Raw genomic sequence first — 70,036 nt, 5'->3', positions numbered from 1 at the left:
GTCCCTGTGACCAGGGGCGATGTCTATGGAAATTAGGGGCATTCCTAACCTTCTGCGGGTGGAGTTGGGGGCGGGGTGGGAGATAGACAAGGGGAAGGAGTGCGTGCACCCCACCCTACTAAAATTCCTATCCTTGGGGGAGGGAGAGGAAGAGGGGAGTGGATAACTGGAGGGTCAAACGTGGCTGGGAGTTGGGGCTGCTCCCTCCATGCCCCCTTACCTGAAGCCTCAGGTCCTCGATGGTCTTCAAGTAGTGCCCCCAGTCTCTGACCTGGGGTCCCTTCTTCTCCAGGTGTTCCCGGATTTTGCTCTCCAGTCTCCTATTATCGGCCTCCAGGCTCCTCACATTCTCCAGGTAGGAGGCCAGGCGGTCATTCAGGTCTTGCATGGTCTCCTTCTCGCCCTGGATGCCCCCTACACCTACCAGACCCCCGGTCATCCCGGCGCCCAGGTTCCCGGACCCCCAGCCGCCCCGGACGCTGGTGGAGCGGGACACGGAGATCCGGGAGCCCGAGCCCCCGGCGCCTGCATAGACGCTGGCAGCGCTGCTGACCGGTCGGACCCCGTGGCCAGGTGACTGCGCGGAGCCCAGGGACCGGTAGCTGGAGAAGGTGGACTGGGCGCTGAAGCTCATGTTTGTTCCGCGAGGAAAGAGCGAGGCCAGGACTCAGGTGCTGGGCCGGGGAGAGTGTGAGGTCCGCAACTCAAGTTATAGCTCTCAGGGAGGGGGTGGGTGGGAACCCGCCCCCCGACAGGCCCCGCCTCCGCCACCAGAGTCGCCGCGGAAGCGCGGAAGCCTGCGCCACAGGTGGACCGCGGGGACTCCGCGCCTCAGGTTCCTGACCCTCTCCAGCCTTTCCCCGCCCCCTCAGCACCGTCCTGCTAAGGTCACCCTCCAGCCCCCAGGGTGGCGGTGAGTGAGTGGGGCCGGGACAGCCGTGGGCAGCAGGTGAAGTTGGCTCTGGCAGCTGGGACTTCAGGGCAGGAAATGACGTCATGGTACCCCCCCCCCCAGGTAGGGGAGGTACAGGCCTGGTTGAGAATTTGGGGGATGAGTGTTGGGGTCGGGTGTGAGTCTCCGTCGTTGTCCTCAGCTGCAGCCCAAGTTCCCACCTGCAGCGGGCATCTTGGGGAATCTCGGAACCCTAGGAGTCCTGGGGAAGAAAAGTTGGGGGCTGGAGAAGAGGAAGAGAAACGCGATTCTGAGCCTTAAGTCTGCTGGTTTACACTCGACCGCCCCACACACTTGGTTCCCAATCGTGACCTCCTGCACTTGTTCCCTAGCACACACTCAGCCCCTATCCTATGCACGTGTATCGTCAATTACCCACAGAAACGCTTACTCACCAATTACGTTCACTCTGAACCTTCCCACTCCCTCCCCATCCCTCAGCCCACTGCCGCTGAGGCCTGGCCTTCCTCGAGCACTCTGTGGTTTGAACAGGAGTCCTCACCTCGACACACCTGCGTATCAGCCTCACCCACACCCTGGGTAAACAAATATTTCTGAGCACTTACAGTTCGACAAATATTGGTTGGGCACCTACTGTGCATCAGGCCCTGTTCTAGTTGCTGGGAGAGCAGCAGTGGAAAGAGACCAATAATCCCTCATGGAGACTGTCATGTGTCCCATTTGTTATGGGGCCTGAGAGGACAGACATGCACACCTCCAAACATTCTGGCTGAGACTCAGCACTGGTGGCCAGCCCTTTCTCCCTCCTTACTAGGACTGTTCGACAGGCCCCCTCCTTCCCCTGCCTCTCCTCCAAAGGCTCTCTGGATCCCAAGCCTGTCCCCAGGGGCTGCCTCCTCCAGGAAGCTTATGTCAGGATATGGGTGAGAAGGATGGACGTAGGGAAGTTCCCCCTGCTCCCTTCACCCCTGAAGCTGGATGGTGACCCTCTGCTGAATGAGCTGGAGGAATCCTGAGGTACTGGGCGTTCAAGTCTGTTGCCACCAGCAGCTCATTTGTCTGGCAGGGCCTGGCATTACACACCTGTCTGTGCTCTTTGCTCTGGGGAGGATCTATCGATTCTTATCGAGCTGCCATCTGAACTGAAGAGGTGAAGGCAGATGGGAGAGGAGGAATGGGAAGAGGAGGGGCCACAGGAGTAGCTAGGTCAACGGACCAGACAGAGGGGAGGCACTGCTCAGATGAGGGGCTTGGCCCTGGATCATCCCAGGCCTGGCACCTTCTGGTGAGGAAAGCCCCTCAGCACCCAAAGGGAGCTGGCTAGGAGCAGGTCAGGGTGGGAGCTGGCCAGGGGAGGGTCAGGGCCTGCTGAAGGTCAAAAGGCAAATGGGATGCAAATTAGCATACAAATGAATGCCCACTAGTTTTGCATGGAGGATTTCTGGGAGCTTAGAAGTGCCCGTCAGTCAAAGGGGTTTCTCCTGCTTTCACCTTCACATTCCCCCATGAAGTTCCAGGATTGTCATGTTGTGCAGAATTGCACAATAAGGTGTAGAGGTTACAGATGTGATGTATTGCCTTTGCTGGTTTTGCTAAACTTGAAGTCAGACAATCTGTGGGCTTTGCCAGCTGTGTGACCTTGGGGAAGTCACTTAATTCTGCATTTCAGTTTCTTCACTGGTAAAAGGAGAAGAAAGCCTGTCCAGTCTATCTCCTTGGGTGGTAATTGATATGAATGTTAATTATTACTCATTTATTCACTGAACAAGTGCTAATTACTTACTGGGGAGTAAATCTCCAGGAGGGCAGCTGTGAGGGGGTCAGTGTAATTGTAAAGATGTCTGCATGATACAAGGACTCTTTCTAAGTCACTTAACACCCCTAGGGGACTTTGAATTCCAACAGGGATCAGGCCCAGATCTAAGGATTCTTATCTAAACTCCTTTCCAGGTCTTTCTCTGACTCCTGCCCCACTCCAACTGCTTGGGACATTTTGGGGCCTGGGGAGGGAGGCACTGTCTGGGACTGGAGGAGGAGAGCTGCCAGCCAGGTCTTATCTCCCATAGCTGATGTTAGTGGCCACATTCCTGACCTCTTGCAGCACCGGGGCAAATACAGACCTCAGGTTTCCAGCACCAGCTGCCCTTTTCCACCACATCCAGATTCCTCTGTGATTCAGGGCCTTTTCACTCTTCTGAGAGCCTCTGGGAGAGCTGGGGAGGGGGTGTGAGGGGGGAGTTTCGGGCCCCCAGGTTCCCAGCACTGGGGCTCTGGGGTGGTGGTGGGATGGGCGATGGTGAGGCCGGTCCCTGGAGTAGGAGGAACAGGAAGGGTCCCGGTGAGAGGCCGGAACAAAGACAGATGAGAAGGCGAGTGGAGTAAAGGAGCTCAGCAGAGGGGGGTCCTGAAGGAGGGGAAATGGTCCCCCACCCCCATCCTGCCCTGTGTTCCGGTGTCCTGCTGAGGGGGAGCTGGGAACCTGAGAGACAGGTTTAACTACTGAGTAAACTCCGAGATGACCCTGATAAGAGGGGGCGGGTCAGCTCTTTCCTCCCCCTTCCCTACGCTCTCCCTTGGAGAGCTGGAGCCACAGCCCTGGGAGAACTAGATAGTGGGGAGATTAAGGGATTGGGGGATCATGGGGGCCTGGAGCCCTTTAGGCTTTGCTTTATCATTTAGTCTGTAAATTTTGTACCCAACCCTGAGGAGGGGGGTGTTTAGAATAGCAACTGAAGTGTGACGGTTGGGGTCTATAGACCAGACAGCAGGGGGCGGGGGAGGGCGGGGGCGGGAGTCGGATTCTCACCATCATCTCCAAGGACTGAAGGATTGAGAACGACTCCGGAAAGGGCCTTCCAAAGGTGTGAGTGTCTTGGGGGCAGTGAGAGGTCTTTTTAGTGGGAACAGTAGGGGGCAGCAAGGCGGGTGAGAGGTTGGCCTGGGAGGCTCCCCTCAGCTCCCCTCAGTGCAGGGCCCAGCGTGCCAGCGGACCTCCCACAGGAGGACCCCAAGGGCTACTGAATTAGGGGCAGAGCCTCCGAGGAAGAGAACACACAGAGGGAGGAAAGGGGCGAGACCCAAGGGAAAGGAGTCTGGGTTCTGGGTGGGAATTCCTCTTGCTCAGCCCTGAGTCTGGCAGGTAGCGGGAGCTCCATAAATGATTTTGATTTAAACAATTAATGAAAAGGGGGGCCGAGGAGTGTGGTTAGGTAGGCTGTGGAGGCAGGTGGGATGATGGGGGTGGCAGCTGGGTTGGGAGCGAGGCCCAGTCTGAATCCCTCAAGACTTTTGGGAATGTCCCTGGGAGTGTCCCTGCCCCATTTGGAGAACCTGGACCTGCCTGTCTAGTGTAGACTGGGGGAGGGGTTCTGGGGCCAGGCCCTTTCCCCCAGGGTTGGGAAGGTCAAAGAATGCTCTGGTACTTTTATACCATTGCTTCAGCTGGGCTTGTATCCTGGGTTATTTTCCAGGGATAAAGGAAGGAAAGATCATGAAGAACACGTAGCTGCCCAGGAATCTCCAGCGATAAAGCTCAGAGAGGGTTCCAGGAAATCTGGCCCTTCCAGAGTCCCCTCAGCTCCCTGGGGTCCCCTGCAGTCTCCTCTGGCAAAGCCAGCTCTCACCCACCAGGCGTGGCCTCTCCTATTCTTATGACCCCTTCCCCTTCCCCCGTCTGACCCTGGTACTCCTGGTCCCTCCTCTGGTACAGCCCCGTTACCTCAATGCCATCCCCCAGCCCATCACCTCTTTCCAATCTGCCAAGAGGTGTGTGGCGCACAGGGATGAGTGTGGCACTTGGTGTCAAAAGACCTGGGTTCAAGGTTCCACTGCTGGCTGGGTGACCTTGGGCAAATTTACTTGCCTTGGTCTCCTCAGCTGTAGAATAAGGATAATAGTTACATCTACTCCGAGAGCTTTCATGAGAACCAAATGAGACAATCTGCCTGGAAGGGCTTTGACAGCTGAAGAAGTCAGTTCATTTCCTCTCTTGTCTGGTTTGCCCCCATCTACTCTTTGCCTTCCCAGGTCCCTTATTTTGCTCTCACTACCCTCTAGCCTTCTGCTCCCTCCTCATCACTATTTCTTTACTTTCAATTTGGGCACAGGGCAGGGGCAGCTAAAACTGAGTCTATGGAAAAGGGGGCGAAATGCAAAAGTAGAGTGGCTGAAAACCCGTCTCAAAATCATCCCATCAATGGCCACGTCTCTACCAGTCCCTCTCCTTTTGGCTTTGAACTCGGCAGATCTACTAGCAATGTCTGGGGAAACTGTCCTGTGAGCAGCTAGACAGGCAAGGCTACAGCTCGAGAGAGGCATGAGGTATGGAATGCAGCTTGTGGAGCCAAGGCTAGCCCTCAGGGCCTTGGCAAAAACTGGACAAAGTCAGCCTCCTCCTTGTCTCCTTGGCCTGTGCACTGACCGACCTGCACAGGCAGATGCGGTAGCCCTGTCTGGAGCCATCCCCCTAGAGGATCTGGGGGAAAGCCTGGTGTGGATGAGATGGCCTAAGGAAAAAGATCAGACAAAAAACGTGGGCAGAATCTGCATAGAGGGACCCAAGGCAAGAAGAGGAGGAAGAGACAGAGGGAAAAGAGAGGAGAGAGGAGAGGAGGTCCAGACTCCTGCCAGCTCCCAAAAGAGACCAGGAGAGAGGGCTGTCATGAAAGCCAAGGAGAAAAAGTTTCAAGGAGGGGCAGATGCGCACAGAGATCAAGGAGGCTGTGGAGAAGCAGAGCACTTCCAGTAAAGTGATGGAGACCAAAGCCAGATGCTGGAAGGCCAAGGAGTCAGTGGTTAGCGCTAAGTGGAAGCAGAACGTAAACTTTTCTTTTACGAAGTTTGGGGGAATGCCCTCGCAGTCCAGTGGTTAGCACTCTGTGCCCTCACGGCTGAGGGTTCGGGTTCAGTCCTTGTGGTCCAGTGGTTAGGACTCCATGCTTCCACTGCTGGGAGCATGGGTTCGATCCCCGGTCGGGGAACTAACATCCTGAAAGCCGCATGGTATGGCGAAGAAAAAAAATTAAAAATTAAAAAAAAAGGTTTGTCAGGGAAGGAAAGGAGAAAATGGGGTGATACCCTGTTGTAGGGAGCAAGGTTGATGGAAGGTGTCCTCAGGATGATACTGTTTAGCCAGGCGGATCAGTGATTAAACAAGCAATGACCACGGAGTGAGGTTGGTGCTGGGCCAGGGCAAGTCCAGGGCCCAATGGAAGCCCATAGCAGCAACTTCTAACCCAGCCTAAGAGCCTAGGGGAAGTGACATTTCAGCGGAAACCTGAAGAGTGCTAGTACTAGTAGGTGGCAGACCTGGGATTTGTCATACGTAACCTCTACATGCTTCTGCCTCTCTACCAATGGGAAGAGCAGGACAGAGGCAGAAGGAGCCTGCGGCACGCGTGATGAGGTAACATGGTCTACCCGTGGTGCAGGAGGCTACGTGAATGGTTCTGAGGTGCCAGTGAAGGTCACACAGCATGGCTCCATGATGAGACCAACCACATGAGAATCTGTATCCTGGGGGAATCTCTTGCTGAGAGATGAGCGGGAGGGAGTGGTGGAAACTCAGAGGCAAAGGAATCTAGATTTACAACATTGTTGAAATAGACTCTTGGGGTGGGTTGAGTGGGAAAGCAAAGACAACCAGAAGAACTCAGAGGAAAAGGAGTCCAGGGCTTGGGAGCTGACATGATGGATGGCAGTCTAGAAAACAAGGGAGCACGAGATGTGACATGTCAGAGAGGGGATTGTCGGAGTTTGGGGTCAGAGCAGACGATATCATTTAAGGGTGGCTGAAATCATGGAGTTAAGGATCTTAAGGAAAAGAAAGGATAGGAAAAGAGCATAGATTTTGGAGTCAGGCAGATCTGAGTCTGTGTTCTAGCTCTGTTGTTTGCCTGCTGAGTGACCTCGTTCAAGTCGGGTGCCCAAGTTAGTAAGCTTCTCTGAGCTACAGTTTCCTCATCTGTTGTTGCAGGAATTAAATGTGCATGATAGGGCCTGGAGCATAGCAGTGCTCCCCTGCCTTCTTCTGCTGCAATAATCATCAGCATGGAGGTTCAAGTCTCTCAGTTTAGTTCAGTTCTACAGTGAGCTGGGGATACAGAGATAAATAAAAATAAACAATAATAATCAAGGAGAGGATTATTAGAGGGGAAGATAACCAGACCAAAAAATACAGTGTGATAGGTGCTATGAAAAGTTCTAAGGTAGTATCAGAGGAGGGAATAATTCATCCATTCATTAACAATTTGTAAGGGAGCTGTTATGTGCCAGCCATGTTCTAGGCTCTGGGGATACAGCAAAGAAAAGCCAGATAAGGTTGTTCTTGCGGAGCTCACATTTTAGGTGGAAGGGTTGGGATCGTGGAGAACCTCAAGAAGGAGGGAATGCTCTGGCAGAGTTTCAAAAAAATGAACAAGAGCTTGTTAGAGAGACAAGGGGGTCAAGGAGAAGTCTTTACAGATAGAACGGTATTGTGATCTGTTACAGTATCCAACGGAGTCCCCTCCTCTGAGTTTCAGATATGTATCTCCTGCCCATCACTGGATATTGTCCCCAGTTGGAGTTTTCAAAGAAATCTTTTCTATTTAAAAATTTCTTTTGGCTGTGCCGTGCAGCTTGTGGGATCTTAGTTCCCAGACCAGGGGTTGAACCTGTATCCTTGGTGGTGAAAGAGTGATCTCCTAACCACTGGACTGCTGGGGAATTCCCAAAGAAGTCAAGCTTATTAGATGTAAGGCTGGATCTTCCTGCATCTTTTTTTTTTTTCTTTAAAAAAATTCAGATTTATTGAGGTACAATTTGCATAGAGAAATATTCACTCTTTTCAGGGATACGGTTCAGTGGGTTTGGACGGATGGATACAGTTGTAGACCTGCCACCATAAATCAAGATAGAAAACATTTAATCACCTCAGAAAGTCCTATTGCATTCCTTCATAGTCAGTCTCCCTCACCCACCCCCAGCTCTGGCAGCCATCAATCTGCCCCAATGATTTTTCCTTTTTCAGAATGCCACGTAGATTGAATCACAGGCCACGTTACCTTTTGTCTCTGACTTCTTTCACTTAGCATAATGCTTTTGTGTTTCACCCATGTTATTGCATGTATCAGCACTTCGTTCCTCTTTATTGCTGTATAGTATTCTACTGTATGGTGGTATCACAATTAGTTTATTCATTCACCAGTACGTGGGTATTTGAGTCGTTTCCAGTTTTTAGTAATTATGAATAAAGGTGTTATAAATATTTGTGCACAGTTCTCTGTGTGGATATAAGTTTTCATTTTTCTTGGATAAAATAGCTAGGAATGGGATGGTGTGTTGTATGATAAGTATATGTTTAACTTTATAAGAAACTGACAAACTGTTTTTCAATTGAAGTTTAGTTAATTTATAATATTGTGTTCAAACTATTTTCTAAAGTAACTGTACCATTTTGCATTCCCACCACTAATGTATGAGGGTTCCAATTGCTCTTCACCCTCACCAGCACTTTCTACTGTTTTTCTTTTTTTAAATTATAGCTTTACTGGTGGGTGTGTAGTAATATCTCACTGTCGTTTTAATTTGTATTTTCGTAATGACTAATGATGTTGAGCATCTTTTTTATGTGCTTTTGTTGCCATCTGTATCTCTTCTTGGATGAAGTGTCAGTGCAAATCTTTTGCCCATTAAAAAATATTGGGTTGTCCATAAAAAAACGAAAAGACAACCTATGGAATGGGAGAAAACATTTGCAAATGATAGGACAGAAAAGGGCTTAATCTCCAAAATATACAAACAGCTCATACAACTCAAGAAAAAAACAAACAACCCAATCAAAAAATGGACAGAAGACCTTAATAGACATTTCTCCAAAGAAGACATACAGATAGCCAGGAGACACATGAAAAGATGCTCACCATCACTAATTATTAGAGAAATGCGACTCAAAACTACAGTGAGGTACCATCTCACACTGGTCAGAATGGCCATCATTAAAAAGTCTACAAATAACAAATGCTGGAGAGGGTGTGGAGAAAAGGGAGCCCTCCTGCACTGTTGGTGGGAGTGTAAGTTGGTGCAGCCACAACAGAAAACAGTGTGGAGGTTCCTCAGAAAACTAAAAATAGAACTACCATATGATCCAGCAATCCCACTCCTGGGCATATAACCAGACAAAACTATAGTTCAAAAAGACATGTACCCCTATGTTCATAGCAGCACTATTCACAATAGCCAAAACATGGAAACAACCTAAACGTCCATCAACAGACGAGTGGATAAAGACATGTGGTACATATGCACAATGGAATACTACTCGGCCATAAAAAAGAACGAAATAATTACCATTTGCAGCAACATGGATGAAATGAGAGATTATCATACTGAGTGAAGTAAGTCAGAAAGAGAAAGACAAATACTGTATGATATCACTTATATGTGGAATCTAAAATATGGCAAAATGAACCTATTTACAAAACAGAAACAGGCTCACAGACATAGAGAACAGACTTGTGGTTGCCAAGGGGGTAGGGGCTGGGGGACGGAAGGACTGGGAGTGTCGGATTAGCAGATATAAACTATTACATATAGGATGGATAAACAAGGTTCTACTGTATAGCACAGGGAACTATTTTCAATCTCCTGTGATAAACCGTAATGGAAAAGAATGTATAAAAAAAGAATGTCTCTCTGTATATAACTGAGTCACTTTGCTGTATGGCAGAGACTGGCACAACATTGTAAATATACTATACTTCAATAAAAATTAAACTAAATAAAAAAATATTGGGTTGTCTTTTTTATTATTTATTTATGAGAGTTTTTAAAAATATATCTAGATTTAAGTTTTTCATCATATATGTGATTTACAACTATTTTCTTGCAGTCTGTAGTTGTCTTTCCATTTTCTTAATGGTGTCTCTTGCGGAGAAGCTATTGGTTTTGAAGAAGTCCATTTTATCAAGTTTTTAGTTTAAGGATCATGCCCTGCTGCTGTATTTGAGAAATCTTTGCTTATGTGAAAGTCACAAAGATTTTTTTCTGTTTTCTTCTAGAAGATTTATGGTTTTAGATTTTTTTGTTTGTTTGTTAATCGTTTGTTTATCATGAGAAACTATTCCTTAGCCCAGATATTAGTAGTTCATAGTTCAGGAACACAGGTAAGTGACAAACTTCCATGGAACTCAACCCAAAGAAATTCTTTATATTCCAAAATCACTTTGCACTCTGAAAGATACCAGCCTTCCTCATCTCCTCAAAATCTTTTATGGAATCATAAGTTCTGTAGAAATCTGCATATGCCTTCTTTCTTGGTTCAGCCATAGCAAACTTATAGAAAGCTGCAACTCCCAAGGGGACAAAGAATGCTCCAACAATATGAAATCGCAGACGCTTGGCCAGAAGGCCACGCATATGAGGTTTTGTCAAAGAACTGGAAGCCATGGTAGTTTTTCTCCTTGACAGCGGACTATTTCAAGGTCACGCAATCAAGAACACTCCAGCAGGTCCCACAGGGCCCACTTTGTGACCCGGACCTGAAGGCCGCGGCACGCGGGCCAGCCTCCCGACTTTCGGTGAGCGCGGTCCGGGCAGGGGCCTATGGTTCTAGATTTTACATTTTGGCCTAAGATTCATTTGAGTTAATGTGTTTGGCAAATATTTTCTCCCAATCTGTGGCTTACTTTTGTATTTTCTTTCTTTTTTTTTATAAATTTATTTTTTGGCTGCGTTGGGTTTTCGTTGCTGAGTGAGGGCTTTCTCTAGTTGTGGCGAGTGGGGGCTACTCTTCGTTGTGGTAGGTGGGCTTCTCATTGCGGTGGCTGCTCTTGTTGTGGAGCATGGGCTCTAGGCGCAGGCTCAGTAGTTGTGGCGCACGGGCTTAGGTGCTCCATGGCTTGTGGGATCTTCGCGGACCAGGGTTTGAACCTGTGTCCCCTGCATTGGCAGGTGGATTCTTAACCACTGTGCCACCAAGGAAGTCCCTACTTTTGTATTTTCTTAACAGTGTCATTAGAATAGATGACATTTTTAATTTTGGTAAAATTCCATTGTCAAATTTTTCTTTAATGGTTTATTTTTGTGTGTGTGTGTTCTAAGAAATCTTTACCTAACCTAAGATCACTAAGTTTTTTTTCTTATGTTTTCTTCTAGAAGTTGTATATTTTTAGGTTTTTTGTTTTGAGTTGATTCTTGTCTATGACATGAAGTATGGGTTGAGGTTAATTTCTTTTTTTGCATGCGGATGTCCAATTGTTCCAGCACTATTTGTCGAAAAGACTATCTTTTCTGCAATGATTTACCTTGGTACCATCGTGTGAGTCTATTTCTGAGCTCTTACGTTCCACTGATGTATATCTCTATCCTTATGTTAATACCCCACTGTCTTGATTACTATAGCTTTATGGTAAGTCTTGAAGCCAGGTAGTGTGAGTTCTTCAACTTTCTTCTTTTTCAAAATTGTTTTGGCTAGTCTAGGCCCTTTGTTTTTTTATATAAATTTTTAGAATCAGTTTGTCAATCTCTAAATAAAAGCTTACTGGAATTTTGATTGGGACTGCATTAAATGCATGACCTTTGTATATCTCACCATTCTAGATCTTCTTTAATTTCTTTCATTAACGTTTTGTGGTTTTCAGCACACACATCTTGCACTTGTTTTGTTTGATTGGAAGGTATTTTATGTTTTAAGTCTGATTGTTAATGATATTGTGTTTTCAATTTCAATATCCAATTGTTCATTACTAGTATATAGAAATATGATTGATTTTGTATATTGATCATTTAGCCTGCAACTTTGCTAAACTCTCTTACACCAGTAGCTTTTTTGTAGATTGAAACCTTTTACATAGAATATCATTTCATTTGTGAATAAAGGCAGCTTTATTTCTTCTTTTCCAATCTGTATGCCTTACTTTCTTTTTCTTGACTTAACTGCACTAGCTAACACCTCCATTACAATGTTAAATAGAAGTGGTGAGACAGCAAATACCTTTGCTTTAGTCCTGATCTTGTGGGGAGAACATTCATTCTTTCACTATTAAAAATTATGTTAGCCCTAAGCTTTTTGTAAATGTTCTTCATCAGGTCAAAGAAATTCCCTTCTATTCATAGTTTGCTGAGAGTTTTTCTTTTCTTTTTTTTTAGATTTTTTTAATGTGGACCATTTTTATTTTTTTTTTATTTTATTTTTTTTAAAATTTTTCATTTATTTATTTATTTTTGGCTGTGCTGGGTCGTCTTTTCTGTGCGTGGGCTTTCTCTAGTTGCGGCGAGCGGGGGCCATTCTTCATCGCGGTGCGCGGGCCTCTCACTGTCGCGGCCTCTCTTGTTGCGGAGCACAAGCTCCAGACGCGCAGGCTCAGTAGTTGTGGCTCACGGGCCTAGTCGCTCCGCGGCACGTGGGATCTTCCCAGACCAGGGCTCGAGCCCGTGTCCCCGGCATTGGCAGGCAGACTCTCAACCACTGCGCCACCAGGGAAGCCCAATGTGGACCATTTTTAAAGTCTTTATTGAGTTTGCTGCAATATTGTTTCTGTTTTATGTTTTGTTTTTTTTGCCCCGAGGCATGTGGGATCTTAGCTCCCCAACCAGGGATTGAACCCACACCCCCTGCACCGGAAGGTGAAGTCTTAACCACTGGACCACCAGGAAAGTCCCAAGAGAGTTCTTAATCATAAATGGATGTTGAACTTTGTTAAATGTTTTTTCTGCATCAATTGAGATGGACATATGATTTTTCTTATTTAGTCTATGAATAAAATGAATTACATTAATTGATTTTAAATATTCAACCAATCTGCCATACCAGGGAGAAATCCTATTTGATTATGATCTATTGTTCTTCTTATCTGTTGTTGGATTTGATTTGTTAATATTTTGGTAAGGGTTTTGAATTAATGTTCATGGAGGATATTGATCTATATTTTTCTTGTATTGTGTTTTTTTGTTTTTTTTTTTTGCGGTACGCAGGCCTCTCACTGTTGTGGCCTCTCCTGCTGCGGAGCACAGGCTCCGGACGCGCAGGCTCAGCGTCCATGGCTCACAGGCCCAGCTGCTCCGCCGCATGTGGGATCTTCCCGGACCGGGGCACGAACCCGTGTTCCCTGCATCGGCAGGCGGACTCTCAACCACTGCGCCACCAGGGAAGCCCTTTACTGATTTTCTATTTGTCTTATTAATTATTGAGAAAGGAATATTGATGCTTCCAAGCATAATTTTGGATTAATCTACTTCTCCTTTCAGTTCTTTTAATTTCTATTTTATGTTTTTTTCAAAGTAATTAATTAAGTAATTTGGCTGCGCCGTGATTTAGCCGTGGCACGCGGGATTTTTGTTGCTGAGTGTGAGCTCTTAGATGCGGCATGTGGACTCTTAGATGCGGCATGCGGGCTCTTAGTTGCAGCATGTGGTATCTAGTTCCCTGACTAGAGATCGAACCCAGGCCCCCTGCACTGGGAGCTTGGAGCCTTAGCCACTGGACCACCAGGGAAGTCCCTCTATTTTATGTTTTTAAAAACTCTGTTGTTGGGTGCACACACATTTAGGATGCTTATAGCTTCCTGATGAATTGGCCCCTTTGTCATTCTGCAATGTCCCTCCATAGCCCAGATACATTCTTTGTTTTGAAGTCCATTTTGTCTGATATTCGTGTGACCTTCTTCTAATTTTCCCCTTCTCATGGAATGGCATCACCATCCAAAGAGGTGTCTAGGGCAAAAACTGGGTTGTCATCCTTGACACTTCCCACCCTCCACCACATCAGCCCATTATCAAATCTTGTCCATTTACCTCCTAAATGACTCTTGAATCTTTCAGCTCCTCTCTAGCTCTATAATCATCACCCTAGTCTAAGTTATCATTATATTATCTCTTGCTTAGCCTACTCTCTTAGTTTACTGATGTCCTTGAATCCACTTTGGTCTAATGTGCTCTCCACATGGCAAGCAGGCACGATTAAAAAAACACACACACAAATGAAGTCACCCCTCTAAAGCTAATTAGATCTAACTAGGTCCAATTATTCTTAGGGTAAGGACCCCAAGTCTTAAAGTGGCTGATGAAGCCCTGCATGGTCTAAAGCTAATTAGATCTAACTAGGTCCAATTATTCTTAGGGTAAAGACCTAAGATCTAATTAGATCTAATTAGACCTAAGATCTAATTATTATCTAATTATTCCAATTATTCTTAGGGTAAGGACCCCAAGTCTTAAAGTGGCTGATGAGGCCCTGCATGGTCTAAAGCTAATTAGATCTAACTAGGTCCAATTATTCTTAGGGTAAAGACCTAAGATCTAATTAGATCTAATTATTATCTAATTATTCCAATTATTCTTAGGGTAAAGACCCCAAGTCTTAAAGTGGCTGATGAAGCCCTGCATGGTCTGGCCCTCTCAACCTCTGCAGCCTCCCTCTGTACCTTTTCTCCCTCTTAATATGGCTACACTGACCTTCTTTCTGTTTGTGGAACATGTTGAACTCCTGCTTACCCAGGGCCTTTGCACATGCAATTCTCTATACCTAGATCACTCTCTTCTCCTTTTTCAGCCTTTTCTATTAATTTACTCATCTCTCATATCTCAGTTCAAGTATTGCTTCCTCAGCGAAGTTTCCCTAACTCCTTCAAATTTAGGTCAGGTTGCTCTACAATATACTCTCTTAGGATTGTGTTCCTCTCGTTAAAATAATGTATAGCAGTTTATATTTACATTTTCATGAGTGTGATTATTAGGTTACTATCATTCTCTCCAACTAGATTATAAGCTCCAGGGGCCATGTCTATTTTGCTCACCCTTGTGTCCTTAGTGCCTGCACTTATTAGGTGCTCAATAAATACTTGTCGAATATGTAAAGAGTCAATGGGTAGCAGAGAAAAGGAAGAGGCAGAAGATGAAATGGGAAAGGTTGCTGAGGGCTGGGTCAAGGAGGACCTTGCAGGCCTTGTAGAGTTTTTCCTTCCTTGCTTCTCAATTCTATTTTGCACCAGATACATCAGGAAATGTGCTATGATCACATGTGCCAAGGTACCACCCACGTCTGCAGGGGGTTGGGTTCTGAGCCTCTATTTATAACAAGTTCCCTAGGGATGCACCAGTGGCTGTGGGCTACTGGGATGACATTGAAGCTTGAAGAAGGGAAGTGTCATGGTCAGAATTGCATTTTGGCAAGACCATTCTAGCTGTATGTCTTGGAAAGACAGGAAGGGACAAGACTGGAGATTACTGCCATCATCTAGGCAAGTGACATGAATGCCTGGACTAGGGGGAATCAGTGGAAAAACAGGGAAGAAAATAGACTCAAGGGAAATTTAGAAGTTAGAAGTTAGGTCTTGGTGTCTAATTGGATATAAGGGGAAAGAACAAGGAAGAATAGCAACCACAATAATTAACAATTACTGAGTACCTATGATGTGCCAGGCATGAGCCTATGTGCTTTACACATATCACATTATTTAGGCTCATAACAACCATGTGAGGCAGGTTATAGTACCATCCCCGGGGCTTCAGGTGACTCCTAGCTTTCTCGCTTTGGAGGCAGTGAGGCTGTCCACCAGGTAATGATTATGAGAGGAAGGAAGGCCAGGAGGGTGGTGTTAGACAATGACTTCTGTTTGGAACCTACCGACTTTGCGACTTGGGTGAGACATCCAGGTGGCAATTGGAAACATGGGTCTGAAACTCTCCTGAGAGTTGGGAGATGTGGGTCCAAGAGCCATCATCCCTGGGAGTGGATGGGATTGTTCAGAAGAGGTTAAGGCACCCGTCCCAGGGCTACTAACTTTCAAGGCCGAGGTTCTTAATCTGGCCTCTGTGATGGTTTCCTGAGTACATGAATCCCTTGAGGCATATGAGAGATGCTGGCAATCTGTGATGGTGCCTTAGAGTCTCAAAAGTGCGCATGGTCCACCAAAAAGATTAAGGGCTATGGATACAAGTGGTGGGTAGATGAAGAGGATTCAGGAGTGAATCAGTAGCGTCCAGTCCAATATTGCAGGGAGGTCAGATAAGAGAAAGCTTGAAAAGGTCGACCAAATTCGGCTCTTAGTTGATCACGGGTGGTTTTAAATTTCCATGGCTGGTGGCTGGGGTGGGAGTAGGTAGGATGAGGTGAAAATTGAGAACAAACATGACCTCTTTATTGGGAAGAGGAGAGAGGGGGGTCCAGGGTCAAGGATAATTTCCCTCCCTCCTTCCCTCTCTCCCTCCCTCCCTTCTTTCCTTCCTTTCTTCCTTGCTTTTTTTAAGTAGAAAAGCCCTTGAGCAGGGATACAGGTAGAGGGGAAAAGTCCCTCCAGGACCAGAGAGAGATGGTCCTTGATGCAGCGAGGTTCTGAGGGGATAGAGTTCAGAGTGCAGGTGGCGGGCCTGGCTCTGAGCACAGTGAGGGACACCTCCATCTCCAAGAGGGAGGAAAGGGTGGGGATGGATACAGACAACGGATGAGGGGGGCATTGTTAAGGATGGTGGTGGCAGCCATGAGGGCCCCTTTGGGTACCAAGAGTTTACGATTCTGGTGACTAGCAGAGGGGAAAGAGTGATGGTGCATCTGGTCTCACACTAGCTGAGGAGACACTGTCTTTTCCTTAGCCTGGACACCCTCCTCCTTATGTTTGGCCTTGTCCTCCTCCAGGAAGCCTTCCTTGACTGATAACTCCATTCTGCCCCTTCCCAGCAGCTGCCTCAGCTCCCTGTTCCCTCTTTGTCTCAGCACAGAGGCCAAGAGCTCCCCTTGGTTCAGTGTCTGCCTGTCTGTCTGTCTCTGGTCTCCAGAGAGAAGGCTCAAGGAAGGAGGTGAGGAGGGGATGGGAGCATTTGTGTATCTGTAAAATGGGTGGCTACTTCCTCAGGACGTTCCCTCCCCAGCTCTCAAGACAGGCTGTGCCCACAAGGGGGTGTTCAGCCAGAGAAGGCCTGCTTCGCATGATCTGGGCAAACAGCCCAATTGGCAGGCTGTCAGCAGGGCCCTCACCTTTGCTCCCTGCTCAGATGGCCCTGGCCTCCGTTGCCATGGTTGCCCCTTAGTTTGGGGTAAACAGAGCTCTCCCTCTCCCTATCCAGACACCTAAGTGTCTCTCTGGGGAGGGGTTGGAATTTCCAGCGTGCAGGTATCCCTCACCCTGCTTCCCAGAAGGCACAAGGATGGTGAGTCACAGCATTTAGGCCCCTTTCCACCCAGTCACTGCTCTCTGGCTGGCCCTGAGGCTCCCTTCTGCTCCACCTGTGTCCTGTGAGAATTGGGGAGGGATAGGGAGAGGGCTGGAACTCACTGTCAAGCTGGGTGGTGGGTATAGGGAAGAGCCTTCCTGTCTTCCTTTGGGCTGTTTCTCCTGGGGCCTAGATCCAATCCCTGGAATCAGTGAGAACGATTACAGCTTCTTTCCTCGTTTCTCCTGGATCCTTAGGGCCTAGGGTGAGAGAGAGGAGAAGATAGAAGAAACAAATGTGGAGGAGAAGAATACGGATCAGAGTGGAGAAGATGATTCATCTGGATAGAAGTGAATCTTAGAACCATCCTTCATTCATTCATTCATTCATTCTGTGAATCAAACAAATTCCCGTGCTGGGTACTGAGGGAAACAGAAACATGTAAGACACAAGCCTGCTTTTGAGGAGGTGCCTTGGTGCTGGTGTGAGGGCCCTGGATTTGGAAACTGGGGACCCTGGTATGAGCCCTAACTACCACTTGATGGACAAGTCACTTCTCTAAGCCTTGGGTTCCTCATCTGTAAATAAGGATAATGATACTTAACTCCCAAGGTTATTGTGCGGATCAAACGAGATGAACATGGACCACTGCCTCATTTGCCGGTGATCAACAGCAGTTGGATGCCTGTGGCTCAAGTTTGCAGTCAGGGAGGAGCGCTCAGACAAATATGACCCAGCCCAGGGTGTAACGAGGCCAGTTCTTGGGGTCTCTGTGGGAGAGGCCACTTCCCACAGCGGTGACGGCGGCAGGGAGGTGCTGCTGGGTGGTTTTCGTTCAGTAAATGTTTGCAGAGTGCACACGGTGCGCTGCAAGGGTAACTGTAGGCAGGATGGGCAGAACCCCGGGGCTGGGGCAGGGAGGCAGCTAGTGCCAGGTAGGAAAGCTCAGCTCCATCATCGTGAGGAGCTTGACCTTTACTCTGGAGGCAAAGGGAAGTGCTCAGCTAGGGAGTGACAGGATCCAAGTGGTGTTCATAGAAGATCAGTCTGCCTGGGCCCTGGGGGAAAACACCTTGGAGCAAAGTAAAGCGAGTCCATCGTGGAGGTAGAGGGGGGCGCTGGGCCAGAGGGAGACAGCGTACATGTCTAGGAGCCTCAGGCGGGCAGTGAGGTCACCTCCCCTGCAACTCTGCAGGGAGGGGGGCATTCACAGCAGCACGTCTCTTTCTCTGGGGGCCCTTCTCACTTGCCTGCGAGGAGGAGGGAGGGAACATCGCAGGGAGGTGGAGAATTTCTCCGGAACACTGGCCCCTTCCGCCTCCTCCCTCCACGGGACCCAGGGCCTGGCTCAGAGGTGGGAGGGGGAGAGGGGGACAGGATCGGGGTCCCATCTGGGTCCCTTCTGGGTCCTGCTCCTGTCCTCTAAGAGAGAGGGTGAGTCAACTGCGGTTTTTAAAGCTGGAGAAGTAGTTCATGGTGGCAGAGAGATCGAAACCCCACAGGCCACAAGAACTTCACTGTCTTGAACCCCAGAGAGCTACCTGGAATACGGTGCTGTCCAGCCCCGGGACATAACTTTCTTGGGAGGGAAATTTCTGGCCGGGGGGAGCTAGTTGATAGGAATCGAGGCCCTCAGCCTTTGGTGGTACCAGTGATCCTGGCCCCCCTTAGCTCCCACCTCATTTCCGGATGGGCCACCCACGCTGGGGTGACTCAGGTATGCGGCTCAGGCCTGAAATCCTCCCAAGCCCCTGGGCTGACTCAGCCTGAGCTCCCGGGAATGGTGAGATCGTTCCCCCAGCTCTCCCGAGGTAGACAGATAAGGTTTACGGCTCATTATCTGTGAGATGGTGGGCTGTGCAGACATACCTGCAACTGCATTCCTCCTGGGCCTGACCCTGCCTTACACAGTCTTTTCCAGGAATTTCAGGCGTCTGAGCACCATTTATTTTCAGAAACCTGCTTCTCAGCACCTCCTCCCCCGAGGGGGTCTCCTCCCACCCAGGCCTCGCCTTGCTCTTGTCCCCCTGAGGCCTGCCGCTCCCACTCTCCTCTGGGCCTTGGCTTCTGGGCCGGCCTGCCCCACTCGAGGTCCGGTCCGAGTGAAAAGAGATCCAGCACAGCTCCTTTTGCAAAGAAGCATATCCCCTTCCCTTTTCCCTCATTTCTACTACTACTCCTTGCCTTAGCCAGTCCTTCCTTCAGTCTAGCCTTTTCTCCCTTTCAATTCTTAAATTAAACTTCCACTTAATTTAATACTTATTTTCATTTTATATCCAGGTCACATTTTCTACATTAAAATATAACCATATAATAACCATAAATGGAGGATAACGTTTTAAAATCGTGACCCACTATATTGTACACCTGTAACATATGATATTGTACAGCAACTATACTTCAATTAAAAAAGACTGTGGATATTGACAAAAATTTTGGATTTGGGGAAAAAATATATATATATTCATGCTGACTTCCCCCACCCCCTACACCCTCAGAGAAAAAAGTGAACTTTACACACCTTGAAAGATGGGATGCACAGAGCAAGATGGAATTGCACCCAAGTAACAAAGAACACAAAGAGACCCAATAGTAGACATGTCAGAAGCTCATAGGTGACAGCTCAGGGCTTGAGGGCTTGCAGCAGGAAGGAGGAGGCATGAAAAGGCTAAAGTTTTGAAATGCTATCGCTGGTGCCACATTGAAAGGGAGAAAAGGCTAGACAGAAGGGAGGACTGGCTAATCCAAGGAACAGAATAATAGGAGTAGAGATGAGTGAAGAGGGAAGGGGGAATGCTCCTTTGAAAGGAAAGCATTCCTTAAAGGAGCTGATGCTGTTTTGTTCATGGGTTGGTATCCAGTGAGGTAGACTCTGGAGAGCAGGTGAGGGTGGACTTATCATAGGAGCCCTTTAATGGAGGAGAGGGAGGTAAAAGACAGGGGGAAGGGTGAATTCTTGGAGAAGAGTTTATCGTTTTCACCCATCACAGCAATAGTCCTATATGGGCACTGCACAGGGGCAAAGAAAATCTCTTGCAAATATTATCATCATATAATTGATTTTATAGAGGAGAAAACAAAAGCTGTTCAAATCAAATCAGTGTGATTTCAAGCTTAATGCTTTCCCCAAGACATTGCAATCACTTTGGGAAGTTCAAAGTTCTAAAAACGGAATGAATTTAAATGTCATTAATAATAAAATGTAATTTCAAGGAATTTTAGAAATAAATGGGACTGTTCCTTCACTGTACAGATGAGACAGCTGTAGCTCTGAGAGGGGAAGTGACCTGTCCAAGGTCACACAGCAATTTAGAGACTGAGTTGAGAGGAGAGCACAGGTTATTTGATTCCCCAGTTTTTGTTTTCCTGCTAGTCCGTATTGTTCCAAGAATTGCTGAAAACAATTCTCAAATGAAAATGAATTCTCACGACAAAACCTAGAGCACTTTGGAGGTGGTGATAGGAATTTGCAGAAGTGAAAGGGCTTGAGGGTGTGTCAACTCACAGGATTCGTGGGAAGTGTGGGGAGCCAGGAAGTCAGCTGGCCAGTGAGCCAGCTTTCAGCTGTCCTGGGATTCCTAGGCCTCCCCAGATCAGCAGGGCAACTTCTGCAGGCCTTCTGGAAGTCATCTTCCTTTATCAGAGGTGCTGGCTGATGTGAGTCAAAGCTTTCATGCTGGCCTGGAGAATTTGCCTTCCTATCTCCAGCGTCTTTCAGTCTGTGTCTGGTTAGACTCAGGACTGGGAAACCCAGTGGGACTGGGAAACGTAACTGGGTTCTGGAGCTTGAAGAGTTGGGTTGAATTCTGTTCCTGACATTTAGGTGCCGTGTGACCTTACAAAATGGGTCGAAAGTTTCTAAACTTCCATACCCTAATGTGTAAATAAGACTAACTGTACTTTCCTCATGGGTTTAATTGTGAGGATTAAATGGGATTATAAAAGGTCTATGGGGGCTTCTCTGGTGGCGCAGTGGTTAAGAATCTGCCTGCCAATGCAGGAGACACGGGTTCGAGCCCTGGTCCGGGAAGATCTCACATGCTGTGGAGCAACTAAGCCCGTGTGCCTCAACTACTGAGCCTGCGTGCCACAACTACTGAAGCCTGCGTGCCACAACTACTGAAGCCTGCGTGCCTAGAGCTGGTGCTCTGCAACAAGAGAAGCCACTGCAATGAGAAGCCCACGCACCGCAAGGAAGGCTAGCCCCCGCTCACCGCAACTAGAGAAAGCCCGTGTGCAGCAATGAAGACCCAACACAGACAAAAATAAATAAATAAATAAATTTATTAAGAAAAAAGTCTGTGGTGCAGGGAGTACCTGGCATTATGGTACTATCCTGAAGGGATACAGAGAGAGGGAGGTGTACCGCAGGGAGGCGAGACCCAGCTTTGGGGGCAGACAGGGCCCAATTCTACTGTTGGAGCACAAGCTATTCTTAACTTTGATGCTCAGTTTCCTCAGCTCTAAAATGGAGATATTGCTTATTTCATAGTTTCTGTAAAGATTAAAAGCTGTCATGACTGCCTTAAGGAAACTCCTAAATCATTGGGGGTACTTGGACCCATGCCAAACTCTGGGAGACCAGGTGAGAGTCCAGGCTGGGAGGCTGGGGGAGAAGCCAGGAGGGGAAAGTCTGGGAGGGCTTCCTGTAGGAGGTATTTGGAGTGCAACCAGGCTGGAGCGACAGAGAGAGAGGAGGAGGGTCTGGTGAAGAACCAGGTGGAGATTTTGTGTAGGAGCTGGCTACCAAGTGAACAGGGTCAGGCCATGGTGGGGGAGGCGTAGTTGGGGGCAGAGGGTTCACGTGGGGGCCATGGCTCCCATGGCCCCATGGGTGTAGGAGGAGGCCTGGGGAGTTTGACTTCTGCAGCGGGATACTTCTGAACCAGAAGCTCTGGAGCTCTGGTCTGGTAGGGAAATGGCCCTCTCCTCTGCCTCCCATGTTCTGGAGGCTGCTTCTGCCGTTCAAGCTTCTCTTAGCTTCCCGAGGTGATCACCTGGGAAACCTGGGGAGGCAAGGAAGGAGAGGGCAGCACTTGTGTGACACCTTGGGGAATCCTGGCCTCAGGCTGGAATTCTGTTGGGAATGCAGGAGCACACAGTGGGTTGTGTTGCCGTGGGAGATTGCCGAACACTTCCCTGAGGCTAAATTGGCTCCGGCTGGCCCAGACCAAGTCCAGTCCCACCTTCCAGGTCAGCAGCTTTGTCATTAGACCTATGATGGTGACACTGTGTCCTGCTTTGGGGTCGTCTTAGCCCTTAGACACCTGGGGATCCCGGAAGAAATGTTGATTATTGGGTGGTTGGTAGCAGGGCTTTCCTTGACCTGAGCTGGTCTCCCACTCTCCCTTTCACTTCCTTTCTAATAGATACACACACACACACACACACACACACACACACACACACACGCGCATGATGGCAGAGGCTTAGTCAATCCTTAGTGAATTCATCATATGTTGGTGCGGTGCCTTCTAAGCGCTTTCTAATGCTGTAGATACGGTAGTTAGCAAGGCAGTTAAGGTCGTTGCTCTCAGGAGCTTTCCCTTAGGTCAGGAGGTGTCCCCTAGGTCTGTCTGGATCACTGAGTAAGAGAGGTCATTGAATGTTCAATGAATGCATGTAATATTTATTTTTTGGATTGCTAAATAAAATGAGAAAAATGTTTTGGGGACATTTCTTCTGGGTTATCCACAATGACTCTATATGAAAGCGTCACTGGAAACAGCATGCCCAGGCTTTTGGGCTTATACCAGACTTGAGGTCAAGTCTTGAAGGACTTTTAGTTTCCTTATCTGTAAAATGGGATAATGTTACCTTCCTCCTGGGTTATTTTATGATTATAAATATGTAAGAGATCTGACACTTTGACCTTTAGTGGAACCCAGCAAATGAAAGCTGCCATCATCATCACCATCATTCATTCCCTACATCACCACCACCACCGCCACCATCATGGTCGGCAGGGAAAGGAACCCTGAGTTGGGAGATGGGGAAGCACAGGGCGTGTCAATAGGCAGAGCTCAGTTTACATGGCTGGCTCCCTGGGAATTGGATTTGCAAACTTCTGTTTTGCATAGTGGCAGAGTTTTGCTTGTTATCCCTTTATTACTATCCCAGAGACTCCTTCTTTTTTTTTTTTTTTTTTGCGGGCCTCTCACTGTTGTGGCCTTTCCCGTTGTGGAGCACAGGCTCCAGACGCGCAGGCCCAGCGGCCATGGCTCACGGGCCCAGCCGCTCCGCGGCATGCGGGATCCTCCCGGACCGGGGCACGAACCCGTGTCCCCTGCATCGGCAGGCAGACTCTCAACCACTGCGCCATCAGGGAAGCCGCAGAGACTCCTTCTTATCATCCCAATTGCCACCTCTCTCTAGTTAGCCTCAGTCCTTCCGAACCAGCGCTCTCTCCCACTTGAGCACCTCCTGTGGGCTGAGTGGACACTGCAGAGGACACAGAGATGCATGAGACATGGTCCCATCCTGCAAGGACTTCAATTCTCACAAGGCAAATGAGTCAAAGCGGGTGTGAACACAAGTTCCATGGGGTGATGGTCTCAAAGACAGTGAAGGGATGGGGGAGGCTGCACAGGGGGGTGGTGTGGTGAGAGTCGAGCTAACGTTGATTGACAACCTACAACTGTCAGGCACTGTTCCCTTACCTGATGTTCAGACCGGTCCTCTTAGGTAGTTGCATTTTCAGCTGAGGAAAAGGAACATCAGAGAGATTAAGTAGAGTGTCCAGCTTCACACCGTTGGGAAGTGGCTCCAAAGTTCTTTTGACTGCATTCACTATCCTTTGGCCTTCAGTCACACCTGGCTGCAGAGCCGATGAACATGCATTAACAGGCTTGGTGAGTCCCACCAGTGAGGAGTCCACGGGGTTCAGATTCCAGTGCTCTTCACAGCTGTGTGGACCTGGGCACGTACCCATCCCTGCCCGGAGAGGTCTTTATAAGCTTGCATGAGCTGCAGTTTGCAGTGCACATAGTTGGCCTTAGGATGTGTGTCTGGGGCTCCGCCAACCCATCTATTGACCCTCTGCCACAGCCTCCCAGATGACGATGCACGTGGCACTTGCGCAAAGCTTGAGCTTTGGGAGTTCCTTACTTACAGTGAGCAGAAGTCTCTCTCTGGGGGCTTCTTCCTGCTGGTGCTGGACGTATCCCTTGGGCCACAGGGATGAATGTCGCTGCTTCTTCCTGGCAGTTCATGTCTCTTCTCCAGGGAACATACTCAGTGCCAGCTGAAAATGCAACTATTTAAGAGGTCTGTGGAATGTGGTTCCCATTCATCTCCTTATCCCAGACATCTCCTTGCATCAGCTCCCATTTGTCCAGGTCCCTTGTAAGAGTCAGACAAGAGCCAAACCCTGTTCTCCAAGCATGGCACGATCAGAGGGGAGGAAATGGCCTTTCCCATGCTTGGATCTGTTGCCGAGGACCACGGAGGGTTTCACGGCGGCCTCGTCATGCTGTTGCTGGCATGAAGGTGTGCATGTGCACGCGTGTGTGATGAACAAAGGTGGGTGTAAACTGTGTGTTCAGGGGAGGGTCTACACATTCCCTCTGTGGCATGTACTCTGGGTCAGGGCCCTGCCAGGCAGAGGCTGGCAAAAGAGTTGGGAACTATACTCAGACACTAGAGGATGCTGTCCTGTCTGCAAGAAGCTATGGTCTGAGAGGAATGTGATGGCAAGGGAAAGTCCAGCAGCTCATGACAAGTGTGTGCAGCAATGTGGCTGGAGCAGAAGGTGCTAAGGTTCAGGGAGCTACGGGAAGTGCCTGTGTTGGACTCGGCCATGCAATCAACTGCCGTAGGTTCTTTCTTCTTACCGTCTTCTCTCCGCATGGCTCCTGGCACCCCACAAGCCTTCTCGCTTGTGTGCTGCAATAGCCCCCTTTCTAGTCTCCTGCCAGTTTTTGCCCCTACCATCTAACCTACACACTCAGCCCCCTGAATCTTCTTAAAGCACCACTTTAACCGTGTCCCCTCCTGCCCCACACCTTCCTTGGCCCCCATGACCACCTTCATGTTCCATAGGAATCCTGTTCTCATCCAATAACTTATTGCATTTCCATACCTTTCTTTTCTAAGCTCAATTCCATCAAGCCCAAGCTCATTTATTTTTATTTTTTTGATTATTAATTAATTACTTTTTGGCTGCGTTGGGTCTTCATTGCTGCACGCGGGCTTCCTCTAGCTGTGGTGAGCAGGGGCTGCTCTTCATTGCGGTGTGTGGGCTTCTCATTTGGTGGCTTCTCTTGTTGTGGAGCATAGGCTCTAGGGCGTGGGCTTCGGTAGTTGTGGCACGTGGGCTCAGTAGTTGTGGCTTGCGGGCTCTAGAGCGCAGGCTCAGCAGTGGCGGCGCACGGGCTTAGTGGCTCCACAGCATGTGGGATCTTCCCAGACCAGGGCTCGAACCCATGTCCCCTGCATCGGCAGGTGGATTCTTAATCACCGTGCCACCTGGGCTTCTCTCCAAGGTGGGCTGGGCCTTAGCTGATTGCATCCCATTCCTTCCTGTTTCAACCTCAGCTCTTCACTTCATCAGAACAGAATGGTCTCCCCAAACCAGAGCTTCCCCGCCAGGGTGCCTGGTCACACCATTTGTGCCGAGAGTGGGCTATACTTGTGTGATACATTGGTCCCACCAGCCCTCTGAGTGTCAGAGGGAGGCCTTGGGTGGCCAGAGCCTCTGGCCTGACCACAACTAGTCCCAAGCAGACCTTTTCATTTACCCCAGCTTGCCATATATGAATGATCATTTCCTGTAAGTCACGACACGACCGTGGAGAAGGCTGGGAATGGCCTAAGCAGTGGCTGTTTCCTGGGGTGAGGTGGAATGAGATCCAGATACCCGGAGAACTCTCAGAGGACCACGCCTTGCCCGTAACTTTTCATGACCCCACCAATGTTGTGCAACTCTCTCTTCTGTACTAGGTGTGGAAGGGTCACTGCTCCTGTATGTCAGGAGAGCAAGAAAGGGCCCCTCCTCTTCACCCAGGGCTGGGAGGGGTGCCTGAGCTACTGTGTGAGAGTGGGCCCTACCCTGGGACCCTGGCAAGTACAGGGTATCAGGGCGTTCAAAGGTTCTTTTTTTTTAATTGAAATGTGGTTGATCTACAGTGTTGTGTTAGTCTCAGGTATACGGCAAAGTGATTCAGTTATACATACATATATATATGTATATTCTTTTTCAGATCCTTTTCCATTATAGGTTATTGCAAGGTATTGAATACAGTTCCCTGTGCTATACAGTAGGTCCTCGTTGTTTATTTATTTTATATACAGTAGTATCTGTTAATTCCAAACTCCTAATTTATCCCTCCCCAAAGGTTCTTGTCCAACCACACTAGTTATGGTTTTTAAAAAATGTTTATTTTAATTAATTAAATTAATTAATTAGGTTGTGCCTGGTCTTAGTTGTGACAGGTGTGCTCCTTAGTTGTGGCTTGTGGGCTCCTTAGTTGTGGCATGCAAACTCTTAGTTGCGGCATGTGGGATCTAGTTCCCTGACCAGGGATCGTACCTGGGCCCCCTGCACTGGGATCGTGGAGTCTTAACAACTGCGCCAGCGGGGAAGTCCCTAGTTATGGGTTTTTAAGGGGGTGCCGGGCGGGTGTTTTTCAGACCACAAAGAGCTCCCCTTTTCAAGCAGACCCCTAGATTTCTCTGAGGCTGGGGGGTGTGGGCTGAAAAATGGACAATCAGAAGTGCATCCCGGACAAGACCAACTTCAGGCAATGTGGCAGTGAGGGAGCTCACTTCAGCATGCTTCTCCACCTCACCAGTCCTCCTGCCTCCTTGGAGGACCCTTGGACCCAACTCTGACACTCTGGTCCTCTTTTCATCAAGGTATGCCCCCCATCTCTCAAGCCCTGCCCCTGATAGTGCCAGTTTGCTGATCTGAGGACAGTCTCTGGGCTGCTAAACGCCCACACCACTCTTCTTGCTTCTCATCATTATACAGGAAGTGTGATATAGTGGTTAGGGCCTTGGAGAAAGAGCCACACTGCTGTGTGAGTCTGGGTATGTTTCTTAACCTCTCTGTGGCTCATCAGGTAAAAATGGTATTATAGCACTTACTTTATAGGGTTCTTACGTAGTGTAAATGAATTAATACTTGGAAGACATTTTTGTACCATATCAGTATTATTATTACCCTATTAGAATAAGTGGCATTATGTGTCTGTCTCTCTCTCCCTGCACACAGTGAAGACCATTGGGGATCCAGTTCCCTCAGAGCCTTCCCAGCACGTGCCCAATGTATAGCCACCCACCAATATACTGAATTAATGAAGAAGGACTCCTAATATTCACCTTTCAACAGAAGCCTTCAGGCCACACCTTGCTTTGGTCATAGGAGGCTCCTACCTGTACTGAACTGGTGTGAAGGGAACCAAAAAACTATCTCACCATACTTTTTAGGCTACTGCCTGATAAGTAAATGAGTGGACAAGTGAATGAATGAGTGAACAAAACCAGGATGGAATAAAGGCCTGGGGTCCCTGCCCCTGACTCCCCACCTTGGTCCTCAGGTTGCTGGGCAGGAAATTCAGAACAAAAAACCTCTGGACAATAGCTCCATTGCCCAGCAGCCCAGGCCATGGGTAATTCTCAGTGCTGGAGGGGGTGGTGGTGTGTGTGTGTGGGGTGCTGTAGCTGAGGCCCAGGTCCTTGCTGTTCCTTTTTCCCTCCTGCGCTCCTGTCTGGTTACCTGACACACCTTTAGGAAAGCTTTCTTGCAGTGGAGCTGTGTAGTGGGGCTGGGCTGTGTGATTACTTCCTTAGGGTCCCATCCTCCTGGGGAGCCTTCTTCAGTGACTCCCTGCTTCCCACTTCCCATCACTCAGGCCTCTTGCATGCTGTCCTCCCCTCCATGAGTGGGACCCATTCGGGTCCTCTCTCCATCTCTGTCTATGTCCCTGGCCACCCCAGTGGAGTGTCAGGCTCTGGGGACTGGCCACTCTCTATTTTATCCCCTGAGGCACAGGTGTATCATCCTTTCTGAGCAGGGACCCTGCAGTGCACTGGACTTGGGCTCTACCCTATTCTTCCAGGGGGAAGAGAAGAGTGTGTTCCTGGAGGTCTTGGTGTGAGAGCAGAGCCAAAGCCAGGTGCTCAACCCTGGCGGCACCAAGGAAGCTTTATAAAACATGCAGGTGCAGCCTGGGTGATTTTGGTGTGCAAGTCCAGACAGACAATCAGAATGAAGGGGAAGGACTCTAACAGCTGAGCTAGGCTTGACTGCCCATCCAACGGATGGCCTCTTCTGGTTTGGTGTCAGTGGAAGCGAGGGTGTGAGGATGGGAAGGTGAGTGGGAGACCTCATCATCTCCAGGCTGTCAGGCTTGTCTCCTTTCCTCCCTAAGAAGGTTTACCTCATGGGGAAGGTTCTCCCCATGCTTGTTCTAATAATTTCTAACCACATCTTCTATCAAAATCAACATTTCGGTTAGGAGAACATTCGTGGATGCCTAATCAAAGCGTAAAGCTCTGTGATGGTAGAATATGGATCAAGGCTCTCAGAGTGGAGAGGATTGTGATGTTCTCGTCCGAACCCTCACCTGATTTAGGAATCCTCCTACAGTGAGCCCAGTGGACAGCTGGTTAGCACACCTTGGGCTTGAGACTTCTAGGGACAGGAGACTGCTTCCTCTCTAGGCAGTCCATTCCCATTTGGGCTGGCTTTAATCATCAGAGCCGTGTTTATCACGAAGACAAATAGTCGCCATTTACCGAGCATCGACTATGAACAATTTTGGCCTTGAGGCACATGGCACAAAAATCAACAATCAAATCAACTTTATTATATTCATGATGTGGCTTACTGATGGGTGTTCCCACCATCTGTGGCTTCCCACTTAAATGAACTATTCTCGCTGCCTTGGTGCTAAACTCAGCTATTTCCATGCCAACAATAAGATTTTAAATTGCTCATCTTTTAAACTGATTTCAGTGCTTTGGAGATGCTGCCCTGGTTACTAACCTAGAGGCAGGGAATCTACCTTCCCTTCTATCCCCTGACCCGTCTGCTGGCCCACCAAGTCCGTACTTTATATATGTGGCTAATTTATGCTTTTTCTTTTTCGTAACAGCTTTATTGAGCTATAATTCACATACTGTACAATTCAACCATTTAAAGTGTACAATTCGATTTTTTTTACTATTTTCACAGGCTTGTACAACGATCACCATAATTAAGTTTAGAACATTTTCATCACTCCAGAAAGAAACCCCGTACTTTACCAGTTACCTCCATTCTCCGCAGCCTGGAGGTGGTTTGGCAACCTCAGATCTGCTTTCTGTCTCTACAGATTCGCCTCTTCTGGACGTTTCATATAAACAGAATCATGCAGTATGTGATCTTGCGTGGTAGCATGTATCGGTGATCCATTCCTTTTTACTGAGAATGATATACCATCGTATGGAGACGTTGCATTTTGTTTCTCCATTCATCAGTTGGTGGACATTTGTGTTGTTTCCATTTTGGCTGCTGTGAATAGCGCGGCTGCGAATGTGGTGTCTTTGTGTCACCATTCCTGATCACTGAGAAGAACGTGTTCAGACCATCTTTTCCGATGATTGTGAGTGATGTAGTGATAGGAGCTACCCTGCTCACCCATCTAAGCCCTCAGCCTTGACACAACTGCTCAGGGATTCAGGGCCTCCTCGGTGTCACCCTGAGCATCACCATCGGGGTGGAGGGGGCACGCGTCTCCTCTTTCCCTCTTCTGATCTCCAGGAAAGGCAGTTTGGAGCAGAATCGTCTGGGTTGGGCAGTCACCAGAAACACTTTCCCTTTCAATGGGTAGGCAGCAGTGTGCAGACCACAGTGGCCAGAGACAGTCTTACAAGGAGTTGTCCCCACGGGCCACCTTAGTGCAGTTTTCTGTTCCCTCACCACTAGGCCCTCGTCCTGGGGCCTTCCCCTATTGCCTCCATCCCGGAATCCCAGGCAGAGGCCACTGGAGAGGGCAGCTTTGGTCTCTTCTCTTGCACCAAGGCTGGGCTTGGGGCATGGGGGAGGGGTTGGCTGAGGTCTCTGGGCAATAGGGTGGTGACAAGTGAGATGCAAACGCTTCCGGCCCTGCAGTGTTCTGGGCTGCCCCAGCAAAGAGGGACTCCCCCTGGGTGAGATCTGGGCCGCCCTACAGCCCGAAAACCACAGGGTCCCTTGTAGCCGGCTTTGTCCTCACCTTAAACAAAAGGCAGTCCTGGAACCAGGGAACCAGGTGAGTTCGGGTGGAGGGGCTGAGATTTCAGGGAGGGCTCTGGGCTGCAGTTCTGTGCTCAGGACTTCAGGTGAGGTCTCTCCCCTCCAAGTCTGCCCAGGTGTACTCTGTTGGGGAGGAGAAGTGGGGAGCTGGTCGTCCTCCCTCCCCAGGGCTGCCATACCTGTCTGACCAGCCCCTCCCTCTCTCCTTCCGCCTTCTCTGTGCCTGATTTGGCACCGGGCCCATATCCCTCCCTTTGGTCCCAGGAAGGTGAAGTCTCTCTTTCCTGCACGGTGTGGGAGTTTGTTGGGGAAGGGGTAGCATGCATTCAAATCACTCCTTGGAAAATTAAGCATTGTTTAAAGGGGCTGAGAGAGGGCCTGGTACAAACAGGTACTGCCTGGTTCCGTGTGGCAGGAGGCCAGGGCTGGGGAGGGTGGGGAGGAGAAAAGAGGGGTGGGGAGAAAGGGATGTGGTCTCTGCGTCCCTTCTAAGAGTCTTTGTCTTTCCGGAAGGGACTTCAAAGTGTGTCCTTTTGTGTGTACGTGTGTGTGATCTGGTGTGTGTGATCCGAGGGGAGCTTATCAGTGTGTCTGTCTTTTTGGATTTGTCTCTCTTCCAAGGAGGGGGCTTCTGGTCTCGCTGTCCCTCTGTAGGGGTCTCTATGCCTGTCCTCTGGAACCCTGGGTGTCTTTACCGGAGAAGGATAGGGAGGCATCTGCACATCTGCCCCCTCGTGATAGGTGGTCAGGGTAGCAGTCACCCTCTCCCCTGGGTTGGGGGTTGGGGGCTGTGGGCCATCTGTCCCTCTACCCCCAGGGGATCTGTTGGTCTCTAGTTAACAGCTATCCAGTCCCCACTTCATGCCCTGCAGGATCTTTCAGAGAATCTAGCCCCAGCCATTAGAGAATCGAAGCTGGAATCTCTGCCTCGGGGAGTCAAACCTCCTGTTTTCCACCCACAGCCTGCCCCACCCAGGCCTGGGGTGCCTTACTCAGCTCCCCATTCTCCAGCCTTCTGCAGGTGCATGCTGTGCCCCAGCCCACTCTCCTGACTCATTCTCATAATGGGTTTGTGGAGACAGGTGCAGGGACTCTTCCCCTTCTCCTCTGGCCATCTGGGGGCCTGGGAAGAGAAAGAGAAGGAGGGCCCAGGTGGCTGCAGGTTGACTCACCATCGGTGCCCCCCACTCCACAGTTCTGCCTCCTTTCCTGTGATTCACCCACTGGGAGCTATGGGAATGACTCCCCCAGGCAGCAAGGAGAGCGATGAGATGAAGTCCCCGCCGACATAGCTGCCTGCTCTCCTGCGCTCTCCCAGCCTGCCCACTGGCTCTTGTTCACCCTCCTCTGTGTCTTTCAGCCCGGCCCAGGGAATCCCGTGATCTTTTTATTTTTTACTTATTTATTTTTTTGCGGTACGTGGGCCTCTCACTGTTGTGGCCTCTCCCGTCGCGGAGCACAGGCTCCGGACGCGCAGGCTCAGCGGCCATGGCTCACGGGCCCAGCTGCTCCGCGGCATGCGGGATCCTCCCGGACCGGGGCATGAACCTGTGTCCCCTGCATCGGCAGGCGGACTCTCAACCACCGTGCCACCAGGGAAGCTCAATCCTGTGATCCTTGGAAGAGAGAAAGACACGGGGTTGTGTCCAGGACAAGTGCTGTGTTGGACCTCACGTTAACTTGCATGTACAGCCCCAGAGGGAAGACAGCCTGTGTGTGTGTGTGTTCATTCATTCATTTCACAAATGTTTACCCAGCCCCTCTTGGCATTGCACCAAGGGCTGGGGGCACAGCAGTAACTAAGGAGAGACTGGGCAAATGGTTGACCTCGGGTTCAAGGATTCGGAACCCAGCCCTGTCCTCCAAACTCGGCAGACCTTCATAATCACTCCAAGTGGAGAGAAGAACACGAAGGACACGGGGTGGTGCCTCTGGGGCGTCAGCTGCTCAGAGGAGACCCAAATGCCACAGATCGCTTTCCTGCTCTGCTCCTCAGTCTGTGCATTTATTTCCCACAGCAGGGAAGGAGATAAGACCTAGGATCCAGGGTTGCAGTGGCTGGGCCACCCCGCAAGGCTCTGTTAGGGAACAGGTAGAGGCTGGCAGCCCTTGCACTTCTCACATTCACGGAGTTACCCTTTCCTGGGCTCTGCGGTGGTGCAGGGGTGGGCTCCGGGCGGGCCCAGCTCTCTGCTGCCCCCACCTGAGTCCGGCCTGTAGGTGGCAGGTGTCAGGTTAGGCCCTGCCCCCTCAGGGCCTAGCCACTCAGCTACAAGGCCGATCCCCTCCTCCTGGGCTGGGCTCTTTCTTATAAGAGGCCATCCGGGGAGCTGCACCCCACCTAGGAGCAGCTTCGCAACTCCTCGAGTCTCTGTGTGCTTCAGCCTGCTCGCCTCCTCTCCAGCCTCCACCATGTCCATCAGGGTGACCCAGAAGTCCTACAAGGTGTCCACCTCCGGCCCCCGGTCCTTCAGCAGCCGCTCGTACACCAGCGGGCCGGGCACCCGCATCAGCTCCTCGGCCTTCTCCCGGGTGGGCAGCAGCGGCAGCTTCCGGGGCGGCCTGGGCAGCAGCATGAGTCTGGCTGCAGGTTACAGTGGGGCCCCGGGTCTGGGGGGCATCACAGCTGTCACGGTGAACCAGAGCCTGCTGAGCCCCCTCAAGCTGGAGGTGGACCCCGACATCCAGGCCGTGCGCACCCAGGAGAAGGAGCAGATCAAGACCCTGAACAACAAGTTCGCCTCCTTCATCGACAAGGTGAGGGCTCCCCCTGCGTGGCCCGCGGTGCCTGGGGCCGGACCAGGATCCCAGCCCTTTCTCTTGGTCACCCCACCCTCGGTGGGCACATCTCCAGCCCCTCCCTGGCGTCCTGCTGGGCCCCACCCACTCTGGCACCGCTCCCGCTTCCGACGGATGTCTCGGCGCCCTCCCCCGGCCCCATGCACTTTGGTTTGGGCTGGGGAAGGGATAGAGAGGGGGTCCGGGCGGCTTCGGACTCTAAATCTTGGGGCTCCCTCCCTCACTCGCCCATCTCACCCCAACTCGGGGTCTGATCGTCTGTAAAGCTTTCAGCTCTGGAAGAGTCCCACCTGTTCAACTGGCGTGTGGGAGGGCAGTTCCTCCCTCAGGTTCACCCTTCTCCCTAGCATGGCCCCAAGGGCTTCTCAACAGTGCTCCCGTGCTTTAAATTTTTTTTTTTTTTAAAATAGGAGATTGATAGGATTCTGGGAGAAGGAAGCAGCTGTCTTGATTCAAACAGGCAAATATTGATCCAGGCCTTCGGCGTACCGGGGCCCAAGTGTTGGGGGCGTCAAGATGAGTCATAACTTGGCCAGGGCCCCGGGAGCCGGCCATGTGGGCGGCGCCGGGCGGGGCCGAGGCCCGCGGTACTGGGGACACGCTCCTCTGCCTGGGGGCGTGTATCGGTGTGGGGTGGACGCCAGGGCCTGGCTTCGGAAAAGCCCATCCAGGATTCAAAGTCCGCGGGCGTGCGACACCCCACCTGCGTTTCACGTCCTGTTAAACCCCACGATTTACGGCTTTAGATAAGGCGTCTGTCCGCTAACGCCCCTCTCCCCGCTCGGCACTAGTCCCCTCTCACTCCTCCCTACTACCCCGGCTCCGCCCCAACGAACTGGCTCTGCTTTCCCATGGAAGGCGCCAGGCCGGGTTTTGCAGCCTCGGGGGTTTGCCTCCTCAGGGGCCCCAGGGCCCGCAGCGCGCTGGAGGCTCAGCCCCTCCCTGCTGACTAGCTCCTGGGAGGCATTTTGGGAGCGGAAGGAGGGAAATCCTGGGGCAGATTAGCAACTTTAGGAATTGGAGTCCCCTGGGAAACCGGCGCTCCCCAGATTTTCGGAAGTGCTTGCTGGTTCCTTGGCTTTAAGCAACCTTCACTTTACTTCTTGACTGCGTTTTGCTATCCCTGGCTAAAAGTGACTTCTGCACAGGGGTGGGGCTCTGGATAGGGCTCGCCTGAGTTCTTCTAAGCCATTGCAGGGCTGAGGAGACCCAGGCTCAGAGAGGGGAAGTAATTCAAGATCAGGTAGCAGTGTTTGGCTAAAACCTAGGTCTTCTGGCGAATGCTCTCCAGGCTGTAGGGCTAAAGTTTCCTTATAGTCAATGAGTCCCTCAAAGCCACTCCAAATAATAATCATGATGATAATATTATTTGCTGTGAACAATCTACATTTTTTTCAATCATATATAAAGTGTTAATTAAAACTTGGCTACTTTTATTGACTGCAATATTACAATCGAAGTCGATAAGAACCATTTGTTTTGCAAATATAGCTTCAACATAAACTGCTAGCTATCCTCTTACAACCATGTATCCCCTTCTTTCCCCCCAACTCAGCACTAATGGGGTTCCGGAGACCCCACTGCTTGGGGAGTTGGATGAGGGGAAAAGACAGTGCTTGCTTCATGCCAGACTTTGAGCCCTGGCCTGATGTGCGATATGGACCTTTCTGCCTCATCGTGCAGGTGCGGCACCTGGAGCAGCAGAACAAGATTTTGGAGACCAAATGGAACCTCCTGCAGCAGCAGAAGACAGCCCGGAGCAACATAGACAACATGTTTGAGAGCTACATCAACAACCTCCGGCGGCAGCTGGAAACCCTGGCCCAGGAGAAGCTGAAGCTGGAAGTGGAGCTTGGCAACATGCAGGGGCTGGTGGAGGACTTCAAGACCAAGTGAGCCTCTGTCATCCCACCCTGCCCGGCCCCTTGGGACCAGAGGCCTAAGACACCAAGGCCCTCTGCTTGCTGGGCAGTGCAGTCTTATATAATTAGAGTGACCCCAGGACAAGGTTTTCTCAGGACAGTCTAGGTTTATGCCCATTGTTAATAGCACCTCCCTTGCCCCTTCAATCTCAGAGCTGTCCCAATTTGGACAACAAATTATCTGCTAATGTTTACACAGTAAACCTAAAATGGGAGACAGAGGTAGCCAACAGGCTCTCTTGTATACTAATAGCCCTAGACTCTATTTCTTCCTTACCCCTGATTTCCAGCACATTCCAGAAAGTTCTGTCTGAGGTTTCATGTCAGTGCCGGTTGCTAATCCTCCTCATATGCCTAATCCAATGTGTATTCGTGGATCTGGAGAGAGATTTCCTGCTCCAGGCCCCCCACTGGCTGATGATAGCATGCAGTAAGGGTGGGGAAACAGTAGCTGGTTGGGGCAGAAGGACCAGACCAGCCATCTCATATCTTCTTGCATTCCCATTAACTGAATTTTCTAGCTATCCTTGTCCCCCTGGAAAGACCCACAGCAACCTCACCTTTGCCTCCATCCTCTGATTATATCTGTCTCACCAGGTATGAGGAAGAGATCCAAAAGCGCACAGACATGGAGAATGAATTTGTCATCATCAAGAAGGTGAGGGAGTACCCATTCCCCCACCAGACACTGGAAGCTGGCGCTTAGAGACTCAGGCTAGAGGCTTTCTGTTCCTAAATGTTTCTAAGTAATGGGACGACATTTGGGTGCCTCCTAGGTATCTAGCATAGAAGGACAGAGAGGTAGTTCGGTGTATTTGGACAGAACTCTGGACATCAATGTTGGAACATGGTTAAGAAAACGGAGCAGTAGAATTTGAGGTCTGGCTATAGAAGGCTTCCTGGAGGAGAAGGAGGAGGGGAGGGGGAGGGGAGTGGGGGAGAGGGAAGGGTGTGTGTAGGAAGCAGAGGTAAGAGTGCTGGGGCTGGGGATGCAGGTGTGATGGGGCAGAGACTGGACTGGGTCAGGCCACACATAGTGAGGTGGGAAAGACAACTAGTTAGAAAGTTCCAAGTCCAGGCCGTTGGGTGCCCCTGGCTTGGCGTCAGGAGTGGGCACTCAGCTCAGGCTCCCCTCCCCCTGCCCCGCAGGATGTGGATGAAGCTTACATGAACAAGGTAGAGCTGGAGTCCCGCCTGGAAGGGCTGACTGACGAGATCAACTTCTACAGGCAACTGTATGAAGAGGTACGTTCTTGGGCGCTGGAGACTGAGGTTCCCCAGCCCCGTCAGAGGCCCCTCCCAGCCCCCAGCGCACCAACAGACAAGGGCCCACCACTGAATAATTACAGCTGCCAATAGTAGCCCGGCATGGATGTTCTATATGTTCTGTCCCCCTGCATGAGGGAGGGTTTATTATCCCACTTCACAGATGAGAAAATGGGCTCAGAGAACTGAAATAGCCTGTCCAAGGTCACCATACACAGAGTGGTGACCCAGCTGCAGCTCAGGCCTGCTCTGTCCCCAGGGCCTTAGTTAGATTCTTTGGGCCGAATGAGAGCCCTCTGTGGGCGCCATACTGGTAGCTGAGAGCACGGAAGGGCTCTGCCCCTCTGGTTTCTCGCCCAAAGCCAGATTTCCTTTTATCCTGGCCTCATTTCATCTTTACTTCCCTCCAAGTTCCAGGTCTTTGACCCATTTTCCTTCTTTAGGAACTTTGCCTTCTCTCCAGCCCTAACTCCCACTGTCTTGTCCTTTACGGAAGGCCCTTCTGCAGAAGGGAACTCCTTGTATGCGGGCCCAGGGCCTCACCACCTCCCTTCCCCACCACAGGAGATCCGCGAGATGCAGTCGCAGATTTCTGACACCTCCGTGGTCCTGTCCATGGACAACAGCCGCTCTCTGGACCTGGATGGCATCATCGCCGAGGTCAAGGCCCAGTATGAGGAGATCGCCAACCGCAGCCGGGCTGAGGCCGAGACCATGTACCAGATGAAGGTGAAGAGCAGCGTCACTATAGGCTGGTGTCCCCTTCTGGCAGGTTCTGTGCCCTAGTCCTTGAGGAGGGAGCAGGATTTCAAACTGGACGCTGCCTGCTGCGAGCTGGGCTGCCGCGTAGTGCTGGGGGACAGGGACGTCCCCGTGCCCAGAGGTGTAGAGGCGGGTAGGGGAGAGATGACCTGGGTTCTGGTGACTTGGCCGAGAGGGCATTCTCCCTCGGAGGGACCGGGGGGTCCCCTCTCAACCTCACTCCTTGTTTCATATCTGCAGTACAAGGAGCTGCAGACCTTGGCTGGGAAGCACGGGGATGACCTCCGTCGCACGAAGACGGAGATTTCCGAGATGAACCGGAACATCAACCAACTCCAGGCTGAGATCGAGGTCCTCAAAGGCCAGGTACGGGCTGGGCTGGGGGTGGGAGAGGGTCTTGGGACACCTCCGGGTGAGAGGAGATAATGCAGGAGGAGTGAGGGGTCTGGGGGTTGGGGAAGGAATCCTAGACCAGAGTCAGGAGTTGGAGGGGCAGCTGGAGTCCAGACTGCTCCTGGGAGGCTGAGGGGTGCTGAGGAGGCCCCTGTGTGAGGGGCCGGGCAGGTAGGTTGGGGGTCCAGGATGGGTCCCCCAAGCCTGCTTTATTGTATCTGTCTTATATATCAGGGTAAGATTGGGCTCTGATGCTTTAAGGAAGTTTAGAAAGCAGAGATCTAGTCCAGCTGGGGGTGGGGATAACACCGCACAGCGTCCCAGGTGAGAAGTTTGCGCGCGGAAGTGGCTGGAAGCTGCTCATGTTTCCCCGTTCCGCTTCCTGACTCTCACCCCCTTGTAGCATTTTCTTGGATTGAGCCAGGTGGAGTTGGTTAGTCCAGGTCGGGGAGAGGGGGTCCCTAAAGGAGGGGAAAGGGAGAGCGGGTGCCGGGGGAGGAGGGGACGAGGCAAGCAGACTCTGCTCTAACTGCTTACCCGTCCCCTCCCCGCCAGAGGGCTTCCCTGGAGGCCGCCATTGCCGATGCGGAGCAGCGTGGGGAGCTGGCCGTCAAGGATGCTCAGGCCAAGCTGGCCGAGCTGGAGGCCGCGCTGAGAACTGCCAAGCAGGACATGGCGCGGCAGCTGCGCGAATACCAGGAGCTGATGAACGTCAAGCTGGCGCTGGACGTGGAGATCGCCACCTACCGCAAGCTGCTGGAGGGCGAGGAGAGCCGGTGGGTGTGGGCGTTCTCTGACCGGCCCTGGCGCCCCATCCCTGGGACCTGGGGTGGGGAGGGGTGGGACTTGAGTCCTGTTGTCCTGGGATAGGGCCAGGGGTTGGTCCTGACATCCCATGTGTCCTCTGGGTACAGGCTGGAATCTGGGATGCAGAACATGAGCATCCACACCAAGACCACCAGCGGGTACTCAGGTGAGTGTCCTGGTCCTGGGGGGGCAGGGCAGGAGGCAGCTCCTATACAGTTCCCTCCGGTATAGCTGAGGAAGCTGGGGCCCAGTTAAATGCCTTGTCCAAGGTCACGTAGCTGATAGCAAAGCTCTCTCCTGCCCTGCTCCTGGTTTTCCCCAACCATCTTGGAGGAGTGAACCAGGGGGGTTCCCTATCCCTGGGGACCACGTCCGGTCCGGAGTAGCAGGGAGAAGGGGGCGTGGCCCCTTATGGGCGCATGGGCTCCTGTGCTCACGTGGCTGCCTCTGTTCCTGACCAGGTGGGCTGACCTCACCCTATGGGAACCCTGGCTTCAACTACGGCCTGAGCTCCTACCAGTCCAGCTTGGGCTCTGGAGGGGGCTCTGGCTCCTTCAGCCGTACCAGTTCCAAGGCTGTGGTTGTGAAGAAGATTGAGACCCGTGATGGGAAGCTGGTGTCCGAGTCCTCTGACATCCTGCCTAAGTGAAAGGCTCCCGCGATCCCTCCCAGCCTCCCCAGCTCACTTGCTCCTGCAAGAAGGAGTTGTGCAGGGGAGTGTTGGAACCAAAGACCTGAGGCTCAGTCCTGTCCTTAGCCCACCCCTGGGGGAGTCAACTGCCTGGGGCTCCCTCTCTTGCCCACGCCCCCCCAAAAGCCAATCCAAGTGTCTTTTTCAGAATAAAGCTTCAGCTGGCTCTGCCAGCACATTTTGCTGTGTGCAGCCCTTGTCTGTCAATGGGGTGGGAGACAGATGGTCAGGAGGCCTCCCTCTGGGATCAGAAGGCTGGGGTTGGGGGACACGTGGAGGAAAGTCTGACCTCCTCCAGGGAGACTTTGCTGAAAAACCTCGTTGATGCCTTGGTTTCAGATACCCCATTTCATTTGATCTGGGCAACAAACCCTGTTGGGGCACAGAGCAGGTTTTAGATTGGAGTATCAGGAGATTTCCTTTCCCGTAGACCTCACAGGAGGTCGGCCTCAGGACCAGGTCCAGAGAGACCAAGCAATTGGCCTAATTAAAAAGTGGCTGACTGGGATTCGAACCCAGGACCGTCCAGTTCTCCAGCCTGTCCTCCTCCTCCTCAGCCAGGCACATGGCATTTCCTCGGTGGCCAGAGGTGTTTTTGTACATCTTCATTCCTTAGCAGCTAGGGACAAGGAATCCTGGTTTTCCCGTCCCTTCAGAGGCCCAGAGTCCATTCTCAGCAGCTGGGTGTGTCACACGCACAATTTCTAAAAGCCAAGATAGTATAGGATTTGGCATTGACAGATGGCCCCTTCCGTACCTCGCTCACAGTCACGCCCACCCCCATGGTACCTCACCACCCCTTTCCACCCATTTACCTGCAGTGTTTGTACCATAGACAGCTGAGTGTGTAAAGGGTGTGTGCGTTCTGTGTTTGCAGGTGGAGGGCGTGCTGTGTGTCTTTGGGTGTGGATGGGTCCTGTGAAGTGTGTAAAGGGTTTTTGCTTGTCTTGTTGGGGCAGGAGCGGGGCTGGGTGGAGCAGTGGCTCCACTGCCACCACCCGTGGACTCCCCGGCAGACACGCTGGCCCCTTAGTGCTGAACTAAGTGTGGAACATGCCCTCACTTAGAATGGCTGAGATGGGGGCATTTTCAGACTTTCCCAAACACTAAAGGAGAATGAACAAACCCATGCAGAGGGTCCAGTCGTTGGGACAGCCTGGCGCAGGAAGCTCAGGTTCTGGTCCTGCTGTGAGGTCTCCCAGGGCTCCTTTCCCTGGCGTCTAGGCTTCCCAGGCCCTGGGCTCCCACCCAAGGGCCCATCTCCCTACCTCCCCTAGCTGCCCACCTCAATGGAGCTGCTTCCAGACCGAGCCCAGGCATTCTACCTCCTCCGCCCCCTCCACCCAGTCCTGGGACCAGGGCCAGGGTTCTGGACTCTGTCACAATAAAGGACTTCACTCTTCCACGATAAAACTTAACAGTACCATTATCTAGAGCAGTGACTCTAACTACTGTGGCAGCAGCTCTCAGTACGAAATTCATTTTTATCACAACCTGCAAATGTTTATATCTATATAACTGAAAGAAAAATTTCATAAAACCATACCAACCTTCTGCCCTCTGCTCATGTGTGACTGGCCATCTTACCGGGTCCCCGGAGCCCAGAGAGTGGTGTTAGAGCCCAGAGCAGGCGCAGTACCCAGTGAGAGAGATCTCTTGCCCACTGAGGACCCAAGTCAGCATTTTCAACTGTGGCCCACCCGATCCTCCTGGAAGCCAGCCACCTGTCTTACCGGGCCCTGCCCCCTGGCGGTGGGCACATGGTTGGGGAGGGGGCGGGCAGGCAGCCAAAGGCCCCACCAATGTTCTCCTGGAGTTTCCACACCCCCGACCTGACCTGCTGCTTGCTTAGGGAAGGGCAGAAAGCTCCAGGGAGAATTCCCTTTCCCTCTCCCCCGCCTCCTTCCTTTCCTGGTTATTGTGCATCTACTGTGTCATCAAGGACACTCGGCCTTTAGGAGACACCATCTCATCTACCTTTCCGTATTTAATGATGTAATGGAGCCGGACCTCCAATTCTCATTTACAGGAGACACCGAGGAAGGATGAACGCTAACATTTCTTTAATGCCTATTTGGTGGTAGATCTGTGCTTCAGCACGTTTCAACCTTCCAAGGATCCTGTGAGGCAGGTATTAAAATCTCTCTTCTTTCAGGAGCTGTTTTTCCAGCTCCAACCCTGTGGTTTTGGTAGGTGCGACCCTCACAGCACCTCTTCTCTGGGGCCACAAGGGTGGAGGGAGCCAGGCTTGGCCAGTCACAGCCCCCTTTGTTATTTTTTTGCTCAGGTATAATACTAAATGTAATAGAATGCAGAAAGTACTCGATGGATTTCTACTTACAATCACACTGTGATATAGAACACTTCCTGTGTCATAGAAGAGTCCCTTGGGCCCCTTGCCAGGGTGCTTTTTTTTTTTTAATTGAAGTATAGTTGACTTACAATGTTGTGTTAATTTCTGGTGTACGGCAGAGTGATTCCTCTCTCTCTTCTTTTCTAGATTCTTTTTCATTCTAGGTTATTACAAGATATTAAATCCAGTTCCCTGTGCTATACAGTGGAACCTGTTTTTTATCTGTTTTATATAGAGTAGTGTGTATTTGTTAATGCTCAGCTCCTAATTTATCCCTGGCCCCTCTCCCATATCCCCTTTGGTAACCATAAGTTTGTTTTCTATGTCTGCAAGGTGCACTTTTAAAAATGCACATCAAAAGAAAACGCAGGGCTTCCTGGTGGTGCAGTGGTTGAGAGTCTGCCTGCCAATGCAGGGGACACGGGTTCGAGCCCTGGTCTGGGAAGATCCCACATGCCGCGGAGCAACAGGGCCCGTGCGTCACAGCTACTGAGCCTGCGCTCTAGAGCCGTGGGTCACAACTACTGAAGCCCGCGCACCACAAGGAAGAGTAGTCCCCACTCACCGCAACTAGAGAAAAGCCCACGTGCAGCAACAGAGACCCAACGCAGCCAAAAATAAATAAATAAATAAATAAACCATTCACTTTATAAAAAAAAAAAAGAAAATACAAATCGGATTCAGTTACTCTCCTACTTACTCCCCGCAATGTTGCCGCCCAGGATAAAGCCCCAAGCCCTGCCTTGGCCCACCGCCTGGGCCTGCTCAGCCCCCCCCCGCCCTCCTCAGTGCCCCCCCACCCCCCCACCCCCACGCTCTCTCTGACTCAGTGGTGCGGCTTAGCGCTCACATCACATTCCTTCCTCACAGGGCCATTGCACATGCTGTTGTCTGCTTGGAACATGACGGCTTTTCTTTGTGGGCTTCCGAGCTTCCTAGGGATTCTGCAGAGTGCAGCCCAAATGCAGCTTCGGCAGGAAAGCCGCTGGACTCCACAGGTCAGGTGGGGTATTTCTAGAATAAGTTCTCAAAGCATTTCTTGTAGACTGCAGTCATTTATTCATCTGTAGCGGTATTTTACTAATGTCTACCTTATCTGATAGACTGTAATCTCCATGGGGGCGAGGACCCCTTCATATATGCCTGGCTCTTCACTGATTCTTTTTTTTTTTTTAAATTGAAGTATAGTTAATTTACAGTGTTGTGTTAATTTCTTCTGTACAACAAAGCGATTCAGTTATACGTGTATATATATATAGTCTTTTAAAAAAATGTTTTATTTTTTTATTTATTTTTGGCTGCGTTGGGTCTTCGTTGCTGCGTGCGGGCTTTCTCTAGTTGTGGCGAGCAAGCAGGGGCTACTCTTCGTTGCGGTGAGTGTGTTTCTCATTGTGGTGGCTTCTCTTGTTGCTGAGCAGGAGCTCTAGGCACACAGGCTTCAGCAGTTGTGGCACGTGGGCTCAGCAGTTGTGGCTTGCGGGCTCTAGAGCGCAGGCTCAGTAGTTGTGGCGCATGGGCTTAGTTGCTCCGCAGCATGTGGGATCTTCCTGGACCAGGGCTCGAACCCATGTCCCCTGCACTGGCAGGCGGATTCTTAAGCACTGCTCCACCAGGGAAGTCCCTATATATTCTTTTAAAATATTCTCTTCCATTATGGTTTATCACAGGATATTGAATATAGTTCCCTGTGCTATACAGTAGGACCTTGTTTATCCATCCACTGATTCTTGGGTACCTAGCAGAGCATCAGGTGCATAGCAGGTGGTCAATAAAAAAATTATTAAATAGGGCTTCCCTGGTGGCGCAGTGGTTGAGAGTCCCCCGATGCAGGGGACACAGGTTCGTGCCCCGGTCCGGGAAGATCCCACATGCCACGGAGCGGCAGGGCACGTGAGCCATGGCCGCTGAGTCTGCACGTCCGGAGCCTGTGCTCCGCAACGGGAGAGGCCACGACAGTGAGAGGCCAGCGTATTGCGCAAAAAAAAAAAAAAAAAAATTAAATCAAAGAATGAAGGAAAGGGTATTTCCCTGGCGATCCGGTGGTTAGGACTCCACGCTCTCATTGCTGAGGGCCTGGGTTAGATCGCTCGTCGGGTAACTAAAAATCCCACAAGCAGTGCAGTGCAGCCAAAAAAAAAAAAAAAAAAAAAAGAGAGAATGAGGGAACTGTTTCCAGATTGATGGTAATCTATTATTTATTTATTTTCTGCCATTTTAATTTTTTAAAACTCCTTCCTTTTGGGGAAGATAGATCCATTTGCTCAGGCCTAGTCCAGGAGCAGATGATGTATTGGTCTTTTAAAGCGTCTCCCTGTCAAGTGCACTTAGCCACATGTTAGCAATAGACAGTCCTCTGTAAGGGCCTGGGAAGGAGTGGAAAGAGCAGAGTTAGGGCCGGGCTTGGTGTAAATGTGCCTAGCAGTGTGCCTGGCACCTGGACGCTGGGGAGGAGGTTGGCAGATGTGAATACAAAAGAGCTAACATAGGGTCCTTGATCTGAAACTACTTCCAGCTTACCTGGAAAAACAATACACATCCCAGAAACGTCCAGGCGCTGTGTTCAGTCATGGAAACATTCATTGGTCATCTGGGGTGAACCAGACTCTGGAAGAAGGTCTAGATGCTTGGCATGCGGCAAGGTGAGGAGCTGTTGTGCGTGGTGGGCTTAGCAGTGACTTAGTGCAGCACTGACTGCTAGTACTCCCCCAATGCCTGTTCCCTCTCTTTTCCTCAGTAGGTAGAATGCCACTTTTTAGTTGGGCACCTGGCTACCCAGAAAAAAGACTACATTTTTCTGCCTTCTTTGCAGTTTGTTGTGGCTATGTGAGAAAGGGATAGAAGTGGAAGTGGAGGGTGCAACTTCTGGGAAGTGTCCTTTAATTTTTTTTTCTTAAGTGCCTACTTTATTCCAGACATCATTTGGGGCCTTTGGGATACAGCAGTGTCCTTGTCCTCAAGAAGGCTTATTCTAGTAAAAAGCACATTTATCTCTCTTCTAGGACACGAAGAAGGTAAATTCCTTTTATAGAATTCTTCATTGTTAAGGTAGCACAGTAATTGCATTGATACCTTTGCATTATCCAATACCTTAGCCCAAACTTTACTTTTTTTTTTAAACATCTTTATTGGGGTATAATTGCTTTACAATGGTGTGTTAGTTTCTGCTTTATAACAAAGTGAATCAGCTATACATATACATATAGCCCCATATCTCCTCCCTCTTGCGTCTCCCTCCCATCTTCCCTATCCCACCCCTGTAGGTGGTCACAAAGCACCAACGAGCTGATCTCTGGGAAATGTTCTTAAAGGGAGAGAGCATGAACTCTTTCTTTTGGCTCTCCTTTCTGCTGGTGGGAATGCATATGTGATGGTTGCAGTTCAGCAGCTATCTTGGACCATGAGGTGACCTGGGGAATGGAAACTCCCCTTGGTAGAGCAAAGGAGAGTTGGGACCTGGGTCCATGGCACCATGAAATGCCATACTGGCCTTGGACAGATTATCTCTATATGTCTGGAAAATTGAGAGAGAAATAGGCTTCTGTCTGGATTGAGCCACTCTTATTTTGGGTTTTCCTGTACTCTCAGCTGAGCTAATTCTAATATAGTGAGCCTACCAGCCTGTCTCAGGGATGTAGCTGCCAGAGGATCCTGGAGAATGAGCAGAGAGAGCACTGACTGGGATAAGCAAACTGGCTTCCAACCCCGGCCTGCATCCTGCTCTTGACTTGCTCTGGGATGTTTGGGAAGCCCCTCCCCTCTCTGGGCCTCAGTCCCCTCTTCTTGGACAAAGAGGGCTAGACTTTAGGGTTGCTATGGTATCTTCTAGCTGTGCCATTTTATCTTCTGGACATTTTGGTGAGTCATGGAGCCCAGAATGCCAGGTTTGAAATTTGAACTTGATCTCAGAAGTGGTGGTGTCACTGAAGATTTTTTTTTTTTTTTTGTGGTACGCGGGCCTCTCACTGTTGTGGCCTCTCCCATTGCGGAGCACAGGCTCCAGAAGCGCAGGCTCAGCAGTTGTGGCTCACGGGCCCAGCTGCTCCGCGGCATGTGGGATCTTCCCGGACCGGGGCACGAACCCGTGTCCCCTGCATCGGCAGGCAGACTCTCAACCACTGCGCCACCAGGGAAGCCCTGAAGATTTTTTTGATGGGGGGGCCAGGAAGTGAATTGATGGGAGGCAGTTCTTTAGGAAGATGAACCTGGCAGGTCCTGACAGGGACACGTGACTAAAGTGGGGCAGGCACTGGGTGAGGGTCAGAAGACCTGGTGGACACCCTGGCTCTGCCAATCATAGCCTCTGTGACCTTGGGCATGCTGCCTCCCCTCTCTGAACTTCAGTTTGCTGCCCGTGACACGGGGACAATCAACACGGCCCAGAGTGGTTGTGAAGACTGGAACCGATCATGCATGTGAAGGTATCCTTTGAACTGTAGATGCTCTTTCCCTCAGATCTCTCTCAGGATGAATATTCTCCGCCTTCCCTTCTGTGTCTCTCCCCCACCCTGGTGCACCACATTCACTCCGCATAAGACCAGGGAGCCTCCCTGGGAAGAAGGCAAAGGGGCCCGGAGGCATCTGCCTGCTGCCTGCCCCCTTCCCCACTTCTCTTAGGTTTTTTTCTCCTCACTTCTTTGTGTACTGAGCTTTGCAGTTTTCGAAGTGCTTACAAAGGCTTCACCTCGTTTGGTTCTCACATGTTCTCTGAGAGGAAGGTTCAAGTCTCTTTTTATTTTATTTTAATTAAAAAAAATTTTTAACTACAAATCTTAAATGTTTTATTTTCAAAAATATCTCTAGTTACATGAAGTAATACTTCCAACTCACTGTAATAGAACTGTATTGTGCAGGACGCTTCTTTCATTTAATACTATAGTGAGTCTGTAAACTCAGTCTCCTTCTACTGTCACTCCTCTCATTCAGAAACATACTTGGAATATCGTCAAGTCTCATTTTATAGGTGAAAAATGACGCCCAAGGCTGGGGAGAGGGAGTCACTTGCTCAGGGTTGCCTGGCTATTTGGGGGGCAGAACTTGGGTCAGATCAAGGGCCTCAACCTGAACTTTTCCCAGATTATTTTACTTGCCCAGACTCTTTTAACCTAGGGGAAAGTTGCAGGATTACAGTAAAGGACGGAGGAGTGAACCACACTGGTGGGTGCGCCTGGGGCAGTGGAGAGGAGGGCAGTACAAGTTCACGGTTGGTCCCCGTGGGGTCACTTTACTCAGGCTTCTGGCGCCACCTGGAGGGAGATTTGGAAAGTGCAGCCAACTAAACACCCCCACTGCAGCCTGCTCCTGGCTTCGGGATGTTTCCTCTAACACTCCCTTTCCTTCCAGCTCCTGGTCTATTTTGGGGGCTTATTGGAACAGAGAATGTAGGTAACTTGGAGTTTTGTTTTTTGGTTTAGGAGGTCAAAATACAAATGCCCACAGGGGTCAGACCACTAATGTAAAAGAGGAAAGTGAGTCTGGGGTAAGAAACTGTAGATAGACACAGGTTGTTTGCACATGAAAAATGCTGGAATATTCTTCTGCTCACAAAGAACTGTGTTTTCCATTGTCTTTTTTGAAACCTGCTGGCCTTTCATTCTCCCACTGTAGATTGAAAGATGGGTGCAGGGATGGTTTAATTTTCTTTTTAGCTCTATCATAAGGTGGTCCAAGTGTAGAAAAGGCATCTGACATTTGGCGTCATTGTTGGGACAATAAAAGGGAATGGTAAGGACCACGGCCAGCTAGAATTACTGATAATCCCTGGACCAGAGGCACCCCTTCCATGCAGCTCTTGTTTTAGCAGGCTCTGCTCTGTTACCCTCCGGCTCTGACTCTTGACCCTTAGTGAGGAGTCCAAGGGGCCAAGGAGGTGCCCACCCAGACAGAGCTGTGTCTCCCTGTCCCTGTCCAGATGGACCTGAGCTCACTTCCAGAAACTGCTGGGCTTCTTCCCTGGGCCCTGTCTCCCTTGAACCTCTAGATCTGACAGTGGCTATGGGATGGTTGATTTGGGGGTGGATGGGTGTCCAGAGCTGGCCCATCCTATCAGGCAGCCACCAGCCACATGCGGCGATGGAGGATTTGAAACATGGCCAGGCTGAATTGGGACGCGCTGTAAGTATAAAATAGATAGCACCTCTTGAAGATAGTATGAGAAAAAATGAATATAAAATATTCATAATTTGAAATATTGATTACATGTTGAAATAATATTTTGGATATATTGGGTTAAATATGTGTACTATTAAAATGAATTCCACCTATTCCTTTTTACTTTATGAAGTAGCTACTAGAAAATTTAATATTCCATATGTGGCTGGCATTTGTAGCTTACATTCTATTTCTATTGGGCTGGTACAGAGGGCCCTTGGAAGACTTGTTAGGGTGTCCACAGGCCTGTGCATGAGGGCCCTTCAAATATGGGGTGAGATTCAGGATGCAGCTGGGTCAGAAGAGCAGGGGGCTGTGGGTCTCCCTTTGCAACCCATCCTGGCTCCCTAGATGCTGGGACCAGGCCCAGGGGGGGCCTCTCTCCTCAGCCCCTGCCCGCTGTAGAAGACATGCAGGGATTCCAGAGCTTTCAACTTTGCAACAGAAATCGGAAATCTGGATTTTTACAAGAAATCTCTTGATTTAAAAATGTTGGCAACTAATTCAAATGTTTGGAAAAAAAATTGTCCTGGCCAAGACCTCACAAGCCACAGAAAATATATCTTTGGGCTCTGGTTCAAAGCAGGGAGACTGAGGGACTTCCCTGGCGGTCCAGTGGTTAAGACTCTGCGATCCCTGGGCGGGGAACTAACATTCCGCATGTCGCATGGCGGGCCAAAAACAAACCAACCAACAAAACAAAACCAAAACCAAAAAGCAAAAAACAAAACAAAACAAAGGAGGGAGACTGAGGTCAGAGAGAAAGCTTAGCTTGGTCCCCATAGCATAGGAGCCTGAGTCACCATAGAAGGACTGAGGGGAAGCAGATGAAAGGGGCTGCAACATCTCCACCACCAGCTCCCACCTCAGTGCAGCATTGGTATTAGGGGGAAGTGAAATGGTGGGGACCCAAGGGACACAGAGAGCCCCAGATTTTCCTCTTTCCCTGCAGCCTGCTTCTCAGTCTGTCTGGACCCCTGAAAGATGGGCAGTAATTGTGGGCTGCACTCAGAGGGAAGGAGGTCGGTTGTGGGCATATAGGAGGTTCAACAGGTGTCCACTGGGGGGCAGCAGAGGAGCAGGGAAGAAGCAGCTCCACAGGCTCCTTAGAGCAGAGCTGGCCGGCCTGCTGCATCCTCCGCATTCCAGGAGCCAGATCTGGGAGGTGCGTTGCAGACCACCAGAAGTCCACAGAGAGCTTGCATGCAAATCAAAGGAAGCTCTCATCTTCTGGGGGGTTGCAGCCCCAGGTCAGGGTCTGGCTTGATAAGTGGAACTTGGGGTGGATTTTAGTCCCCATCCACTTATGCCCTACCCGCCTGGCAACCCAGGAGGCATTGCTGTGGTGGTGGAGGAGCTGAGGGCTGAGGGGACCGAGGTCTGGAGTGGGGCAGCCCCGGTCCTGCAGGTGTGTGCGGTTCGCTGCTCTGGTGCTTTGAGTTCCAGGTGAGAGGTGGCAGGGGTTCCCACACTGCCAGGTGCCAGTTGCTGGCTCCCGCCTTTCCGGCAGGTGGCAGGCTCCAGGCTCCATCGGCAGAGCCGACTGAGGCTGGGGTGACAGGACTCTGCCGAGGGCTGGCAGGTGAAGCTGGGGAGGGGGGGCGGTGAGAGCTTGACAGGGTCCAGGAGGATGGGCACAGCGGACATCGGAGGCGGGTGGGATTTCTGGTTCTGGAGGAGGGGACACCCGCCCCTGGCACTTGGGTCAGCAGTGCAGAGGCCGGTGCTCTCTTGTGGCGGCTCAAAGAGGGAAGTCACCGTGCGTCTGGGCAGAGCCAGGGCCCTTGCTCCCTGCCCCCAAAGCACTCCTTCAGGTTGGTTTGGATCATGTCACACCCCAGCCCAAATCCCTTCTTTGGAGTCACCCAAGCCCCTGAGCTTGGCACTCAAGGCCCTGCCTGCCCTGGCTGAAGACCACCTCTGCAGCTGCAACCCCACCATCTCCCCCCCACCCCGGCCCAGCAGCTCAGCTCCTTGCAGGTCCCTGGAGGAAGCCGCACACCCTCACACCCCTCGCTCTTTGTGTGTGCTTTCCCCTGCCGGCAATGCGGGCTCCCTCTGGCTCATCTTAAGTCCTCCTGACCCTTCCGAGGCTGGGCTCCCAGTTCCCCTGTACTCCAACCCGTGGCTGTTTTCTCTGCATTGCATCCCCCACCCCTTGCCCCAGCAGATGGTGAGCTTCGTGAGTCTGCCTGGAATGCATTCTATATCCCTATGCCTGGTAGGAAGGCCTGACTATATCCCCCCTCCCACCCTTCCAGCTGCAGCCTTGTCATCACAGAAGACTGGTGGGGAGCCAGGTGTGTGTGTGCATGTGTGTGCATGTTTGTGTGTGTGTGCTCATATGTGTGCATGGTGAGTGCACATACAGAAGGCCTCAGGCAGCAGAGACAAGGACTAATTCACATGGGAGCTAATATGTGAGCAGGCGCAGGCAGGCCGTGCACATTGGCCTGGCAAGACAGAGCTCCATATGCAGTGCGGGCTTCACTTTAAAAAAAAAAAACAGGGCTTCCCTGGTGGCGCAGGGGTTAAGAATCTGCCTGCCAATGCAGGGGGCACGGGTTCGAGCCCTGGTCCGGGAAGATCCCACATGTGGTGGAGCAGCTAAGCCCGTGCGCCACAACTACTGAGTCTGCGCTCTAGAGCCCGCAAGCTACAACTACTGAAGCCCACGCGCCACAGCTACTGAAGCCCGCGCGCCTAGAGCCCGTGCTCCGCAACAAGAGAAGCCACCGCAATGAGAAGCCCACGCACCTCAACGAAGAGTAGCCCCCGCTTGCCGCGACTAGAGAAAGCACGCGTGCAGCAACGAAGACCCAACACAGCCAAAAATAAATCAATAAATAAAATAAATTAAAAATACTTTCACTGAAGTACCTATACACGCAGAGAAGTACTTATGTCAAAAGTATACAGCTTGACAAGTTTTCACAAACCGAACACATCATGCTACCAGCACCCAGATCAAGAAAGCGCAGGCCCAGCACCTGCAGCCCACAGTAGGGGCTTTTAAAAGGCCTGTGCCTTGACTCTGAAGCTGGGAGGGGGTGGCGAGAGGGTGCGGGAGGAGAGAGTCTGGGGGCTTCAGGCTTCCATCTGTCTCCCCTCCAGAGTCTGGGCTGCTCTAGGAGATTTACTGCTTTTTGAACCCGGGCCCTCTCCCTAATGCCTCCGTTTTGTCATGCCCGTCCTCCTCCAGCACCGTGGCTGCCAGGCCCTGGCATGGCCCCCTCCTTGGGCGGCAGGCCCAGGGCCTATTTCATTTCCCAGTCTACCTCAGGAGCCCTAGGGTCCCTATGGCCCTGTGCTCAAATCAGCTGATGGCCAGTTTGTGCTTTTCTCCCACGCCCCAGGGGCAGACTGTGGGAGTGCGTGGCTTCTGGGGTGACATCTGCCCCAGCCAGGCTTGTCATAACTACAGAATATGGACAGAACAGGGATAAATGAAGCCCACCCAGTGTCCTAGAACTGCAAACACAAGGTGGGTACAAAGACCTGCCCCCTAAAACCAGCACTCCCAGGATGGAGCTGGCTTGACTGTGTCTGGGACAATTGTAAACGCCCAGTGACGCTGTGCAGGTCTGAGTGACTGGACACGCACAGGGACACTGTTTTACGGAGACTGCGTGGAACCCTGTGTGTGTGGCAGGGGGTTGGCGTGTCTGGTGGTGCTGGCACCCTGGGTGTGACAGGCCGGGAGTGGATGGCTGGGTGGCTGTGTGTGTAGGGCTGCGCGTGTGGGGCTGTGAGAAGGGCTGGTTGTGTCCGCGTGCTTGGGAGCCCATGTGTGCGCACCGATGTCTGCAGGTGAGGGGATAGTGCGGGGAGAGTTGTAGCTCTGGGCGTGTTTGCTCACTGCAATCAGGAGGTCACCTGTTCCTGTGGGGACCCAGTGCTGGTGAGGAGAGGTGAATCTGGAGAAGCAGAAAGAACAAGGGGGTGGTGGTCGGAGGCTGCGGATGGGCTGTCCCTTCCCCCCGAGGGTCTTGTCTGTGGGTCCCTCCTCTTGGCTCCCAGCTTTGGGGGTCAGTTACCCTGCCCACTGCCTGCAGAAATGGGCTAGGTGGGGACTTCCCTGGTGGTCCAGTGGGTAAGACTCCGCACTCCCAATGTCGGGTTCGATCCCTGGTCGGGGAACTAGATCCCGCATGCATGCCGCAACTAAGAGTCCGAATGCCACAACTAAAAAAAAAAAGGTCCCGTATGCCGCAACTAAAGCTCCTGCATGCTGCAACTAAGACCCAGCGCAGTCTAAATAAATAAATATTAAAAAAAAACAACTTAAAAAAAAAAGAGAAAGAAATGGGCTAGGTGGAGCCCAGGCTGGGACCTAGATGCTGAGGTGGCAGGCAGGCCTGGGAGGAGGGAGTGGGGCTGGTGACAAGCCAGAGCGGCAGCCAGAGCATGGGGCACCCTGCCCTGTGTTGAGCTAGCAGCTGGCTCGGGGAGCGGGCAGGGCCCCACCTAAGCAGGCCAGGGCAGGCAGGGCAAGGTATGTCTTGGGTCAGGGAGGGGATGGAGCTGATGCGGCAAGCCTGGGCCTTGTTTGGCCAAGATGGAAGGTTGAGGGGCAGCTGCGGGGGATTCCTTTGTGTTGGGGGCAGTGTGTCTGTGCCTGCTTACTCATTATTGTACATGTGACTGATTTGCTTATGCATTTATCTCTCGTTGTATGCATGGATCCATGGGTCTGTGCGAGGGCCACGGGTGGTTCTGTGTGTGTGTGACTGGTACCCAGGCGTGTTTGCGCGAGGGTCTTGCACGGATGTGTCTGTGGGAAGGCTGTGTGCTTGCATGATGGCTATGTGTGCATCTCGTCCGAGAGACCCACGTGACCTCTGTATGTCACTTTTGTGGCAGACATCTATGTGAGTCAGTGTAGGCTTTCTCCAAGGCCTCTGTGTGTGTGTTTGTGTGGTGTGTGTGTGTGTATGTGTGTGTGTGTGTGAAGGTCTCTGTGTATGTGTAAGTGAGTAGTTCAGGTCTTGGGCTCAGACAGCAGAGGGCCAGCGGTTGGCAGTAGCCTGTCCAGGGTGGGTGATGTGGGGAGGGGAGGGGTCTGGGCTTCCTGGGTTGGGGCTTGGCCAGGCCCTGGGACCAACTTGCTCCTGCAACAAATTCACATGTTCTTTCCACTCCCCCATCACCTCCCTTTAATGGTTCTGACTGTGTGTGTGTGTGTGTGTGTGTGTGTGTGTGTGTGTGTAATGACCCCCAAACCATTGCAACTCTGTGTATAAACATTCCACTGATCCCTTACGATGTGTTTGTGTTTACAGCAATCCTGAAGACCATGTGTGCACCATGTGAAACATGCAAGTGTAAGTGTGACACACACTCCTGTGTTCCTCTGTGTGGTGACTCCACAAGCCACTGGGTATGTGCCTTGGTGTGTGTGGGTCCCACACTCACTGTGCATGTATGTGGGTCAAGCTGACATCGTCCCTCCTCAGCCCGGGGATCTGGCGCATACATCTTGTTGCCTCCTCCAAAGCCCACATGTGCTGACACTCAGCTTCTTTCTGCTCCCCACCCCACCCCTTCTCACAGCCCTCAGGGATCCTCCCTGGAGATGGAAACCCTGGGTGGTGAAGTTGAGAACAGGACCTCCTGCGGAGTTGGCATTTTTTTCCCTCCCAAATCTGCTTTAGTATAATGGGTCCAGGAGGAGGCCACACCACCTACGAGCTCAGGGGGCAGCCACAGCCAGTGGAAAGAGCACATGTTTAGAGCAGAACTGGGTTCAAATTCAGACTCTCACATCTGTAAGACCTTGGACAGGTCGCACTCTATGCCTCAGTTTCTCCTGTTTGTTTTTGGAGTTGCTATGTGAACATAATGCTCCCAGCAGTAGGTGAACAGACACAGTAGTCTCTGGACAAATGGGGGTCCTTTTCTATTTAAGAACTTTGAGAACACTTGAAGGTCACTGTGAGATCTTGCAGGAAAGGGCCACAGGGCTTGGAAGGGGCAACTGGAGCCTGATCTCAGGGTAGCATCTGGTCTCTGACCTTCAGGGGCCCTGCAGTGTGGAGGTGGGCAAAGCCGGAGCTGGAGAACTCTCCAAGTGTGTAGCCCCTGTCAGGCCCGACCTGGCCTTGCACTGCCTCATAGAGCCTCAGGCCTTGCACCCCTCTCAGAGGGAGGCAGAGAGTAGGGCATCCAAGGTGTGTGTGGAGGGGCTGGGGGCTACACAGATGATACTGAAACGGTGGTCATGGAGTGACACCCCAAAAAGTCAACATGCAGACTCCAAAAAGCCACAGCCCAGCAGCTGCACACACAAAGATCCAGGAGAGGAAGACAGAGACACCCTCAAAAAGACAGGCACACACACAGCCTCCCATTTCAGAGGGACAGAAGTCCCCACCGCCCCAAGGACGACCCCGGAAGACCAGACACCAGATTCCCCTCCTCTCCAGAGGGCTCGATTCTCCCGGAGGGATGGACACGCATTCCCCGCCCCCTCGCCCCTGGGGAGGACGCGCAGAGGGCGGCAGGCAGGTCCCTGCTCCCCCTGCTGAGTCAGCCTGTCCCCGCTCAGCCGGCGGGTGTCGGGTGGAAGCGGCTGAGCGGAAGCGGCTGGGCGGCGGTCCAGCTCCAGGGGTGGGCGGAGAGTCAGTCGTCAGGCTGCCGGCCGGAGCCGCCCTGGGCCCCACGGCGGCCGAGGGAGCGCGAGGGCCCAGCCAATCGGCGGCCGCCACCCGGCCTAGCGCTCTGGCCCCGCCCCTGCAGCGGGCGGCCGGCCTCTCGGTTCCCAGGGCCCCCTCCCAGGCAGCCTGATCGGCCCCTGACCTGGCACCTGGCCAGATGGAGCCCGTGGTCGCTACCTGGGGAGGGAGGTACAGGAGACGGAGCACGGGGCTCTCAGGGAACAGAGCTCCCAGCCCGGAAGTCTCAGCTCCTCTCCCGGGGTCCCCTTCTTTGCCACTCCCACCTGCTGGTTAGGGGTAGGGGTGACCCTGTCGGTGACAGTGATGGGGTGGGGGGCGGGGGAATTGCCTCCTTCTTGCTGCCCTCTGAGCTCTTCCCAGATCGTCCCTTCCTCGAAGGGGACAGACTGCCTTGCTTTTCAGACTCGCGGACTGTGTTGGCTTCACACTGGTGTTTCCTGCACAGTCTTGATGGCAAAAATTCTCTGTCCACAGTCAGCCACATCACAAGCTCTGTCTTCTGCTTCAGACAATACAGTCACTCCTTGGGAGTGTCATTGTTCCTAAGACTCTGGTGCTGCCTGCTACTGAGTCCGGCCTGGCCAGAGCCTGGGCCTTGATACAGACATACAGGCAGATACGCATAGACTCATCTGAGCAGGTAGAGATTATGCAAACACACAGACACAGAGAGACAGATCTACAGATGTTCTGTCCAGATTCTCATATACATGGAACGCAGACACATTTTCGGCATGAAAGTCAAGTATCCCAGCTCTGTCCCTTACTACTTTTCTGACTTTCCAACTGTTTTTCGGTGAAATGGGGATAGCTAGAATCCCTTCCTTACAGGGTTGTTGTGAGGATTAAAGAAAGAAAAAAAAAACACCTGGAGAGTGCCTGGTACCTTGTAATAACTCAATAAATGGGAGCTACAGTGATCTCCCAGGCCCACAAGAATATATCCACACACACACCTCATGGACACACACTGATGCACACACACATACACACACACACACACACACACACACACACACACACACACACCCCAAACTTCAGACATCAATACATATGCAAGCACCAGGTGTGTCTGCACATAGCAACACAGGCACAAACAGCACCCCTCTCCCCCCGGCCCCTGCCCCCCGCCCCCCCCTCCACCCATGACCTCTGCAACAACAATAAAAGCAAAATTTACTGCCCAGGGTGTGATGGGAACAGCCAGCCCAGCAGGGCAGGACAGGGGCGGAGGCCTCCGCATAGGGCGGTGCCTGCTCTGCTGGGGCTCCCACTCAGCCCCTGGGAGAGGACGCTTTCATTCTTCCAACACGCCCCTCTCCGTCCCCGAGAGCACTCACCCCATCACCTCTCCACTGTCACCTGAAATCAGGCTCCACCCTCTCCCAACAGCCTGAGCCCCAGGGTGGGCCCCCGCAATGATTTGTGCTCCGTGTGGTTGAGGGGTGCGCATGATGGCCTGGCTCTCTGGGGAGGACTTGAGGGTCGGCAGGGTGGCCCTGTCCCCACCGCTTCTCTGGGCCGGTGGATTTTGGAGGGTAGTGATGGTGAGGATTTTGTTGCTGCGCCCTGGAAGCAGCCAGAAGGGGACCACCTGCAGCTGGGGATCCCCCTCTGGGCTTAGATTCCCCTGGGCTGCACACAGCTTTCAGGCAGCTTCTCTCTACTTTCTATTTTATTTTTATTGTGGTAGGAACGCTTAACACGAGATCTACCCTCTTAAACTTTACGTGTACAGTATGGTATTGCTACAGGCACCGTGTTGGTAGCATCTAGAACTTACTCATCTGGAAACTGGACCACCCTCTACTTTGTCATGTGCTTCCCAACCCCAGCTCTCGCCAGACCCTCAGCCCTCCCCAGAGCTGGGGACATCTGTAAGTGGTTCTCTAGTCTCAGGGGACACTAGAAGGAACGCTGCCCCCAGCTCTGGGAGGGAGAGTCCTTTTCTGAGAAGCCATGGCCACAGCAAGCTAGTCTTCTACTTAAGCAGGTTCTCATTGCCCTCAGATCCCCTCCCCCCATTAACACATGAGGATACCCCTAGTAGAATAGGCTGTCAGAGCTGGAAGGGACCCTCAAGGTTACTGAATCAAGACCCGAGATGGAGACCCCCATGTCTGAGGTCACACAGTGATTCTGTAGAAGCAGCAGTGGGATTGAAGCTGGGGCTCCTGTCTTCTCATGCAAAAAAGCCCGAGTCTCAGTGCTGGCTGTACCACTCCCCCACCCCAGCCCCCATGTCCATTTTCACAGGGCTGCGTCCCTTCTGTGTGCTGTCTGATCCTAGGAGCTGGGGAGGGGACTCGAGCAAGGAGGGGACTCGGGCCCTGTCCTCAGGGATTCCAGCCTGATGGGGGAGGAGGGTGTCAGATCCAGGGAACAGAGAAGCTCAAGCCATACATGGGACCTGAACCCATCAGACTGGAAGGTCTCACAGACTTAGGGAGATTATCAGGCAGTTGCCCAGAGGAGGGATTAATTAATTAATTAATTATTTTTTTGGCTGCATTGGGTCTTTGTTGCTGCGCGCGGGCTTTCTCTGGTTGCGGTGAGTGGGGGCTACTCTTTGTTGCGGCGCATGGGCTTCTCATTGCGGTGGCTTCTCTTGTTGCAGAGCACAGGCTCTAGGCGCCTGGGCTCAGGAGTTGTGGCTCGCAGGCTCTGGAGCGCAGGCTCAGGAGTTGTGGCACGTGGGCTCAGTAGTTGTGGTGCACGGGCTTAGTTGCTCTGTGGCATGTGGGATTTTCCCAGACCAGGGCTCGAACCCGTGTCCCCTGCATTGGCAGGCGGATTCTTAACCACTGCGCCACCAAGGAAACCCCTGGAGGAGGGTTTTGAGGGAGAAGAGGAAAATGGGCAAGTCCAGGGGGGTGGCCTCTGGATCGTGGGACTGGGGGTCTTGAGGGGAGTTGAGGAGTCTTACTCTGTCCCCTTTGTGGAGTAAATTTCTGCTTCCCACTGTGGGGACTGGATTTTGGGGAGTTGCCATGAGACACCAGGTGACTCTGCTTTAAATGTTGCAGATGGCCAGAGGGAGGCCAGAATGTCTTGCCAGGACCAGACGTGGATGTAATGGCCTGTAATGTAACCTCCAGGGCTGGGACACTGGTCACCTTCAGTGGCTGATCTCCCTGGGGGGCTGGGGGCGAGGGGATGAGTTCACCAATGCCTTGCCAACCTCCACTTGCCCACAACCCAGTTCAAGCTTCCTGGAGACCAGCTGGCCCTCGAGTGTGGCCGTGTCCTGCCAATGGGTCCCCAGAGGACTAGGAAGTCTTCTCAAACGCTCTGGCCTTAAGCAGACCCCTTCCTTTCCTGCTTTCAGCTTTCCTGCCCCCCTTTGCTCCCAGGGTCTGGATGAGCCAGAAGGGTAGGGCTCCCACTTGGCAAGACCCAATTTTGCTGGCTGGGGGTTTTTCAGGTGCGAATTAAAAGGAGCCACCCAGAGAGAATGACTTCATTTGTTAACACACCCACCCTTCTGCCCTGCCCTTTTTCTGCCCCCGTTCACACGCCCAGCCAAGACAGGGGCGGTGGCCAGCCCCACAGGAAAAGCAGGGTTGTGAGCCTACGTGGCTGTCAACAAGCAAACCGCAGGCTCAGAGCATTTTTGACATTCTTTTCCCCCTAGTCAAATGTTGCAGTCGCTGCATTTCCCCTGTTCCCCTCTCAGCTGAAGTGGATGGGCAGAATTGATCTGGATGGGGAGGGACCTAGGTGGCTCCCAGAGCCCCCAAAGAGCCCTACTGTGGGGAACTCCTTCCCTGGCCTGGACTCAATCCAGCTAGCTACAGCCCTGTGATCTGGGGCCCCTTGGTGGGTCCACCTTCTGCACAGGCAGTGTGAGTTTCTCCCCACTTCTTCACAGTTCTCTCTGTTCCCTAAATTCTTGCAAAAGTAAAACCACGAGCCCTTCCATCCGGGGTTGCGAGATGGGGGTGTGATAGCCGAGGTGGGCACTAGTGCAGATCCAGTGGTATCTGGAGGAGAGGTGCTGGAGTGTTGCTGACTTTGCAGAGCTCCCGAAGATTCCTACCCGGTGCTTGGGCTACAATCCCCGTTGACCCCTTGGTCTTGGCTGGCTGCGGGGAGGGATGTGAGTTTACGGATTCCGTCAGGATGGGGGCATGGTGTGAGTGGGTCTGCCCCCAGACTCCAGGTGCCCGGGAGCGGTGCCACAGGTCGGAGGCAAAGGAGCTGGGCGGCTGCGGCCCACGTGGAGCGGGGACGGGTCAGCGCTGGCCCCTTCCTTCCCCTCTGTTCCGGGAATTCCCTGCAGGGGTCGCCCTAAGCCAGGCTCTGGGCCGGTGGCAGCGGTACAGGCCGTCTCCAGAAGCCAGGTGCCCTCTCAGACCCTATGTCCCTGACTCGGGCTCTCTTCTCTCTCTGGGGTCCTTCAGCCCTCAGGAGTCTGGGAAAGGCCACGAGGGAGGGACAGAGACCACGTGGGGCCCAGTGGCTCTGAAGCGACAGGAGTGACAAGTGTCAGTGGCCAGACAGGACACGTGCAAATGACATGCAAATGAGCCCAGCTACCTCGCCCTGGCCAGAGCCGAGGGTGTTTTGGCCAGGGCCCTGGGGCGCTGAGAGACTTTGTCACCTGTTTTCTACCTGTCTCTGAGCTTTAGGATACCATTTTTTACTGCTCCCTCCCTCCAAGTGACTGTGCCAGGCCTGTGCTAACTGCTTTAGTTACCTCTCTTAGTTGTCATGATAAGTCACTGGCGGGGACCGCTATCCTCATTTGTATATGGCTCCCATGGGGTTGGATTAATGTTTCCCAGTTTCTCCCTTTTGCCCTCGCAAATCACCAAGTATCAAATGCGCTTGAACAGAATGTAACAGGACCACTCCCACCCCCAGCCTCTGGAGAGCAGGGTCCTCCTGAGAAGTCCCCGAGAGTGGAGGCTCCGCTCTGTGGTCTGGCACCAAAGGACTCCCTGGGGTCAGGTGAGGACTCCAGAGAAGTCATCTGGAGCATTCCCCCGCCTCTGTGGGGCAGCCTCTCCCTGCCGGACCTGCGTCCCCTTGACCCAGGCCCACTGCTCGTGTCTGTTGTCCTTCCCTTAATGGTGTCAGGGGTCTGACTCCAATCCCCCTTGCTGCAGCGCTGGCCCATTCCCCTGGTGGTGGGCCAGGCTCCCCAAGGAACTTTTAAAGGGGGGTTTGATGCAGTTTCTGTACTCCCCTCTTGCAAAAGGCCTTCATGAAGCTGGGGGGCTGAGGGGGACACTGGTCAGTTTCCTGGAGTAGAGTCCCAGAGAGAGAGGGCCTGTGGACTGAAGCCCTGCTTCCCCAGGGGATAGACATGAGTTCTCCCTGGCACTTGGCTGCCCCTGGGGAAGCTGGGAGGGGGCTGGGGCGGGGGCCGGGGCAGTTTGCCCTGCCTTCTCCTCCAAGTGCTCTGCCCCAGCCTGGTCTCAGGACAGAACCTCCCCTCTCCAGACCCGCCCCCATCCAATTCCTCCCCTCACTTCTCCTTCATTCACCCTGCCCTGCTATCTCTCCCACCTCCCACTCCCTCCCTGGCCCCTGCCCATCTCCCGTCTCCTGGAGCTTCAGCCAGGCGCCCCCTTCTCTGTCCCCGACCCTCCGGGAACCTTGGCTGGCCACTCTGGAGACCCACAGGGTTTCTCTTTCCCACATGCCTGGGGCCTTAATGCTCTTCCCTGTTGCTGGGAATGAGGTGGCTTGAGGAATGAAGCTCTGGCACATTCCAGAGCTTGGAGGTGCTCAGATGCCCACCACCTGGGCTCTTCGGTCTGAGACCTCTGGCCCAGCAGAAGCCATGAGGCAGACGGCCCAGGCCTCCTTGCAGAAGTGATGGCACAGCGGGGTAGGTACTCTGGGGGCTCAGCCACTAGGCCTCAATTTCTACCTTAATTTCCACTCCCCACTCTGCCATCCTACATGCAACCATGTGCCACCCTCCCTAGCCAGGTGTCACAGAGGTCTGGGTCCCCCTTCTTATCCCCTCCACTCAACAATCTCTCCCCCTTGCTTCCTGCGGCCCCTCCACGCTCCCCTCCTCTGCAAGGTGCTGCCAACTGCCCCAGCCCACTGTTGCCCGAGTTGTTCCAGCTGGCTGAGCAGGTTTCTGTCTTTCTTTAGATTCCCCCAACCCCCCTGGTAGAGGGGGAAGAACGGAGGTGCCGATTCAGGCTGAGAACAGACAGGCAGATGCAGGCACAAACCTGAGAAAGGGTCCAGGTTGTACAGACAGACCTGGTTCAAATCCTGGCTCTGCTACCGCTGGTTGTGTGAGCTAGGGCAAGTAATTTAACTTGACTGAACCTCAGTTTCCCCATCTATAAAATGGTGTTAATTAGAAGCACAATATATAAAACACCTGGAACGTAGTAGTTGTGCATTATGTGATAATAATTCTTTTTTCTGGCTGCACCGCGCGGCTTGTGGGATCTCAGTTCCCCAACCAGGGATTGAACCCCGGGCCCCCGCAGTGAAGGCGCCAAGTCCTAACCACTAGGCTACCAGGGAACTCCCTAATTATTCTTTTTTTAAAAACATCTTTATTGGAGTATAATTGCTTTACAGTGGTGTGTCCCTAATTATTCTTGATACATATAATAGTATTAAAAATTGATCCGCCTGCCGATGCAGGGGGCACGGGTTCGTGCCCCGGTCTGGGAAGATCCTACATGCTGCGGAGTGGCTGGGCCCGTGAGCCGTGGCCGCTGAGCCTGTGCGTCTGGAGCCTGTGCTCCGCAACGGGAGAGGCCACAGCAGTGAGAGGCCCGCGTACAGAAAAATTGAGACAACGTCCTGGAAGAGAGGTCTTCTCTTGAGCCCCTAAATGTAAGAAAGGACCCTACTTTTAAAAAAAAATTAATCAATTAATTAATTTTTGGCTGCATTGGGTCTTCGTTGCGGTGCACGGACTTCTCATTGCAGTGGCTTCTCTTGTTGTGGAGCACGGGCTTTAGGCACATGGGCTTCAGTAGTTGTAGCACGCAGGCTCAGTGGTTGTGGCTCGCAGACTCTAGAGCTCAGGCTCAGTAGTTGGGGTGCACGGGCTTAGTTGCTCTGTGTCATGTGGGATCTTCCCGGACCAGGGCTCGAACTCGTGTCCCCTGCATTGGCAGGTGGATTCTTAACCACTGCTCCACCAGGGAAGCCCCAGGAAGGACCCTACTTGATGTCCAACCCCTACCTCCAAGTGGCCTTTCTCTCTGAGACACCCTCCCACCCAGTCCTTTATTGGGATTTTGCCTTCTTAGGAGAGGCAGTGTGGGTTGGAGTGCTTGCCTCCTGGGAGGGGGTTGGTCGTGGGCCTTGAAGCTGGTCCCCCTCCCCCCAGCCCCAGTTCCCCTCTGCGTGCAGTTGCCAGCTACCCCTGGTTGGGCCTGCCTGGGCAGGTACGCAAAGTGCTCTCAAAGCTAGCAGAGGGGTTTAAGCGTTCTCATCAGTGGCTGGGAGCTGGCCCGGGCACCCTGGCCCTCGGAGGGGCTGGCGAGAACAGGGAGAGGGTGTGGACCTGAGCAGCCCGTGGGAGGTGGGGGGCGAAGTGTGGGTCAAGCTGGAGCTTTCCCAGGCGGGGGTAGGGGTGAGGGTGCAAAGTGGGGACGGCTGGTGCTGGATTCCTTCCCGAGTTTCGATCAGAGGGGCGGGTTTAACGTTGGGCTCTGTTGAGCTAGCAGCTTTTCTCTAGGAAACTTGAGAGCTTCGAAGGGAGAAGAAAAGTCTGTTCCACAACAAGTCAGGGCACTGGGAAATGTTTTTCTCTGATGAAGCACTGTCTCCTGGGTTCTGGGGTGGGGCTGGGGACTGTGGACATCCACACACAACCCTCATACACACACACATCACAACACACAACCTCACAACACATTCACACCCCTCTATCCCCTCTTTCACACACACCCCCTCACATGCTGTCATACGCAAGTGTCTTCTACCACACACATTCACAGAAGCTATGTATTCACACTCTCACCCTTACGCACACTGCTAGCTTACACGTTCACACCCAAACCTGGCTTCCACAGCCCCTACATTTTTACTTGTATGCACACATATGTAGTCCTTCATGATCATGTCCAATCTCTTTTCACCTTCACGCGCACTCCCTCACATTCATTACAAGCTCCTGGCGATACACACTCTGCATGTATTCACACGCATGTCCCTATTCTCTCTTTCTTTTACCCTGGGAGGTCGGGAGGGCACAAAAAGCCCTTCAGACCACAGTGAGAGCAGGAGTCCCAGGAAAGTCAGCCTTTAGTAGGCCAGGCCTGGTTGGTGAGTGGAGGCTCAGGAGACGATGATAATAAAAAAATAAAATAAAATAAAGCTAATAGTTGGTGGGTACTACACTGTGCTAAGTTCTGTTCTGAGCATTCTACGTGTATCATCTTGTTTGACATACACAGCAACCCTATGAAATAGGAATGATTATCCCCTTATTATAGTCAGGAATGCAGAGGCCCAGAGAGGTTAAGTGCCTTGCCTGAGGCCACACAGCTAGTCAGTAGTGGAGACAGTATCCGAACCCAGGCAGTCTGGGCCAGCAGGGACTTCTTCTTCTTCTTCTTCTTTTTTTTTTTTAACATCTTTATTGGAGTATAATTGCTTTACATACATACATATACATATGTTCCCATATCTCTTCCCTCTTGCGTCTCCCTCCCTCCCACCCTCCCTATCCCACCCCTCTAGGTGGTCACAAGCCACCGAGCTGATCTCCCTGTGCTATGCTGGGACTTTCTTAAAGTCCAGAAAAATGCCCAGAAATCACCAGGATATTAGGTCCCCATTAGGGGGGCTGTTTGAGGCCTCTGGCCTTACATCCCCACCAGGCACCAGGAAGGCGGTGGCAGAGAAGGGACTCAGGGAGATCAGAATCAGCCCCTGCTTCTGTTCCTCCTGTTGCTGCAGGGCTGGCTCCTGCCGGGCTCCCAGGCCTGGTTCCAGTTGCGAGAACCCCGGCCGCCTGCAGGGGAAGTCAAGACTGGGAGAAGCCGGGCTCCTGCTCCTGCCCGGATGGGAACGCCGGGAATGGGGCTGTGCCCTGGTGAATCCTGGAAACATGTCTCGTACCAGGACTACATTAGACTGCACGATCCATCAGGCCGACGGCTGGCTCCCGTGTCTGCAGTGCGCGCGTGCAGCCTCCTGTACGTGTCTGCGCGCATGCGCGTGTGCCAATGGGCTTCCAGAGCAAGGTTCAGGTCTCCTGCGGGGAAGAAATCAGACAGTGGAATTGGGGAAAAGCCCTGAGAATACGTGCAAGGGAATGCTCTGAGCCATTCACTATAATCTAAGGGTATATTTATTGACACAGACGGGGAGGAAAACTGGCTAGAAATCTGTATGTGTAATATGATCCCACTTCTGGGAAATACATATTTACACGAATAAATGGTGCTTACACTATCGTAGAATACAGCACTATACTAGACATATGAATAGACATACACACACACACACACACACACATCATCGTGAGATGGAAACTCCATAAAGGCATGGATTTTTATCTGGTTTTTTTTTTTTTTACTACTTTATTCTTAGCACTGGAAAAATATCTGGCACATAGAAAGTGTCCAATAAATATAGGTTTAATGAATAATGAAAGATATTTACATATGGAAAAGTCTGGAAGATTATGCACCAAAATGTTAATAGTGACTACTTCTAGGTGGTGGTATTTTGGAAGAGTTTTATTTTTTCTAATTTTGTTATCTGTTGCTTTAAATTTTTCAACAATGAATTTGTATTGTTTGTATAAAGAAAAGGAAGTGTCACCAGCTTTGGACTCTTCTTCTTCCTCCACATCTTTAAAACAGGAGCCTAGACTTTAAGAAGCACGGCAGTGGGTGGGATCTGCATTTTCTCCCCCTTTCACTTGCCCATCCAACATCTTCCTGCCGGTCCTCTCCTCTTTCGGCCACTTCTCCGCCCACAAACTTCTGCTGGCACGGCTCCCCGGGCTTTTTGTGCCACCTTAGTACAAAAAGGTTTAGGTAAAGTCATTGGAACAATGGACGGGCTGACTCAGGAGCCGGGAGAAGGTCCTGGGCAGCACTCCCCCCGTGCCAGGCCAGGCTAGCAAGCAGGTGCCTCTGGGGCCAAGAGGAACTGGGCTGATGTTGCAGCAGGAAGGAGTGAGGTTAGACCCGAGAATTTCCTGACAGTCATAAGAGTCTGGAGCAGGTCAGGGAGATCACAGAGCCAGTCTTCTTTTCTGGAGGGCAGGTGGGGCACTCCCTTCTTACCTGGAGGGGATTATGTGGTGTATCTCCGCATACCGAGCACAGTGCTTGGTGCTGAGAAGCGCCCAGGAAATGTTATGGGTGGACGATAGCGTGCATGAGCTTGTTGGGATGGGGGGGCTGTGTGGGTGGGGGTTTGGGGTCCTCTTCTATAGTCTCTGTCCTAGTCTCATGGCTCTCTGCAGTGCAGGATGAAATGAGTCCTGGCTTAGTGGGCTCTCGTCCTACCCTTGCTGTGTGCTCTGGGCAGGTTGCTTGCCCTCTCTGGGCCTCAGTTTCTTGTGCTATGAAACAAGGGTGTTGGATAAGATGACCTCTTAGGTCTTTCTGCTCTGACATCTGACAACAACTGGCAGGTATTATGCACGTGTGGGGCATTTTTGGTGTCAGGTCATTCTCCAGTTGTGATCTTAACTAGCGTCTACAATTCCCAAGACCTGGTCTGTGTCGCCACGGCATACGCAGTCTGGCCCTCCTTGCCTTGCTGGCACTCAGCACGCTGCTGTCTGTGCTCCCTGGCTTGCCTGACCCTCCCTCCCCTGGACCCAACTAGTGGTTCCTGTCCTTGTCACTTTTGTGACTCGGAGGCTCTGTGGAGCAGGGGCCCGTGATTCTTCCTTTTGGGGAGTCGGCGGGCTGCAGGGCAGAGCATGCATCAGTGGGCTTAGGGATTAGATTTGGTATTAGGAGAATTTCCTAACTTTCAGGATAAATTGAGAGCGGTCCTCACTCTCCAAGTTCCCCCTCCCAATCCTGCTTTCATTACTTTTCTCTTCTGGAAGATCTCCCCAGACTAAACCTTTATTTTCCCATCCCCCAGTCCTGACAACTAACGCCACTCCTGTTTCTGGTCTTATTTCTTGGGTTTGCGTGTGTCTGGGGGTGGGACCACCTCCTCTATCAGAGGGTTTCTCAGCTGTTTTGGACGATGATCCTTAGTAAGAAATGCGTTTTATACCACAGTTCTGTACACACTTACACAGACATTCACACATGGAACACGATTTTATGGTGATACACTCTGATATGTTGGTCGAGATCCATTAAATCGATTTCACAACCCACTAGTGAGTTGTAACTTGCAGTTCTGAAAATACTATTCTCTCAGACTGAAGTTCCTTGGGGATGGGGGCAGAAGATTCAACCCCCTCCCCATGCCCCATGCCCAGGGCTTAGTGCTTCAGATGGCCATGGGAGGGTTGCTGGGGAGGGGGACTGAGGAGGGGCAGGGAGCTGGTCCAGGTAAACCCCCTACCCTATCTCCCAGTCCAGGAGTTCTGCTGGGGCCTTGACCTCGTTTTCCCAGGGTTGTAGGAATCCTGGAAACTTTGCCCTAGAAGTTGCCCCGTGGACCTCTGGGGTGTTGGGAGGCTGTCCTTAGTAACATGCTGTATAAATATTTACCAACTCAGGAGTGGTTGCTTGCAGCAGGGCACCCAACTGGCTGAACCTGATTGGTTCAGAGTGGCAGTGGCTGCGTGCTGGGTCCTGATGGGCAAGTCTGGACCCTCAACTCAGATTTTCCCCTCTCAGCCCAGCCCTCTTTCCTCTCCCAGCTACCATCAGTTTGCTCCTAAAGATGTGTTCTTGGCTCCCACAGTCTGGGACGGGTCCCCCTCCACAGAAAGGCCTCTACCTTCCTCACCCTCGGCCAGTGGTGTGCTGGAGCCAGTTGTGCAATCTCGTGAGGGCTAACCGTGTTCACCTCTTCCCAACTCTGCAGTCAGTGACATCATGCCGGTAGCTTGAAATCAGCCACGGCGGGACCATTTATACCCTAGAAGATGGCAAACACTACAAAACAGAGACGTGTTCTCCCAACCCCGCAGACAGCCAGCCGTTACACAGCAGCCCCCACTGCCCAGGGAAGCTCAGCGAGTCCCCTCCACGGCCTCTCTCCCCAGCACGCACCAGAGGGGAAGTTTCTGGTTCTCTGTTGACTAGGGAAACACTCCTCCTATTGCAAGAAGGAGTCTTGGAGGAGGCTTCTCTTCCTGAGGAGACGATAGGATACTTAGAAGATCTGGGTTCTCGTCCTGGCTGGGCCTCTTCACGTCTTTGAGATCTTGGGCAGTTGTTTTTGTTTCTGTGTCTGTAGTGTGAATAAGAATCCCCACTTCTCAGATCGTGGTGAGGATTAAAGAACGTGAAGCATCTGCAGGGCCCGACACAGTGACTGGCACTCAGAGTCAGTATGACAATCTCTAGGTCCATCCATGTTGCTGCAAATGCCATGATTTCATTCTTTTTTTATGGCTGAGTAATATTCCATTGTGTATATATGTGTGTGTGTGTGTGTGCGTGTGTGTGTGTGTGTGTGTGTGCGCGCGTGTGTGTGTGTATGCACACCATATCTTTATCCATTCATCTGTCTATGGACACTTAGGTTGCTTCCATGTCTTGGCTATTGTAAATAGTGCTGCAATGAACGTTGGGGTGCGTCAATAGAATTTTAAAAAGTGTGTTATGCATGGAAAATGGTTATCACTCCAAAGTTAGAGTTTGGCATTGTCCCTCCTCACTTCCACCCTCAACCGGGAACTTGGAGACAAACATTTAACTACTGAGCTCCCAGGAAAAGCTTTGCAAATCTTTCCTCTCCAGGCCTCTCCCTGTGGGTGTTGGGGGCTCATTACCTGGGCACGGAGGCCTGAGGAGGCAGCAGCTTGGCTCCCCTCTGGGACACCCCTTCCCTCACAATAAGCCCATTCTCTGGATGGGCAGCGCCTTCCTTCATGGCCAGTGCAGTGAGGAGGGCAGGGGCTACCCGCCCCCAGCCCAGCAGGCAGGACGGTGCCAGGGCAGAGCAGGCTGGTGTGAGTGTGCTCTGCCTGGCCTGGGGAAGAGTGAAGGGCAGACCTTTCATCTCCTCCCTCCCCTCCTGTCCCGACAGGCCAAGAGAGCTGTAATTACAGGCGAGATAGAAATCAGCCACATCTGATGGGTGCTACGCCCTCCTTGCCCTCCCTGGCTTTGGGAAACTTCGAATAGGGACGAGGTTGACCTGTGTTCTCTGTAGGCCGACAGCACATGGAGGAATGTTTTACATTTTAATAGTTATGTTTTATTTGAATATGAATTCAAAAAAATTAGAACCAGCACGCAAAAGCTACATTTTCAAGGATATTACGGCTTAGGGTCAGGATAAGAAAGAAGTGAACTGATTTAGCTTTGATTTAAAGAAAATATTAAGTATATACTAGTACATCTGGCTTTACAAAACGGCGCGATGATGGAGGTTGAGTGTGAGTGGCTGATGTTTGGGAGACTCAGGAGATTCTGGGTCAGAATCTGGCATGTATTTCCCAGCTGCAAAAGCAGAGCTGAGGGAAGGTTCCATTGTGCCTAGATCGGGGAAGTCATGGGGTGTCCATGGTGGGGGAGGGGAGGCTGACTAAAGGCAGGCCCGAGACACTTGAGCCTTTTCTGTCCAGTTCCCCTCAAACAGGACAGGACACTAACCAACCCCTTCATTGCCCTGCGAAAGCTAGGAAGACCCGAATGGGTGTGGGTAGCCCCGCCTCATCTTGCCCCAGGAGATGACTTCTGTTCTTCTGGGACGTGCCCAAAATAAGCACTCCTGCCGCTGCTGCTTCGAGAAGATGGCCAGAACCACAAGACCTGTACATGTGTCTACAGTGGAGACTCCAACACTTTATTGCACTTACTGGTTTTCAAATAGATTCCCCACTTCTCTCCCACTCCCCTTCCTGACTGCAAACACCTCGAAGGCAGGGACTTTCATTAAATTTTGTTTAACCTGGGCTGGCATGGTGTCTGGCACCTGGTAGTGCTTAATTAATGTTGATCATGGATGAATGTTGAGAAATGAGTTCACTTTTGGATCTGCTGTGTGACCTCGGGCAAGTCATTCTACCTCTCTGGGCTTCAGTTGGTTAAGGTGTCCTTCAATACTGACATTCCCAGGTCTCTGAGAGGAGCACAGTGAGGTGGTTAAGTGCAAAGACTCTGGAGTCCAACTATCTCTGTTCAAATCCTGGCTCTGTCACTTACTAGCTGTGTGGCCTTGGGAAAATTATTTGTTCCCTCTGCAAGGTGGTGATAATCATAGTACCAACTTCATAGGGTTGTTAGGATCAAATGCTTACCATATGTAGAGTTCTTAGATAAAAGTACAGGTGGGTAGATTCCCAAACAGCTGAGCATAGCATCCAAAGGACATACACTGGGAGGATGTAAAGCCGCAGAGGAAGGGTTTCTAGTGGCATGCCACAAGGCTCTGTCCTTGTTTTCCTCCAAGGACAAGAGGAGGGTCCAGGTAAAAAGAGGAATCCCTCGCTATTACACCAACATGCCCACTTGCAGCCCAGTGCACTCTTTCTCAGATCGTTTCCCCCATTCTTTGTTCATATGTGTATTCTCCACGGGACTATATATTCTTTCAGGATGGGGATGGCGCCTTATCCATCTTATGTCTCCTGTATCATTTAGCTCAGTGCTCAGCCCACAGCAGGAGCTCAATAACACACACGCACACACACACACACACACACTACCATGTTTGCTTGCTCCCAACCTTGTGGGGGAGTGAGATGGGGAGTGATCAGTGCTTTGGAGAACAGAATTGAGATTCACAAGGATATCCAGGGGTTAAAAGATGGAAGGAAATCAACAAGATGAAATTGAATGGGGAATCATTCATTTAACAAGTATTTACTGAGCACCTACTGTATGTCAGGCAGTGTTCTAAGTGCAGAGGTTACAGAAGTGAGCAAAGAGACCAAATCCCAACCTTTGTGGAAATGATATTCTAGTGCAGGAAGATTGACAAACAAAATGAGTAAGTGAAATATACGGTATGTTAGGAAGCGCTAAGTGCTAAATGGAAAGAGATAAAGCAGGGAAGGGGTAAGAAGTGTCAGATGAAGGATGGCCTCAGCGTTGCACTTTTGGTTTAGGACAACCAGAGAAATTGACTTGTAGCTATACGGGGATCTGGGAAGGAGCATTCCAGGAAGAGGGAACAGCGAGTGCAAAGGCCCTGAGGCAGGAGTGCTCCTGGCATGTTCGAGAATAAATTAGGGGCTAAACTAGATTAGGCCTCTTTCATGCCCTGTACTTTTCTCTCCTTATCATAATTGCAATCAAATACGTATCTAATTACCTGTTCTGTGTCTGTTTCTCTACTAGACTCTAAGCTTTCTTGGTGCAGGGGCTGGGCCTTATTCTCTGCTAAATTCCTAACTCTCAGCGTAGGCCCCGGCACATAGAAGGTGCTCAATCGTATCTTGTTGAGTCAATAAATAAATGTGGATAAATGGCTATTGGGTCAAAAAATCCGCTTCACAAGCAGAACAGGCTTGAGGGCAATTAGAGAGAAAGAGATTGAGGAGTTGTAGCTGTGGCCAGGGGTGAACTCAGGGTGGAGCAGTAAGAGAAGGGGCTGCTGGGGAGCTACAAGAAGCTGCATTGGCCAGGGCATTCTCGAAGGCAGGACTGGGGTGGGCAGGGACTGTAGAGCGTGAGGTGTGGTTGGGCAGTAGTCCCCAACTTTTTGGCACCAGGGACCGGTTTCATGGAACACAATTTTTCCACTGATGGGGACAGGGGATGGTTTGGGGATGATTCAAGCACGTTACATTTATTGTGCACTTTATTTCTATTATTATTACATTGTAATATATAATGAAATAATTATACAACTCACCATAACGCAGAGTCAGTGGGAGCCATGAGCTTGTTTTCCTGCTACTAGATGGTCCCGTC

General features: G+C 51.5%; 2 protein-coding genes across 2 annotated transcripts in view; one reads left to right on the top strand and one right to left on the bottom strand.

The window, feature by feature from the left end:
- Nucleotides 1-711, bottom strand: part of KRT18 (keratin 18) — a 3,683-nt gene extending 2,972 nt beyond the window's left edge. Inside the window, exon 1 of the mRNA XM_060024825.1 lies at nucleotides 221-711. Within this exon, the coding sequence (XP_059880808.1) occupies nucleotides 221-634 (414 nt within the window). The 5' untranslated portion in view covers nucleotides 635-711. The remainder of the gene's footprint in view (nucleotides 1-220) is intronic.
- Nucleotides 712-32,586: 31,875 nt separating this feature from the next.
- KRT8 (keratin 8) lies at nucleotides 32,587-39,085 on the top strand. The gene is made up of 9 exons (XM_060024824.1): nucleotides 32,587-33,014; nucleotides 34,740-34,948; nucleotides 35,576-35,636; nucleotides 36,128-36,223; nucleotides 36,809-36,973; nucleotides 37,247-37,372; nucleotides 37,955-38,175; nucleotides 38,314-38,372; nucleotides 38,668-39,085. Exons 1-9 carry the CDS (start codon nucleotides 32,670-32,672, stop codon nucleotides 38,853-38,855), a joined length of 1,470 nt encoding a protein of 489 aa, XP_059880807.1. The 5' UTR covers nucleotides 32,587-32,669; the 3' UTR covers nucleotides 38,856-39,085.
- Nucleotides 39,086-70,036: the final 30,951 nt, after the last annotated feature.

Source organism: Delphinus delphis, chromosome 11 (genome assembly GCF_949987515.2).
Source record: "Delphinus delphis chromosome 11, mDelDel1.2, whole genome shotgun sequence".
NCBI lineage: Eukaryota > Metazoa > Chordata > Mammalia > Artiodactyla > Delphinidae > Delphinus > Delphinus delphis.
The sequence above is the reverse complement of the archived record's forward strand: the minus strand, read 5'-3'. Positions and strand labels throughout refer to the sequence as shown.

Bases quoted from the DNA above. Each gene is read 5' to 3' on its own strand.
- KRT8 (XM_060024824.1), top strand. From the start codon at position 32,670: ATGTCCATCAGGGTGACCCAGAAGTCCTACAAGGTGTCCACCTCCGGC. The intron at 33,015-34,739 runs GTGAGGGCTCCC...CTCATCGTGCAG, and splicing joins TCGCCTCCTTCATCGACAAG to GTGCGGCACCTGGAGCAGCA. The intron at 36,224-36,808 runs GTACGTTCTTGG...TCCCCACCACAG, and splicing joins ACAGGCAACTGTATGAAGAG to GAGATCCGCGAGATGCAGTC.